Source organism: Dipodomys spectabilis, unplaced genomic scaffold (assembly GCF_019054845.1).
Source record: "Dipodomys spectabilis isolate Male_0828 unplaced genomic scaffold, ASM1905484v1 ptg000234l, whole genome shotgun sequence".
Taxonomy (NCBI): Eukaryota; Metazoa; Chordata; class Mammalia; order Rodentia; family Heteromyidae; genus Dipodomys; species Dipodomys spectabilis.
In genome coordinates this window covers 18,630,114-18,702,202 of record NW_024870911.1, presented here as the reverse complement: position 1 = coordinate 18,702,202, position 72,089 = coordinate 18,630,114, and the positions used below count along the sequence as shown (strand labels likewise).

Below are 72,089 nucleotides of genomic sequence, written 5' to 3'. Positions count from 1 at the left end.
ACAATATTTAACATTTGACAACTGCACAGACCTTTTCTCCGGCTACAGCAGTGTAGCTTGTTTAGCACTCTGGTTTGCAAAAGCATCTTCCTAGATGGCTTAGGAATGTGATCTCAACAATGCCTAAGATGCCTAAGTTACCTTTGCAGGCCTTTAGACAGATATCAATAGAAACACACTCAGGTTTGCAAACTTTTTCCTGAGCAAATGAACTTCATGTAACTAGTGTCAGCCAATCAATTAAAGCTTTTTGGCACATAAAGGGGTTGAGATTTAAACTATCTCCCACATTTTATAACATTAGCTTTTTACTATCATAGAGGATTGGCAAGTTCCTGTCTCTTACAAGGTAGTCATGAACATTAGGCATGCTTCCAAACTATCTTCCTATGACCTCCCAGCTCTGACCAGTTTTGAAAGGCCACGCACAAATGACACTAGGATCTGACATTTCTGCCATCCAAGCAGTGGCTTACTGCCTCTGGATGCTCCTCCATTGCTTTTGTCCCAGGAGTGTCTTCTCCACATTGGGATAAATGCCTCATTGGCATTTCCCTTTAGCTGGTTGCTGGACTCGAACTCAGGGCCTGAGCACTGTCCCTCAGCTCTACAGCTCAAGGCTAGCACTCTGCCACTTTTGAGTCCCAGACTCAGGGCTTGAATGCTGTCCCCTAACTCTTCAGTCCAGGGCTAGTACTCTGCCACTATGAGTCTTGAGCTTGGCGCTTGAGTACTGTCCCCTGACTCTTTAGTCCAGGGCTAGTACTCTGCTGGCTGAAGAGAGGTGACAGTCTCACAGGGACCTTTGTCTGCCCGGGCTGGCTTCGAACCAGTTTGCAGATCAATGCGTCTTATGAAAGGCCACTTTACTCCAATTAAAAGCAACAAGGTGGTCAACATAGAAGTAGCTTTTAAGCATGCTCTTACCTGAAACTTATTAAGAGTCAAAGTTACATCTGACAGACTTGTAAGAATCCTCTGTGCTTTGCTCTGGGCTTGCTGGAAACTTAAAAAAACCTATAAGAGCAAACTAGAATAGCAATTCTTGTGATAATCTTAATTTTTCCTTTGTGCACATTGAGGCCAATGTCAAGAACAATTTTACATTTAAACTTTATATCCAAAAATCCTTTTTTAATTAATTTTTTTAAAGCCTCTTATTAATCACCTTTAATATTTTATACTTTAGTTTTCATTTGCGTTTTGAAAAGATCCCTTGAAATCTTGAGGCCAAGTGTCACTCATTGCCTCTTGGTTGCTTGTTTTAAAGCAGACACACATTAAGATTTTTAAACTTAAATGACAATTTTTCCTTAATGCCAAAAATTACAGTTACCATCATTATACCACGAGGCTAGACTTAACACCTCTATAACTTTTAAAAACATCCTAATTGTAGAACATAATTGAAAGTAAGCTACATTATACAAATAACCTTTTGGCCCTCTTTTTAAGGCCTTTTTAATTTTAATGTTAACACATCCAAGGGGAAGTTTTAGCAATACTAATCAGATCATCACATCACTTATTTTAACCATCATGTTTTCAGTGTTTGACTGCAGAGAAAAGAGAGAACAAAGATGGGCCGTTCGGCCCCTTCTATGGAATGGGCACACCCATTCTGACTCTTTAGGGTTAGATGAACTGCGTTTGTGCCAGCTTACCCTCTTTCACCCTGCGTGGACTCTTCCCAGGGCTTGTCCCATATGCATGGCCAGCTGAACTGCACTTCTGCTTGTTCACCCCTTACCCCTAAAGATAGGTCTTCTGTTGGTTTCTTTTCTCCATCTCTTCTCTTGGTTCTCGAATGAAATACAGTTTTAGACAGACAGAACAGGTAACATCTTTGACAGTGTTAAACTAACCTTTACATTTAAAATTTTAATATTTATCTCCAAATTTTAGCCAAGGGAATTAGATCCCAAACAGCCAATGCATTTTAAAACATTAGTCTTTTAAAATACCAGATTTTCTAATTTGCAAGTTAAAGAATCTTTACAAAGCCATTTAAAACAATGTGAAGATTTTTAAAATCTTTGGTAATGTCCAAACCTCATAACCTTTTGAATTTTAAATTTAAACTCACCCAATTGTTACAGCATGCTGACAATTCTTATCTTTGAACATGTTCACAGACACACACAAAGCACTCACACAGATCTTAAAGCGCGCAAAAATCAAAATCAGTCGTACGTACACCTTTTAAAGTTCTTAAACAAAAATTTAAGACAGTATTTCTTTTTAACTAGGTACCTTTGTTGGGCTTTATTTTCCCAGAGCTTGCTTATCTAGCAAGGCAATTCACTAATTAGTCTTTTGAATCCCTTCTGTAGGAGGAGGGCTAGGGGAGGGGGTCACCTAAAACTAAACTGGCCAGATTTTTACATTGTCAGGACTAGTTGGAAAAGTCCAAACCAGACACACAGCCTTTTACACCCTCCCTGCTAGCAGCCTGCACAAGGAGAAAATGCAGCCTGAGGCTTGAAGGGAACCAAACTAGCCCGGTAACCTTCCATGCCTCACAGGGAGGGTGGGCGTAGCAGGTCTGTGACCCAGCCCAGCTGGAACTTTTATTCCCCCAGAGATGTTTAAATAAATAACAAAAACACAGATAAACACAAAAACCAAGGATCCACATTTAAAACTGGTACCAATTCTAAAACAGAACTAGACAAGAACTGAAGGCTGAGTTGGGGACTAATGAGCCCCAGTTTATCCCTACTGGAACTCTGTGCTGTTCTCACTCAGCAAGCTGAATCCAGAGGCTACTGATTGAGCCTGTCACACTCACCCAGAACTTTCCTACCCCAGAAAACATAAAACAAACACACACTAAAGTTAACAATACAACCAAGTGGCCACAAAGACGAAATCAAGTCTCAGTGAATGGGGCGACATTTCACCACCATTCACTTACCAGGGGGCTCAAACCCTCTATTTACCTCCGGAGGATTTTTTTTTTTTTTCCTGCAGACGTTGACCCAGGGGCCTTCCAAGGCGGAGGAGAATTCCCAGTCATCTGGGGCAAGGGAAAAGAAAAATCCCTAGCGGCCGTCCCCTCAGACTGGCAGGTTCTCCCCCACGCTCAGACCCCCTGAGCCAAGGCCCAAGGCTGAAATCTAACTGGGGCCACTCACAGGTGGTCAGTGGCAATTTCATAATTGACAAACAAGCAAGTTCCTAAAACCTGACAATCTAGGCTCAGGCTGTAAAGTAAGGCTAAGGGGGGTTGTGACAGTCTGTCCCATGCTTAGATTTTAACAAACACAAAAACAATACTGACAACACTTAGAACATTTAGCTTCGCTGCGCGTGTTTGCTCACAAACTGAAAGCAAAACCTGATGGAGACTTTATTGAGAGTCCGGATCTCTCGTCTCCCCTGATGAACCACGCGTCCAAAAGGACCGGGTTCCAGATGGGCCACTTTTTCAGGCCCTCCGATGAGCCACTTTTTCAGGCTCCCAGAAGCCCCCAAGACGTCTCCTGGGGACCGCGGTCGGGAGTACGAGCTCGTCAGCTCCTCCACGGGTCCGCCTGATACAGACGAGAACGGCCGAACTCACCAGATTCGCAAGCGCACAGAAATTGGCCACACAAGACTTCAGACAGCACACAGACAACACTCAGACAATACACAGACGCTGGCCAGCTTACCTCCCGAAAATGGGTCGGTGGTCCCTGGGTGGGGGTCTCTATCCCGGACGAGCCCCCACATGAAAGACCCCCGAAGGCTTGGGGTGTCCTTCAGTCTGAAGAGACCCTTCCCCAAGGAACAACGAGACCACTTGTGCGGATGCAATCAGCAAGAGGTTTATTCGGGCATGCCTCGGCTCCCAGGTGCACTTAACCACGAGATCCACAAGGTTCGAGTCAAGTGTCTGAGAACCGGTTACACGGGTACCCGGGGCGACAAAGTCTATCGGGAGACTTGCGCGCCGAGTGCTTGAAAGCACCCTCTTTTTATGGACAGCAGAAGCGAGGTTACAGAAGCGAGATGCGTGGTTACAGGGGGATGATTGGTTAATTTCAAATTACGCTCAGGGTGAGGATTGGTCAGGTTAAGCTAGCCAGATGGGGTAGGTGGGGTTGGGGGGAAAGCTGACGTGTCGGTACTTGCCCGGACAAGTCTGTGCGGGTCGTTATGCACCGAAACTGTTTGTTCCCTAATTTTGACAAGTGATTTATTACATCCTGCCCTACCCTGCCATTAGGGTTAGGTTTTACAGGAAGGGACAGGTGGGTCGGCTATTTTCTAGGAATGTCTGGCTTTAAGGCATGTACTAGGGTCAGGCTAGGGTCTGCAGGCGGTGACTCAGAGGCTCGAGGTTTCGTTTCCTGGTTAGCGGCCTGCACTTATCCTGCCCCACCACCCCCTTAGGTATGCAGGGTAAGGGGCAGCAACTTTCTTGGGGTACCTAGTGGGCAAGCACGGGCTGGGGTCTTTCAGTTCATAATGTGACATGCATGTTATAATTTTAATATGATAACTTACTTGACTTCATTAATAATTTTTCTATACAAAGCAATTTATACACAAAGGAAGTTAATTTTATTTTGCTTTTGGAAAGGTCTCCCTATGCAATCCAAGTAAACTTGAACTCCTGAGCCTCTTGCTTCAGTCAACATGCATTGCAATGCCCTCTCCAATTTCATTTTTGTAAATGGCAAGTGCTCTTACTTGTAGTATTTTCAAAATCATAAGACAGTTTTCCCAAGCATACTTTGTTCTCTTTTTGTGGCTAATAAATGGTCATCGTTCCATAGTGAAGCTATTTTCAGGAGAGAATGACTTTTTATTCAGTATTTTCTAAAGGATATCATATTACACACAAATCTATTGTTCTTTTTTTTTTTCTATTGTTCTTTTTTAAAGTTGGTTAAAAGCTTTAGATATGCTGGCTTCTCTAATAATTTCTGAAAAATTTCAAGTATCCAAACAATTTATTTAAGTCTGTAGCTTTTCCATTGTTTTTCTACATTCTTTACAAGTGTCATTGTATTAAACTGAATAATATTTTCTAAGGATTAACCAGCTGGTTTCAGAGGTGAATGGATTTGCACAAACAGTTCCTGTATAAAACTTCTAGGAGGGATAAATTCTCATCTTCTCACCGCATCTCTCCACAGTCAGATGGTAGGAAGCTTTGAGTCTTATTGCATGAATATAATTGGTGCAAACTAAAATATAAGGAGGCCATTTTTAAGGGTAGGAATGTTTTACAAAATTGATTCCACGATTTCCAGCTATTGATTATAATATAAATGATCATAACCTGTTATCTAGACAAGAACATGAAAAATCCTGATATCCTATAAATTGCAAAATGTTCATGCAATAACAGAGACAAAATGTCTATAAATCAAAAAATGTCCATGCAATAACAAAATGTCACTTGAATCTATTGGTTTGCAATAGTTGAAATTTGTCCACTTATACAATTCATTGGAATTGTGTTATTTATTTGTATGTAATTTTGGCATTGATATCAGTTCACTAAAATAGAAGTATACAGTACTAATGCAAATTTTCTATATCTTAAATAATACCTTTGAGAATAATGACTCTTCTGATATGTAGAGCTGATTTAGTAAAAAAAAAAAAAAAGGCATTAGTTTAAACATACATTATTAATTACCTTGAACATAGGTCTTTGGGATTTTTCCAATTAATTTCCTCTCTTCTGTCTTATATTTGTTAGCAAATATTATTTTTTAAAGAAGGACAATTCCAAAACATAGCCCACAAGATTTACAGCTTCAAGCTTCAAATTATTTGTATATATGCATACAAATAAATAGAAAGTGCTAAATTCCCCAGTTACCCTACCTATAACTGTTAAAGAAATATTATCTTGATACCTGAAACAAGTGACAGTTGAAATGAAGACTAATGTGACATGTTTTCTAGCTGATGGTCATGAGGATAGGCTCTTCTGTATACACAACATTAATCCTGCTAGCCATCATTTATTTGTTCTATTTTCAGTGGACTCCTGGGGATTCATTGAATTAATATACACAAGTTACCATTGAGATGTGTATTCTCAAGATACCAACTGCTAAACAGTAGCCCAAATTGGAATTTAATTTACAACAGATTACATTATAATGGTCTGAAATGAGAAGTTTAAAAAGATTTGCATTTTCATAATAATGACTTCACAAGGGGAATTTAAAAAGGGGTTTAAAATTATACATGATAAAGGAGCTAATACTAAACAAAGAGGATTGGAAAATACCTCAAATGCAAATAACTGATCACAACTTGCTCTTCATGAGGAAATATCCTGCTGCTGTTCAAGGCAATTTCCACAAATTTCAAGTGGGTCTGAATATTTGAAGAGAACTATCAACACAACATAGTGCTCAAAACACATATATCCAACAACAGGTTTTTGTGTGCTGATAGTAGGCCATAAACTCAGGTTCGAGGCAGTTTGCTCATGCTTCCTGTCTCCCGACTACCCAGGTCACCAGGTCATCCCTCCTCAACTCTCCCTTAGAATTGATGTAGTTTGTTCAGATTGTTTTTCTGGTCTTTCTTTTACCCTTATGGCTCCGTGTCCTAACAGGATTAAGTGTATTTGAGGCTGCAAGATTGGGGAAGGGGGTGATATGTATCCACCTACAGTCGCTGGCTCTCTAGTAAAGACTCCCGATTCAAGTTCTTAAAATGTGGCTTCTCCATATCTCGCAACTGACTTCCTGTATGATGCCTTATCACTGAACTGATGCTCAGGCAGTGGATCTGCTCTCACCAGGTCTGTTTGGGGCTGTTGAGCCCAGAACCTTTCAATGCTTCCTAAGCTCTGACCAGGAACTTGTAGCTTGCAGAAATCAAAATCTCTCTCTCTCTCCCAAGAACCTCTGGTGACTAACTCCCATGGGAACTGGAGACCAGAGCTGGGTGTCCCAGGTTTCCCAGAGCAAGGGTTATGCCCCAGGGTGGCTCATTCTCAAAATCTGCCTGACAATACATTCCCACAGCCTGCTGAGCACCTTGTGAAAGAGATCCTCAAGGGGTGTAACTGCTCTCACTGGGAAGCATGAGGCCACTGACCTCTGTGGCTTTTGCTTCCCAAGTGTGCATAGAGTTACCCATGGCTGTATAGATCAACATGGTGATTCAAACAGATTCAGTCATTGGACCACATGAAATGGAAGGGAGCAACTGTGTAAACTAGAAATATGCAGGCAATCTCAGAATGGCAAAATTACATGTTATTGAGACCACTGATGCCTTTTTAAAAAAGCAGTAGATGATGATATGAAAAACACCCAAGATTACTTTTGGGGCTATTTCTCCAAATTACTACAGCCTTATAAATGAAATATTCATGAAGCAATTACTCCTATGGAATAAAAACCTTGGCCAATATGAAAGGAAAATCATTTAATCCAAGAACTTTAGAATCTCCTGACTCTTCTGCTAATCTCAGATGTCATATGTAACCACATAACGACATAAATGATGTACTTTCTGTGTGTTTTATGTTCATTTTCCTTTGGTGTAAGATCCTGTCATGTTTGAACTAAGTCCTGAGTTATTTCAGCCCTGCCACTGACCTCAGGGAGAGCCATGGGACTTGTGTATGGCAGATTCACCACACTCAGAACTAAGACTTAGTGTAAGCCTTCCCCTTGCTGCACATCTCTTTCTGATGATATGTCTCCTGGGTTAAATTCCCAAGCCCAAGTCACTGTTTGCTTTTGCTCCACCCATGTGATGGGGCATATTGCTACATTTTATAAATTCATTTGGCCACAACAGCTGAGCTGGACTCACGTAGTTATGTTTATCAATGCAAGAGTATTTTTCAAACTGTGTTCGGGCAATATAATTTTTAAAGTAGCTCTACTGATGTGTTTTTAGGCAGAGAGAATATTTTGTTCATGGTTGCCTTCCAAAAGTCGTAAAGGAATATGCCTTCAATAAAATATGTGTTAAATTAATCAAAACAAATTATAGAACTGTCATAATTACTACATCCTATTTGCATTATAAATATAATTTGCATTCTATTTATCATGTCTCCCTTCATACTTATTTGGACAAGTTTAATTTTGTTTTGCTTTGTTTTCTAAAGGACTAATACAAGTATTCATTTCTTATTTCAATTACCATTATTTTTATGTCTGGCCTTTCTAGGGTGCTTAGTTTTTCAGAATGTTGGGTACAAATCACTGCCACCCTCAACAATGTAAACATCTCTTTAAAAATCCTTAATCAATGGGTGGTAGCCTTTTTTTTTTTTTGGGTCCTGTCATGGGGCCTGAACTCTGGGCCTTGGCACTGTCCCTCAGTTCTTCAGCTCATGGATAGCGCTCTACCACTTGAGCCACAGCGCCACTTCTGGCTTTTTTTCTTTTTGCTTATGTGGTGCTGAGGAATCGAACCCAGGGCCTCAGGCATGCAAGGCAAGCGCTCTACCACTGAGCCACCTTCCCAGCCCGGGTGGCAGCCTTTTATCCCACTTTTTTAGACCAACCATATAGAATTTCTAATTTAGATATATCTAAGACAAATTGGTGGATTGGTTTGTTATTTATATTTTTACTGTGTTATGCCAGTCCTGGGGCTTGAACTCAGGACCTGGACACTGTCCCTATTGGTGCTCAAGGCTGTATCTCTTGAGCTAGAGTTCTAATTAGTGTTTTTGGTGCTTCATTGGAAATTAGAGTCATATAACCTTCCTTGTCCTGGGTGCTTTGAACAGTGATCCTCAAATATTAACCTCCTGAGGGGCTAGGATTACTGGGATGATTACAGCATGTGGCTAGTTGATTACTCTTGTTGTCATTGTTGTTTTAAGGTTTCTTGTTTGTTTTTTCTTTTTTTGTTGGTCAGGGACTTGAGCTCTGGGCCTTGGCGCTGTCCTTGAGCTCTTCAGCTCAAAGCCAGCGCTCTACCACTTGAGCTATAGAGCCATTTTCAGCTTTCTGGTATACTGGAGATAAGAGTCTCAGGGACTTTCCTGCCCAGGCTGGTTTGAACCTCAATCCTCAGATCTCAGCCTCCAGAGTAGCTAGGATTACAAGTATGAGCCACCAGCCCCCTGCTGTCATTACTTTTACTCAAATATTCAGTGTGATTTCTATGGTCAGATTCCCATGAGTGCTAAACTATTGATGTTTTCTTAACTTAAAATGCCCTCATATAAACAGTAGAGAGTAATAGTGATCCTAAACAATAAAATTATTTTCGGGAAATTCTGCCTCACTTCTCAGATATCAGAGAAAAGTTAAAGAGTATTGTGGTCTCATAAATCATGGAGAATGAAGGCAACAGTGCATTAGATATTATTATTTACAAGAAGGAGTATTGATGTCAATATTGCACCATTCTGTGTTCTTTGCTACTTTTTTCTTCATTTCAGTTCAAAGGATACAGAAGGTGTAAAAACACAAATTACAATAATAATTGGTCTTTAAAATCATTATTTCCTATAAAATACAATTGTCAGAAATAAAATATTTCAGTTAAACAATGTATAGCAAACTGTTTAATGAAAGAACACATGATTTGTCTTGATATGAAAAGCAACAAGGATTAGGGTTTCTCTGAAACTTTGTTACACAGCTAAAAAAGGTCTTGCACATTTTATATAATTCAGTGTAGTTAACATATACATTTTAAGCTAATGAAAAAAAGAGGCATTGGTGCTTTACAACCATACCTAACTGAAGGAATAAAAAGACATGGTTAGAAATAATTTATGTAGTTTTTCTTCAGCTCTCTCTCTGGGGCTCTCCATTTCACAGGATCACATTCCTTTACTTGTAGAAAAGACCACCCTGTGGACCAAGCTCTTGAAGGCTTGCTTCACTTGCTGATTGCGTAGTGTGTAGATGAAAGGGTTCAGGAGAGGAGCCACAGAGGTGTTGAGCATAGCTACTCCTTTGCTCAAAGTCACCCTCTCCCTTGCTGAAGGCTTAATGTACATGAAGATGCAGCTACCATAAGAGAGGGACACAACAATCATATGGGAGGAGCAAGTGGAGAAGGCTTTCTTCCTTCTGCTTGTAGAAGGAATTCTCAGAATTGTACGGATGATCTTTGCATAAGATAGAATTATTAGTGTCAAGGTGACCATGAGTGTCACCACGGCTAAAAGGAATGCCATGAGTTCTAGAAAATGTGTGTTTGTGCAAGAAAGCTGCAGAATTGGAGAAGAGTCACAGATGAAGTGATCGATTATATTGGAAGCACAGAAATCTAACTGTAGCAAAAGGATAATTGGGGGAAAGATGATCAGGAATCCTGCCAGCCAGCAACTAAAGACCAGAAGCATACAGACCTTGCTGCTCATGATGGTTGTGTAATGGAGGGGTTTGCAGATGGCTACATAGCGATCATAGGACATGGCAGTAAGAAGGTAAAATTCTGTCACTCCCAAGAAGATGAAAAAGAAGAGCTGAGCCACACAGCCATTGTAAGAAATTCTTCTGTCTCCTGTCGTGATGGTGACCAGGAATCTGGGAATGCAGGTAGATGTGAATGCTATTTCTAGGAATGAGAAGCTGCGAAGGAAGAAGTACAGGGGGGTCTTCAGATGGGGATCTGAGAGGGTGAGGATGATGATGGTCAGGTTCCCTGCCACACTGAGCATGTAGGTGACAAGGAGCAATAGGAAAAGCACAACCTGCCACTGAGGGTTGTCTGTCAGTCCAAGAAAAATGAACTCTGTTACTGCTGAAGAATTTCTCATAATTTTCTCTCTTTATGAAGGCATTCTCCATTTATCTGCAAAATAATTGAAGAAATGAGAAATCTATTACACTAATAAAGAAATGTAGCTAAAATAATGTTTTTCTTTTTCTGGTTTATTTGACTTAGAAAAGAGAGCAAAACTGACATTTTGTATATGTGTGTGTATATATATATATTGTGTATATATACATGTATATTTATATTGGTGTGAGTGGATGTGTGTGGAAATAAATGTATACACATAGGTAACAGGTAGTATGTTGCCTTTCTAATTATAATTATTTTTATTATAAACTGTATATATCAATGTCTCCAAGAAATAAAAACTTCCAGAATGTAGCAAGTATATGTTCTAGAGATGGAATGTGAATCTCAAGGACTATAGTTAAATAATATCATATTGTATGCTAAAATATAGGTATGATAACTTACTTGATTTCATTAGTCATTTAAGTAGATATATATATATATACATATAGCAAAATATAATTGTAAAATTGTGTATATATGTATATCTACATTGTGTGAAAACACACACATTAAAAGTACATTTTGCGTTTTGGTTCTGAAGAAAATTTATTTTGATCATATCAAAACATTTTTCTATTCCATATTACCTCAAACATTACTTATTCCATTATTTCCTTCATTGTATTCTCATATATTTTGGTATAAATATCTTCTGAATGATTCCATATATTTCCTAAAATTAAGAAAAATTATATTTTAACTCTGTAACTCTGTAACTAAGAACTTTTCACACAAATCACTTAGAACTTGTTCCCTGTTGCATACAGTACTTGAGTGTAATTGTGTTGATGTCCTCTTAGTTCTTAAAAATTTGTCTGTCTTAAAACAGATCTTTTTCTACCTCAAGGCAAGCTTTTGCAACATATGAAGATAATGCACTGGTCCAATATAATGTTGTCTAGTTATCACATATGGAGATGTCTTATAGGTGGCTCCAATCGAAATTCAACGTTTCTGCTCCAGTACAATTAACCATTTGTAAAGAAGGTCTTTGTAATACTTTGAAAATACTATTCTGGAATATATTCTTGCTTACCAATCTCTCCTGAATCTTCTCTCTGATACAAAGCAGTTTATAAATAAGGAAGTTAATTTTATCTTGCTTTTGAAAAGGTCTCCCTATATAATCCAAGTGAACCCATGATCCCCTTGTTTCAGTCATCATGCCTTGCAATGCCCTCCCCAATTTTATTTTTGTAAACTGCAAGTGCTCCTACTTGTAGTATTTTCAAAATCATAAAAGAGTTCTCCCTAGCATACTTTGTTCCCTTTTTTATGGCTTATGAATGGTAACAGTTCAACAGTCAAGCTAAGTTTTTCAGGAGAGAATGATTATTTTCTCTTTTTTTTTGTATATTATAAGGATATTACTGTTCATACTACACCACAATCTATTTACTTGTTCCTTTTTAAAGTTAGTTGACAGTGATACTCACTAGACACTATGTTGAAAATGAACTTTTCAACAAGGGAAAGGAGCATTGGAAGGGGATAATGGGAGAAAATGAAGGAGGGGGTGACACCGTTCAAAAAGAAATGTACTCATGACCTTACTTATATAACTGTAATGTATATCATATTTACAATAAAATAAAACAAAGTTGATTAACAGTTTTAGATATGCTGGCCTCTCTAATACTTTCTTTAAAATATTGAGTATCCGGGTTGGGAAGGTGGCTCAGTGGTAGAATGCTTGCCTTGCATGCCTGAGGCCCTGGGTTCGATTCCTCAGCACCACATAAGCAAAAAGAAAAAAGCCAGAAGTGGCGCTGTGACTCCACTGGCAGGGTGCTCGCCTTGAGCTAAAGAGCTGAGGGACAGTGCCCAGACCCAGAGCTCAGGCCCCACGACCGGACACACACACAAAAAAATTGAGTATCCAAACAGCTGCCACTTTTCTGTTGTTTTCTGTGTTTTTTGTAGGTGTCATTGTATTAAATGGAATAACATTCTCTAAGGATTAACCACTGGTTTCATAGGTGAAGGGATTTGCACAAATACTTTATGCACAATACTTCTAAAAGGGATAAATTCTCACATTCTCACCTCATTTCTTTGCAGCCAGATGGTGTGCAAAGAATCTTTGAGTCTTTTTGCTTTAATATGATTGGTACTGATATATACTGTCTATGAAACGCACATTGTACTAAACTGAAATTTAAAGAGGTCATTTTTAAGGGTAGCCCTTTTTTACAAAAAGGATTCCATGGTTTCCAGATATTAATTATAGTACAAATTAACATTACTTGCTATCTAGAGATAGCTTTCCTCCAAATCACAAATGTTCATGCAATAGCAGACAAAATATCACAGAAGCTATTGGTTTGCAGTAGTTGAAATTTGTTCATTTATACAATTCATTGGAATTGTGTTGATGATTTTATTTGTATATAATTTTGTCATGAAATCATGTCACAAAAATACAAGTATACACTACTAATGCAAACTTTTTTATTTTTATTTTTTTTGACGCCCCTCTCCCCACTAATGCAAACTTTTTATACCTCAAACATTACCTTAAAGAATAGTGACTTCAGATACACATGACTGATTTAATCAAAGTCATTTTCTTTATTTTTCTTTTTTTTGGGGGGAGGAGGTCCAGTCATGGAGCGTGAACTCTGGGCCTGGGTGCTGTCTCTCAGCTCTTCAGCTCAAGGCTAGCGCTCTACCACTTGAGCCACAGCGCCACCTCCAGCTTTTTTCTTTTTGCTTATATGGTGCTGAGGAATCGAACCCAGGGCCTCATGTATGCAAGGTAAGTGCTCTACCACTGAGCCACCTTCCTAGCCCCCAAAGTCATTTTCTTAAACATACATTATTAATTCATTGAATATAGGTCTCTGGAATTTTTCCAGAGCTTAACAATTAATTTCCTCTCTGCTATCTTATATTTGTAAGCAATTATCCAAAATATTCATTTTCTTAAAGAAGACCAATTCCAGGATATACTCAATAATGTGTATAGGTTCAAGCATCAAACCATTTGTATACATGAATACAAAGCAATAGAAAGTTTAGGTCCCAGTTAGCCTACCTATGACTCTTAAAGAAGTATTATCTTGACACTTGAAACAAGTAGCAGTTCAAATGAAGACTATTGTGACAGGGATAGGCTATTCTGTGCAGAAACAACATTATTCCTGCTAGCCATCATTTACTTGTTCTATTTACAGTGGACTCATGGGGATTCACTGAATGAATAAACAAAAATTGCCGTGGAGATGGGTGTTCTCAAGATACCATCTGCTAAACAGTAGCCCAAATTAGTACATAATTTAGAACAGACTAGATGATGATGGCCTGAAATTAGAAGTTTGAAAAGAAATTTGTATCTTCATAATATTTTCATAATGGGAATTTTAAAACTTGCATAATAGAAATTTGAACTCTGCAAATAGCAATAGAAGACAATTATCAACAAGTGGTACTTTCTACTTTAGGGAAAAATAAGCATTCATTGTAATGTTTTAGAATATCTTTCAATTTCCATTTTTCTATAGCAAAACAATATCTCAGCTTTGCCTTTTTTAAGATTTAAATCTTTCCACTGATATACAACAAAGAAAAATTGATCAAGACTAACAGTTATTACCATTTATTTATTCACTAATTTATTTTGGATACTTGTTAGATGTTGAGTTCTAATTTAGTTATGCAGCAATGATAAAACATCCTTTGACATAAGTTTTACTTTTATATAAATATATAACAATATTACATGATTTTGCAATCTCACAGTTCTTTCTCTGAATCAAATGTAAGCAATATTTTCTGGCATCATTGCCTGGCAACTCCTGGATTCATAATGACATATATAATCACCTTTTCATTCATAGTTTTAAGATTTTCCTTTGGTTGATATTTAATCTAGGGGGTCCATAAACAATGTAAATATTTTTATCTAAATGGAAATTAGAATTGTCTTAGGATGCATGATACTTTCTAACATTTTCTAACATTTCTAACATTTCTAACGTTTCTACTTTCAGCAATTCCACTCCTGGGCACTTTATCCAAAAAATAACAAGCCAGGAAACAGTAAAGCCACCAGCACAACCATATTTATTGCAGCACTATTCACTATAGCCAAGATATGGAATCAGCCCAGATGCCCTTCAATGGATGAATGGATTGAGAAAATGTGATATATTTATATAAATATAATGGAATTTTACCATTCTAAAAGTGATATTGTACCATTGGTAAAGAAATGGAAAGATCTGGAAAAATATATTAAATGATGTAAGTCAAACTCAGAGAGACTGGGTATATATTTGATCCTAATCTTGGAGTTGTTTAAGGGTTAAAGTATATTTATGATCTCAGGTGCAATATTATCTTTAAGTATTGTAAAACCACAAATTTTACATTGAAAACTGAAGACTTATGAAAAATATATTCTATCAATATATTCAGTTGTGTTTTAAAAGCTTTTAATAATGTATTACTTCAGATATATTTTCCTTTAACATTAAAAGTTATATTTATGACCGGATGCCTGTGGCTCACACCTGTAATCCTAGCTTCTCAGGAGGCTGAGATCTGAGGATCGCAGTTCAAAGCCAGCCTAGGCAGGAAAGTCCATGAGACTCTTATCTCCAACTAACCACCAGAAAACTGGAAGTGGTGCTGTGGCTCAAGTGGTAGAGTGCTTGCCTTGCAATAAAGGCCTCCTCAGCTCTTTAGTGCACCCAGGCCCAGAGTTCAAGCCCCACAACTGACTACATATGTGTGTGTGTGTGTGTGTGTGTGTGTGTGTGTGTGAACCACTCACTCACAATTAACTTGTCCCATATCATTTTCGATAATCTAACAGCAATTTTTACTACATTATTGTTTGAGGATTTCAAAAAGACAGCTCTTTTCAGGCACCATAGCTCACACCTATGATTCTAGTACCCAGGAGGCTGAAAGCTAAAGGATAATGATTCAAGGCCAGCTTAGGTAGCAAAAGTTCATTAGGCTGCATTTCCAAAATAACCACTGAAATAGGCTCAAGTAGTAAAGCACCAGCTTAGCAAGCTTAAGATCTTGAATTCAAACCCTAGAACCAAATATATATTATATGTATGTGTATTATATAGTGCACAATTATCTTGGAAATTGGCTGGAGCATATACAATTAAATGGTTACTAATAATGAAAACATCTATTTGTTAATTGAAATCCCTATGGAATATTACTCAACTCATAATATTTAAAAATTACTCTCCAAAAAATGACACTAATTCACAAAATTTGAGTCATTTGAATATATTACATGAGATTTCGTAATGAAAATGATGATGAAGAACTTATTGATCCAATCACGTAAGATTGGAAGAGCCTTAATTTTTGTTTTATATGTATATATATAGAGAGAGAGACAGACAGATAGATAAATAGATATAAATGGTAGATAATAGAAGTAGATAATAGTTGATACATGTTGGATAGAGATTATATATTATTCAGTCTGTTAGTGAACAGATATGGAAACTCTGAGTATAAAATAAATCCATGCATAAAAAGCATATCATTAATGTGTCAATATATTTATATACACATACATATCCAAATGCCCATATGTATATACACATGTATATGTATATATACATATATACATATGTAGCAACAATAACCCAAATGATAAATAGGCAAAGGAGCTGAACAGGCACTCCTAAGAAGAACTACATATGGCCAAAAGCATATGAAGAAATGTTGAACATTCTGACCATAAAGGAAATGCAAATCAAAACTTCATTGAGTTTCCATCTCATCCCAGTGAAAATGGCCACCATCAAGAATACAAACAACAACAAACACTGATAGGGATCTAGGGAAGAAAGGAACCCTATTACAATGTCAGTGTGAATCTAAACCAGTGCAACCACCATGGAACGCTGTTTGGACATTGCTCAAAAAGCTAAACCAGTGTTACACCTTTTGAGCATTTATCCAAAAGATTATGAGTTAGGATACAAGACACTTGCACACTCTGTTCATGACTGAACTATTCACCGTAACATGCAGTTTGATACAATGAAAACCAGGAAGCTGAAACACATTTTGTCATGTTATGGAAAGTGAGGTCAAGAAGAGTATGAGTTAGGATACAAGACACTTGCACACTCTGTTCATGACTGAACTATTCACCGTAACATGCAGTTTGATACAATGAAAACCAGGAAGCTGAAACACATTTTGTCATGTTATGGAAAGTGAGGTCAAGAAGAGAGAGGACAGATGAATGGAAAAATGAAAAGTGGTCATTCACCCATATTCATTTGGTTATTCACTCATATTGATTCATAACTATTTGCTTCATAGTCAAAGACAGATTCTATAGTCTGGATGTTATCATGGGTCAGCTATATAAGAAACAGATAAATTTGCTTGTCTGAATTTATTTAATAACAACAAATTCACAAGCTATGTCAATGTCATCACAGTACTACTGAAGAAGTTCATTTCAATACCACTGAAAAGAGCAGGAGTTCTTTCATTCCAGTCTTAATTACAAATATTAACACTTGAATCACACATGACACTTCACAATAATATACAAAGTATAATGTTGGCTAGGAAATGATTCATATGGGTTATGTAAAGCAGAAGAAAAATAAAACTGATCTAAATTGTAAAAGACAGAAATATATTTGCACTTGAGATCATGTTACCTTTAAAAAAACCAAAAACGCACACAGGGCTGGGAATATGACTTACTGGTAGAGTGCTTGCCTGGCATGCAGAAGTCCTGGGTTCGATTCCTCAGTACCACATAAACAGAAAAGGCCAGAAGTGGCATTGTGGCTCAAGTGGTAGAGTGCTAGCCTTGAGCAAAGTAGCTCAGTAACAGTGCCTAGGCCCTGAGGTCAACACACACACACACACACACACACTCATATCATACATTACCCTTCACAATAAAATAAAGATTACACAATTTAACAATCCATTTCCTAGTTTGGACACAGACACCAAGGGAGCCGCTGCAGGGAGTCAGATGTGACACTAGTAACCATGTACACATTTCTGCAAAACACATTTCTGTAAGGTTAAAATCTATTGCAAGAGATGTTTTTAATCACCGCTGTTTAGAACTGGTCTAAACTCAACATCTAATACAAATCCAAATATAATTATGGAATGAATACATGCTGGTGATTATAACCTTGAACAAATTTTTCTGTAGTGTTAGTCAATGGGATGCTATAACATCTTAGAAATAACTCTAAAAGCTCAATGCTATAGTACAGTCTGAGAACTCAGACCTTTCTAAAATATTACTACTGCATTCTTAAATCCCCCTAGAGAAAAAAAACCCCTAGGAAATATCCCTTATTCATAGTTTTACTCTATTTCCACTTGAAGACTACACATTTCTATTATTTCCATGCTTCAGTCTTTTTCAGTGCTTACGACAATGTAAATCTTTCCATGCTTTGCTCTGATTTCAGGCCACTATCTCCTCATTTATTCTAAATTGAATACTAATCAGGGATATTGTTTAACACTTAATACACTGAGAACGTCCATCTCCATGATGTCTCTTGTTTATTCATTCAACCGGTCCCCCTGGGTCTACTGTAAATAGAACAGATAAATTATGGCTAACAGGAATAACACTGTATCTGTACAGAAGAGCATATCATGTATCAGCTGGGAAAGAAATTACAGTACTGTTCATGTAACTTGTGTCATTGCAAGTGTCAAGATAGTACTTCGTGAAGTGGCATAGGTAGGGTAACTTGGAACTTTTGAACTTCATCTTTACTTGGGTTCATGTATACAAATGGGTTGATGCCTGTCTTTCTTGTAACCATTTTGAAGTATTTCTTTAAATTGTCTTTTGCTATCATTATTTGGATATTTGCCTACAAATATGCTGAGATGCCTAAAAAGATAACAGAGAGGAATGGATTGTTAAACTCTGAAAAAATATCCCAAAGATCTTACATTTATACAAATTAATAAACCAAGGACAATGACTAGACCAGCCACATGTACTAGGAGTAAGTATTATTTAAGGAATAAAATTTTTATTTTGTGTTTTTACTCAAGTGATTTATGTACAAATAAAAGCAAGCAACTTCATTTTGATGAATTATACAAATGGAAAAAAATCTAATGCTGAAAGCCAGTAGCCTCATATACTTTTCTCCATTATAGCATATATATTTTGTGATTGGTAGGACAGCAGGATTTTTCATGTTCTTGTCTACATACCAGGTTACAATCATTCTACTATAATCAATAGAAGGTAAACATGGAATCATTTTCATCAAACATTCAGGAAAATTTATTGCATGTAATTAAAAGTAGATACCTTTAATAGTTTTGCACAATGTTTTACATAGAAGTGAATATTAGCACCCACTGTATTAAAGAAAATAGACAAAAAGTTGTATGCCACCTGAGATAGGACTATGAGATGTTAGTGGAATGTGAGAATTTATCCTTCCCAGAAATTTTGTACAAACAATATTTATGTAAAAACACTCACTTAAATATCCAACTGGTTAATCCTTAGAAAATATTACACAGTTTAAGACAATGATACCTATAACAAATATAAAAAACAAAGTAAAAATTACAGATTTAAATAGTTTGGATACTAAAAATTGTATAGAAATTATTATAGAGGTCAGCATATCTGAAGCTTTTAACTAACCTTAAAAAAGAATAATTAAATAGATTTTTGCCTATCATGCAGAGTGGCTTTTTATTTTTAATAAAATACAGGAGCAAAGACAATCCTTCAAAACATTCCTTCAGTGTTGAACTATGTCTATTGTCTACTATCTACTAATGAAAGAACCAGGAATGATTGTATGATTTTTTCAGTAAAAGGCAACAAAGAGCACTTGTAGTTCATAAAACCAAAAGTACAAATAGGCATTGAAGTGTAAGGTGGATGAGACAGGACTATGTGACAAAGGCCACCTCCAGGTACAGAGCAAGATCCTGAAAGATAGAATATGTTTAAGTCCTTTTATGACTATATATCAAATCTCAGGATCACGGTAGATTGGTGGTTAATGAAGATGACTCAAGAAGAGTATTCTCACAATGTTAGAGACAGTTAATTTTATTGAAATAAAAACAACGGGGGAGGGAGGAGGGAGGGTTCAATGAGGGGGTGGGAGAATGGGAAGGGATGGAAAGGGGAAACAAAGGAGGAGGCTACAATGCTTGATAAGAAATGTACTCATTATCTTGCCCATGCAATTGTAACCCCTCTGTACAGTATTTTCACAATAATAAAAAAAAAAAAACGGATTTAGTCTGGAACACCTCCCATCTATTAGATGTCTCCATATACCATGTCAGGACTTATTTATTCTGGATCACTAAGTTGTTTTAGTGGGTTGCAAAAGTTTGATTATAAGCAGAGAAATACATGTTTTTTAAGATAGAAAATTTTTAAAAAATTGAACCAGAAATCAAAATTTTAAAAATCAGTTTGTTTTCAATTGTTGTAACTGTAAGAAGTTTTCAGTCCTTCCTAAATTTTCAGGGTTTGTGTTGAAACATTCAGAAGACCTTTATTTTAAAATACAGGAGAATACAATGAAGAAAATATTTTTAAAATATTATGAAGTTACAAACAGTAGATATTTTAAACTTTTGTTTTTTTCTGTACAGCAAAATAATCTCTCCAAAAACAACAAAGTAGCAATTAGTGTATATTTTAAATAAGTTCTTATATATACTTAATATGTCAATTATATTTTAGTTTCAGTTTGGTGTTTGGTTTTATGCTGTATTAGAGCTCTTTAGCTCAAAGCTAACCCTTTTCCATTTAAACCACAACTCCATTTCTTGGTTTTTCTTGGATAATTGAAAATAAGTGTCTCACAAACATTCCAGATTGGTTTCCTTCAAACTACAATCCTCAGATCTCAGCCTTCCAAGATCATTGGCAGAAGCCACTGGCACCTGACTTACAAATATGTTTTGCTATGTATCTATAGTAAGATGATGATTACAAGCAAAGAAATTATTATGTTCTAAATTTCAGCATACAATAGGATGTTATTTACAATAAATTTCATAAATAACATTAGAACACTAGACTTATTTATCTTGCTAACTAAAATTTTTAACCATTAGAATTATGGGATTATTATGAAAATGACATAATACATTGGATGCTGGTGGCTCATGCCTGTTATCTTAGCTACTCAGGAAGCTGGGATTGAATAATCACAACACATACACTCTTATCTTCAAGTTACCACAAGAAGTAGTGCTGTGCCTCAACTGATAGAGTGCTACCCTTGAGGAAAACAAGCTCAGGGAAAGGACCCAGACCTGAGTTCAATACTCAAGAACAGCACCAAAAGAAAAGAAAAAAAACAAAGGTCACAATGAATAATTACTCATATGTGTGCATAGCACAATTGATAGCTTTGTTGTTACAACATGAATGAATCTAGAGGACATTACAATTACACTAAATAGAATAAATCAGAAGCACACTAAACTTATGTTTAAAGAACATTTTTTTCATTACTGAAATATTTTTCTTATTTCTTCAACTCTTCATAGCAAGAAAAAAGAGGTGCCCTCTTAACGAGAGAAAATCATGAGAAATTCTACAGCAGTAACTGAGTTCATTCTTCTTGGATTGACAGATGAACCACAGTGGCAGATTGTGCTTTTCCTATTTCTTCTTGTCACCTACATGCTCAGTGTGGCAGGGAACCTGACCATCATCATGCTCACCCTCTCAGATCCCCATTTGAAGACCCCCATGTATTTCCTTCTTCAGAGCTTATCATTCCTAGAAATAGCATTCACATCAGCCTCCACTCCCAGATTCCTCATCATCATCACAACAGGAGACAGAAGAATTTCTTACAACGATTGTATGGCCCAGCTATTTTTTGTCATCTTCTTGGGAGTGACAGAATTTTACCTTCTTACTGCCATGTCCTATGATCGCTATGTGGCCATCTGCAAACCCCTCCATTACACAACCATCATGAGCAACAAGGTCTGTATGCTTCTGGTCTTTAGTTGCTGGCTGGCAGGATTCCTTATTGTCTTTCCCCCAGTTATACTTCTGATACAATTAGATTTTTGTGCCTCCAATGTAATTGATCATTTTTTCTGTGATTCTTCTCCACTTCTGCAGCTTTCTTGCACAAACACACACTTTCTAGAACTCATGGTGTTCTCTTTAGCTGTGATAACACTCATGGTCACCTTGACACTAGTAATTCTATCTTACGCAAATATCATCCGTACAATTCTAAGAATTCCTTCTACAAGCCAAAGGAAGAAAGCCTTCTCCACTTGCTCCTCCCATATGATTGTTGTGTCCCTGTCTTATGGTAGCTGCATCTTCATGTACATTAAGCCTTCAGCAAGGGAGAGGGTGACTTTGAGCAAAGGAGTAGCTGTGCTCTATACCTCTGTGACTCCTTTCCTGAACCCTTTCATCTACACACTACGCAATCAGCAAGTGAAGCAAGCCTTCAAGAGCTTGGTCCACAGGGTGGTCTATTCTACAAGTAAAGGACTGTGATCCTGTGAAATGGGGAGCCTCAGAGACAGAGCTGAAGTGAAAGTACTGAAATTGTTTCTAAGCATCTCATTCCCTCCTTTAGTTAGACATGTGGGTAGCTCCAACACCTCTTCCACTTAAACTCTAGGGTTTCACTTTTCTAACTTGCACTAAAAGTGTTTGCTCTTGCAATGCTAATGAAATTTTTATAAATACATAATCTGTATTGTTTAGCTTATCAAGACAGATCATCAGTTCATCCATTAAATAGAGATTAGTATGAACTAGTCAATTTACTAAAAAATGCTATCTAAAAAAACTTACTTTATTTGGAATACATAAACATGTGTCATAATATCCCTCTAAACTCTCCTCATGACTAAGAAAACACGCACAAAGCTAAGATCATTATTAAAACAGCTCCTTGATTTATCACTAAAATCAACTGAACGTGTGTAGAAAAGTTAAAAAGAAATTTTGCTGTGAAATATATTATTGTTGTTGTTTGAATTATAACATATTGATTTTAGTATTTTTCCCTAAGAGAATAGCAGTGTAAATATATGTTATAGAAAAGAAATGAAACTGACCCTCTATTTTCGTCTCTGGGATTATTTCCTAAAATAGATTATTAGCTGAATTTTTGTTATTTCCTACATTAAAGGAAATTGTGGTCTCTAAATAAATTTGTATCCTAACAGATGTTCAAACACTTCTGCTGGTACAATTTTTTTATCTTCCTAATGAAGTGAAGGCACAAGAATGAATAGTGAATGGAGTGCTATTAACCTTTTTTCACTTAATTTTTTGTCAAGGTGATGTACAGAGGGGTTAAAGTTACACAAGTAAGGCAGTAAGTACATTTTTTGTAGAACTTCTTACTCCACTCTCTTTTTTTCTCCCATTTTCCTTTCCCCCACTCCCTTCCCAAGTTGTACAGCTCATTTCCAACATACTGTCTTGTAAGTATCATTGTTGCATTGGTTCCCTCTTAGTCCCTTGTCTCACCATTTTATTGTCCCCCTTCCTTTTTTATATACTTTTTTGGAAACAATGATGTCTGATTTACTGATACTTTCATTCCCCTCTAAGAGTAAGCCTGTAATACTTTTTCTTCTTTCCTTTGTCTTTCCTTTTGTCACAGAACATTTTAATCTCCTCACTCCTATTGAAGAAAAGACTCTTGGGCATCATTGAGAACTATAAACCTGTGTCAAACATGTTTCTTATAGTCAATGATTACATCACCACGAATGTATCCTTTTTTAAAAATCAGTTTTAAGAAGGGCTCCAATGGCTCAAGCCTGTAACCCTAGTTATTAAGATGGCTGAGATCTGAGGTTTACAAACCAGCTTAATCAGGAAAGCCTGTGAGACAACTATCTACAGTTAACTATCAAGAAAGCCAGAGGTAGAGCTGTGGCTCAAGTAGTAGAGCACCAGCCTTGAGCACAAAAGCACAGGAAGAGTGCCCAGACCCTGACTTCATTGACCAGGATTGTGGTACACACACACACACACACACACACACACACACACACACACACACACGAAAATCCATTTTCTTGAGACAGTACCATGAGTTCAACAGAGCAAGTAATTTGACTGTTTTCTTCATTATCAGCTTGATGTGATACAGAGGATGGAGGGAAGAGCTCTATATACTTTTGAAATATCAAAAAGAAGTACATCTTCTCATCGACAACTGTGTTCAGCAATCAACTACTTCTTACCACATGATTGTCTAGAATTTCTTGCAGTTTGACGAGATTCTAATCTATTGTTGCTACAAAACGAAATGCAAGGTTCACTGTATTTAGCTATAACTTCTCTACTGAGAGCAATCTGTAAAGGAATTAAATATTGTAGGTTTCATTTTATAGGATTCTACCAAGTAAGCAGAAATGTACAATCATTACTCTGCCACAGAATATTCTAATGCAAAGTAAATGTGTATGCCATATACACAGAATGAAAGAGCATAGAAAGCTGATCTTACTTTGTTTTATTACTTTGTTATTTGGGGGCTTGAAATCAAATCCTCCTCCTTGCAAGGCAGCTATTCTACTTCTTGAGCCATCAACTCACTCTTCAGGGGTTTATGTGGGAGTTTGTTTGTTTCTTTTTTTTGGTAGGGCTATTTTTCAGATGAGGTTTCCCATATTTTGACCCAGCAGTTCAAATTGTCTTGTTTGTGCTTCCCATGTAGCATTTCATTATAGTTAATCATACAATATGAACAAATCCATTGTAAAATTTTTTTAAATATTTAAAAATGAAAATTTAGCAGAAGTTAGACAGTGGAGACATTACAAGCCATAACTCTCAAAAGAGAGAAATGTGAACAAATATGAAGAAACATGAAGTGAATGGAAGTACCTACTTTATGGATATAATAATTCTGTATCTACCTCCTGTGGTTATTTCAGTGAATTCCATTGTTGGCAAGTAGCCTCTTAAAATGCCCTGGGTGTGAATTATCTCCTCCTGAGAGTTTGTCGCTTCATTAAATTGCATGCTGCAATACAGAGTGATCTCTCTCTGTTCTCATGTATTTTTCACCATACCTGGCACATAAAGAAAGGAAAATATATTAATCGAGTATGTATGTCATCGTTAAGATTTCTGGTTAGCAGCAATCTATCAATGGCCAATTCTTTGGAAGTCAAACCTTGCACACAAATTTTTGACTGAGTATGGATTTGATTATTCTAATCCTGGAGTTAGTTGTTCAAGGGTTAAAGTATTTTTATGACCTTAGGTACAATATTATTTTCAAGTATTATAAAATATATAAGCATCCTTATCTAATGTTCATGATTGTCTTCCTTCTAATTGGGTAGGACATACATTTTTCCCTTTGTTACCTGCTGTTTCTATTTAAAGTGACTCTTTGACTCAGGATAGGTTTTCCTGGGACCTTCCTGGGTCTTCCATCCATACTCTATAGTCCAGAAATGTATAATTCAGGAAATGATCAATGACTCCCACCAGGACCTTAACCACTCCAATCCAGCCCCACCTTCTGACTGGTTATTCTTAACCAGTCCAGCATACTCTCCGTTACTGAGTTGCCAGACATTAATCAGTCAATGAATGAGAGTAGTTAGGAACATGATCCACTCTAGGACCACCTATAATGCAAGAGACAGGAACTAGCTTAATCACCCAAATTTTTCCTGGCTGCGCTTCCTTCTGCCATCTGTAGGCCCTTTAATAATATTTTTTCTCTTCTTACTGTTCAACCATTGCTTGATAAGACTTCTTTCAGATTTCATCCAAAGATATATACCCACATTCACTACTAAGGAACCATTACTGCTACCTTCTCCCAGACTGGATGATATCTCTGCCTTCTAGCCTTAAGGTCTATGTCCCTAGTCAGCCAGAAGTAGCCAAAGAAAAGATTTCTTTGTCCCTTTATAGAAACAGAAGGCTGGAATGTAGGGTCTGGCTTGGATAGGAATACATAACTTAAGCAAGGGTATTCCTACCAGTGCTTGCATAAGAAACAAAACTGTGTTTTTAGAAACTACATGACCTGATGCAAATGTCAGCCTCACACATTGATGACAACTTAATTGCTATAGTCATGTCCCATTACTATAAAACCTGATTGGGCTTTGACCATGCTGCTGCACTCTTTTTGGAGTCAGCCTGGCAGATTGGCTCTCCCAAATAAACTCATTTCTGTGCAAGAGACCTGCAGGACAGGAGAGGTGTCACAGAGGAAGTGATTGATGGTTCTGGATGGACAGAAATCCACCTGGAGTCCTAAGAGCAAAGGAGGAAGAATAATTAAGAATCCAGTTAGCCAGGAGCTGAAAACCAGCTGGTGGCACACCTTGCTGTTCAGGTTGACTAGGATGTCACAGGGGTTTGCAGATGGACACGTAGCACTCATAGGACATAGGAGCCAGAAAGTAAAACTCAGTGAAGCCTAATAAGAGAAAAAGAAGAGTTGAGTTGCACAACCATTGTAGGAGATTGTTTTGTCCCCAGTGAGAATGCTAGTCAAGAAGCATGGGATGCTAACTGTGGTGAATGCAATTTCTAAGGAGAAATTTTGAAGAAATATATGGGAGCCTTGGGCAGGGGGTCCAGCAATGTGAGCAGGATGATGACAAAGTTCCCCATCAGCCCCAAGATGTAATTGACCAAGAGAAACAGGAAAACCACTATTTGTAGCTAAAGGTCATCTGTCAGTCCCAGCAAAATGAACATGATCTCCTCTGATTTGTCCCTTATTTCTCTCCTGTTTTAACAAAACTACAGAAAATAAAAAAAAATAGTATCACATTTAACAAAAGACATTTCTTCCCTTTCAAATTATCATATGCAGAAAGGTACAATATACAAGTATTTGCAAAAATCTGAGTTCAGCATCACAAACATATGTTCTGTTTCATCAATATCTTTACATAAATGCAGAGAATTTTCACATATCCAGAATAGAACCAGTCTTCCCAATGTATAGGAGGCATATTGGTCATTTGAAATGTAGGCCTTCAATTTTGTTAGTGGTTGTCTCTGACCCATCTTTTAATTCTTTTTTTTCCTCAAATTCTTTATTGTGATTAAGTATTACATAATTTCCCAAATTGCACAGTATTGTGGGGTAGTGATGCTTAGTTAAAGTCACAAACGCATTCTAACTTTCATGGGGCAAATTGTCTATTGTGGTCTATAACATTTATGAGTTCTATGAGCTTTCAATACAGTTATTTCTTCCACATTAGTGATATGTGCACTTCTTTTGTTTTGCATAGCTTCAGCTGTTCCCTCTTTCCCACTCGTTCCCTCTCTCCCATCACTGCAATTGAGTTGCTTAGTTCATTTTGATCAATGTCCAGTGCATTTGATGGGTCCCACTGTTGTATGGTTTTCCCTGATTCCCTCTAGTTCTGTATACTCCTCCTGGTTTCCCTCCAGTGTGCACAAATATACCATATATGTGATCAGCAGCATGGGGTTATTTAGCAGTGATTCGACCAGATGCGTGGAAGTCCTTTGTTTCTTAAGCCTTGTTAACTTTGCCATTTCATCTTATGTTTTGGATTTAACATCCACTTATCAGGAAGACCATGCACCATTTGTCTCTTTGCTCTTGGCTTACCTCACACTCAACATGATTTCTTCTAGCTCCATCCATTTCCCTGTAAATGCCATTATTTTGTCTTTTTAAAGGCAGCATAATATTCCATTGTGTATAGATACCACAATTTTTGGATCTATTCATCTGTGGTGGAACATCTGGGTTGTTTCCATATCCTGACTATTGTGAACAGGGTGTTGCAATGAACATGGAGGTGCTTGTGTCCTTGTATCCTGGTTCCTGTTGTTCAGGATAGATGCCTAGAAGTGGTCATCTTTCAATTCTTTAAAACCAAATAGCCTAATTTTTTTTAATTACTGAATTTAGGTAATATTTTAAGTAAGTTGTCACTGGTAACAAAAACGTTACAGAAAATGACTTTATTTTCAGCAAACATTAGAAGAAGAAATGTAAGGATACTTCTGTCAATATTGAAAACACCGGAAGCAAACTTTTAAAAAAAAATGTACATGAAGTTGTTTAAGTGAGTGTCCACATGGATGAATTCATTATAAAATTAAGGAGAAATGAGAAAATAATCCAACTTTTTTGAGGGTGATTCTGTGTCAAACTTGCTTCTAAAGCATTCCTAATTTCCCTAAAAGGAACAACACTTCCCTTGGAAATACCACTTATTTATAGTTTTACTCTATTTCCATTTGAAGACTACACATTTCTGTTATTTCCATTCTTCAGTCTTTTTCAATGATTATAACAAGGAAAATCTTTCCATGTCTTTGCTCTGATTTTAGCCCACTATCACCTCATTTATTCTAAATTGAATTCTGATCTGGGATATTGTTTAACACTTAATACACTGAGAACACCCATCTCCATGATGTCTCTTGTTTCTTCATTCAACCAGCTCCCTTGGGTCTACTCTAAATGGAACAGATAAATTATGGCTAGCAGGAATAACACTGTGTCTGCACAGAAGAGCATATCATCCATCAGCTGGGAAAGAAATTACAGTAGGGTTCACTTCATGTAATGTGTCATTGCAAGTGTCAAGATAGTACTTCGTGAAGTGGCATAGGTAGGGAAACTTGGAACTGTAGAACTTCATCTTTATTTGGATTCTTATATAGAAATGAGTTGATACCTGTCCTTCTTGTAAACAGTGCAGAGCCTTTCTTTAAATTGTCTTTTGATAACAATATTTGTATATTTGCTTACACATGTAAGATGACAGAGAGGAATGGATTGTTAAACTCTGAAAATATATCCTAAGATCTTACGTTTATATTAATTAATAAACCATGGGCAATGACATGGGCTGCCATATTTACAAAAAGAGTAAGAATTATTTAAGGAATATAGTTTTACTTTATTTCTACTTTTACTCAAGTAATTTCAATTACATATTTTATGTACAAGTAAAAGCAAGCAAAACAATCTTTACGAATTATATAAATGGAAAAAAATTCAATTACTGAAAGCCAATACCTTCATATACTTTTCTCCATTATAACATAAATATTTTGTGATTTACAGAACTGCAAATGTTTTCATGTTCTTCTTGCTGTGTATAAAACTAAAATGCAGATGGGCATTGAAGTGTAAGGTGGGTGAGACGGAAGGATGATGTCAAGTCTACCTCCAGATAAGAGAGTAAATTTAAGTTCTTTCATGTAAGTATGGCTTTATATATCAAAGCTCAGGCCATGGAAGACTGGTGGTCAATGAAAATCATTCAAGAAGAGCATGCTCACAATGTTACAAAAGGCCTTTCTTATGAAGAATCAACTTTTTTGGAGTTAAAACAATGGTCATTCTGGAATACCTCCTAGCTATTAGATATCTCAGCATAGATTGTCAGAACCTCTATACTCTGGACCACTGAGTTATTTTAGTGGGTTGTAAAAGTTTGAAGACAAGCAGAGACAAACATTTTTAAGGTAGATAACTGTTTTTAATGAAGCAGAAATAAAAATTTTAAAAGCTCAGTCTGTGCTATGTACCGTGTTATACAGTTGTTGTAACTTGAAGTTTACATTCCTTCTCAAATTTTCAGGGACTATGTTGAAATATTCAGAAGACCTTTATACCAAAATGCAAGAGAATATAATGAAGAAAATATTTTAAAATTGATATATGAGAGTGAGGCTGGGAGACAGCAAGACAAGGAAATGCACTGTATGAAAGGAAATGTTCTCATTACCTGACATATATAATTGCACCCCTTCTGTACATCACCTGCATGATAACAGCAAAGTAAGTCAGGCACTGGTAGCTCATACCACTTCCCCCGGAGGTTGAGATCTGAGGATCACAGTTCAAAGCCAGATGGGCAGCAAAGTCTGAGAGATTCTTATCTCCAGTTAACCACCAGAAATCTGAAAGTGGTGTTATGGCTTAAAGTAGTAGAGTGCTAGCTTTGAAAGTAAAAGCTCAGGGACAGGCCCCAGGCCCTGAGTTCAAGACCCAAGAGACAAAAATTGAATAAATAAACATTAAATTAAATTTTAAAAGATTAATATATGATGGTATAATAATTGATTTTTTTAAACTTTTCTTTTTGTATACTACAAAATAATCTCTCAGAACCCAAAAAGCAACAATAATTTGAAAGTTGTATGTTTTAGCTAATATTTGAAATTATATACTTACTGTCTCAATTATCTTTTAATCTCAGTTTTACATTTGTTTGATTTTGTGCCACACGGGTTCTTTCTTTGCTCAAAGATCACAAGTGAACACAGCCCCATTTCTTACTTCTTTCTAGTTTTTTAGAAATAAGTATCTCATAGACTTGTCAGCTTGGTTCCTGTCAAACTGCAATCATCACATTTCAGCCTCCTAAGCTTATAGGCCACTTATTTTTGACTTATAAATATGTTTTGATATATTTATATACTAAGATGATTAATATAAGTAATCAAATTATTATATCCTAAATGTCAACATACAATATGAAACTATGAACTAAAATCTCATAATTCACAATACATCACTAGACTTATTTATCTTGCTCACTACAAGTTTTTATCAATTAGAAATAATAAGATATATAAATTTTTCATAACATGAACATATTGTGCTGGATGCTGGTTGGTACCTTAGGCCTCTTATCCTAGCTACTCAGGAAGCTGAGAGGGGAGGCTGACTATTTAAAGACTCTTATCTCTAAGTAACCACAAAAAGCCACAAATGGAGTTGTGGCTCAAGTGTTAGAGAACTAGCCTTGAGAAAAATGACTGATAGGATGAGCAACCAGAACTGAGTTCAAGATCAAGACCAGGAACACAATATTAAAAAAAAAGATCATAATATATAATGTTACTTACCTGTGTGTATCTATTTACATGAATAAAAGTGGCATTTTGTTGTTGTTATTGATGTTATAATAGGAATTAATATAGAAGATATTACACTAAGTAAAATGAACCAAAAACACACTAAAAGTATGCTTAAGTGAAATACTTTCTTATCTCTTCAACTCTTCATAGCAAGAATAAAGAGGTGCCTTCATAATCAGAAAATTATGAGAAATTCCACAGCAGTAACTGAGTTCATTCTTCTTGGATTGACAGATGAACCACAGTGGCAGGTTCTGCTTTTCCTATTTCTCCTTGTCACCTACATGCTCAGTGTGGCAGGGAACCTGACCATCATCATGCTCACCCTCTCAGATCCCCATCTGAAGACCCCCATGTATTTCCTTCTTCAGAGCTTATCATTCCTAGAAATAGCATTCACATCAGCCTCCACTCCCAGATTCCTGGTCACCATCACAACAGGAGACAGAAGAATGTCTTACAACAATTGTATGGCCCAGCTATTTTTTGTCATCTTCTTGGGAGCGACAGAATTTTACCTTCTTACTGCCATGTCTTATGATCGCTATGTGGCCATCTGCAAACCCCTCCATTACACAACCATCATGAGCAGCAAGGTCTGTATCCTACTGGTTTTCAGTTGCTGGCTTGCTGGATTCCTTGTTGTCTTTCCCCCAGTCATCCTTCTGAGACAATTAGATTTTTGTGCCTCTAATGTAATTGATCATTTTTTCTGTGACTTTTTTCCACTTCTGCAGCTTTCTTGCACAAGTACGCACTTGTTAGAACTCATGGCATTCTGTTTAGCTGTGCTAACACTCATGGGCACCCTGACACTAGTAATTCTCTCTTATACAAACATCATCAAGACAATTCTAAGAATTCCTTCTACAAGCCAAAGGAAGAAAGCCTTCTCCACTTGCTCCTCCCATATGATTGTTGTGTCCCTCTCTTATGGTAGCTGCATCTTCATGTATATTAAGCCTTCAGCAACGGAGAGAGTGACTTTGAGCAAAGGAATAGCTGTGCTCTACACCTCTGTGGCTACTTTCCTGAACCCTTTCATCTACACACTACGCAATCAGCAAGTGAAGCAAGCCTTCAAGAGCTTGGTCCACAGGGTGGTCTTTTCTACAAGTAAAAGACTGTGATCCTGTGAAATGGGGAGCACTAGACCCACAGCTGAAGGTACTACAATTATTTTTAAGCATTTTATTTCCCTCCTTCAGTTGACATTGGGGTAGTCTCAACACCTCTTTTTGGTTAAATTCAGCATTTAACCTTTTAACGTATATTAAGTGTTTTCTCTTCTACCCCTGTAAGTAAATTTTTGATTCCATAATCTGTATGGTTTCTCTTATCAAGACAGATCATCTGTTCATCCATTAAATGGAGATTAACATGAATTAGGAAGTTTGTTTAAAAAAACTGCAATGGAAAATAATCTTTTTTATTTGGAATTCATAAAGATGAGTCATAATATCGCTATAAATTCTTCTTGTGACTAAGAAAATACGTTGAAAGCTAAATTCATTATTAAAATACATGCTTAAATTTATCAAAAAATGAAATAAAAATGTGTGGACAGGTTAAAAAGAAATTTAAATGAAATTTCATTTTGAAATATATTTTTTCTTTTTTGATTTAATTTTCTTGACAAGGTGATGTACAGAGGGGTTACATTTACATACATAAGGTAGTGAGTACATTTCTTGTCAATCATTGTTACCCTTTCCCTCATTTATCTCCTAATTTCCTTCTCCCCCAATTTCCCTCAAGTTAAGTTTCATTTCAAACATGTTGCCTTATGAGTATCACTGTTGAATTGGTTCATCCTTTGTCTTAATTCAGTTTAATATATATACAATACACAGGGTGCCAACATTAAATACAGTGACAACAAGGGATAAATCATAGGAGGAAAAAAGAAAAAACAACATTAAAAAAAGAAAGAAACTCACATAGTACATTAAAAACAACAACAACAAAGGAAAACCTCTTGTTTCCCTATCTGGGAGTTAATTTCACTTAGCATCATCTAATACGATCATATATACATACTTATTGTATTGTGATTCTCTTCTAGAATATCCTAGACGCATACTAATTATTACAAATGAGGGAAAACATGGAGCCTATGTTTCCTTGTGTATGGCTTAATTCACATAATATTATTTTTTCCAATATTTTCTATTTCCTAACAAATGGAGTGATGTCATTCTTTCTTATGGAAGCATAGAATTCCATTGTATGTATGTACACCACATTTTCTTGATCTATTCATCTGCTGAGGGGCATCTGAGTTGGCTTTGTATTTTAGCTATGGTAAATAATGTTGTTATAAATATAATTGTGCTAGTAGCTTTAGTATAGCCTTGCCTGTGATCATTTTGGTAAATGTCCAAAAGTGAGATTGCTGGGTCATAAGGGACCTCTATGTGTAGTCTTTTGAAGAACCTCCATACTGCTTTCCAAAGTGACTGAACAAGTTTACACTCCCACCAACAGTGCAGTAAGGTTCCCTTTTGGCTACATTCCCTCCAGCATCTGTTATGATAGCCATTCTAACTGGGGTGAAGTGGAATCTCAATGTTGTTTTGATTTGCATTTCTTTCATGCCAAAGATGTTGAGCATTTCTTCATGTGTCTATTGGCCATTCTTATTTCCTCTTCAGAGAAGTTTCTCTTTAAGTCTTTAGCCCACTTATTAATGGGTGGTTGTTTCATTGGGGAAATGTTTTTTTGGATTTAATTTTTGAGTTCTACATATATTTTAAATCCATTTTGAAAAACATTCTTTTTGTCCTTTGAATTTATCCTGCACTGATATTAGTATTTTTCCCTAGGGGGAAGCAATGTAAGTAGTGTTGCATAGAAGAAATGAAATTGATTTTCTATTGTCCTCTCTGGGTTTATTTCCTAAAATTGATTATTAACAGATTTTTTTTCATGTTCCTCATAATCCTATTTTCAAGAACCAGGACTGGCATACAACTAACTCTCTCTCTCTCTCTCTCTCTCTCTCTCTCTCTCTCTCTCTCTCTCTCTCTGACACACACACACAAATCAGTTTTCTTAGGTCAGTAGCAATACGCTTCAAACAATAAGTGATTTGATTTGTTTCCTTGATTATGATCTTGATATGATACACAGGATTATAGGAAGAGCACTATGTATTTTTAAAGTACAAAATGGAAGTACATTTTCTCATAGGCAATGGTGTCCACCACTCAACTATTTCTTAGCATAAGGATTACATGGAATTTCTTGCAGTTTGACCAAATAGATTCTAATATATTGTTACCACAAAACAAAAATTAAATGTTTATTTGCTTTAATTATCAATCATCTAAAGAGGACAATCTGTAAAGAAATTAAACATTGAAAATTTTATTTTATAAGATTCTACCAGGTAAATGCAAAGGTGAAAATAAATTACTATGCCATAAAAATTCTAATATAAAGTAAATATGCGCACGGTATAAATAGATAACACCAAAAGAAAGAGAATAGAGAGTTGATCCTCTTATTTTGTTTTATTCTTTGGCACTTAAGGGGTGTGAAATCAGGTCATTTCCCTTGCTAGTTAGATATTCTACTGCTTAAGCCACCAACTCACTCTTCTGGGGTTTTGTTGGTGGTGGTTGGTTGGTTGGTTTTGGTAGGGCTATTTTTCAGATGAGGTTTCCATATTTTGAGCCAGCAGGTCAAACTTTTGTGTTGTTGCCTCCCATGTAGCTGATGTGACAAGAGCTCTATACTATAGACAGGATTTTTGTTATTGAGTTCTATACGTTTTTAATCACACAATGTGAACAAATCCATGGTACAAAAAATTGTTAAAAAATAAAATGTACTGGAATGACATGGCACCACTCTCAGTAGAGAGAAATATAAACAAATATGAAGTACTTGGAAGTAAATGAAGTAAATGGAAGCATCTACTGCATCAATACAGCAATTCTATTGCCATCTCCTGCTACTATTTCAGTAAACTCAAGTGCTGATGAGTAGTTTGTCTCTTCATTAATTTGCATGCTGCCATAGAGTGAATTCTCTCTGTTTTCAACTATTATTCACCAAATGTGGTACATATAGTAAGGAATATATGTGTTATTGATTATTTCTGTCATCATTAAGACTTCTGATTAGCAGGAGTCTACCAATGGTTAATACTTTGAAAGTCAAGCCTTACACATAGATTTTTTGACTGGGTATGGGTTTGATGATTTTAACCCCAGACTTAGTTGTTCATGGGTTAATCTATTTTTATTATCTTAAATGCAATGTTATTTTTAAGTATTACAAAATGATAAAGTTTTAAATGTAAATCAAGGTTGCATAAACAATACATCTAATCCTGGTTGGATGTTATCTTTTCATTTTTTTATTTTTTTTATTGTGAAAATACTGTACAGAGGGGTTACAATTACATGGGCAAGTTAATGAGTACATTTCTTATCAAGCATTGTAGCCTCCTCCTTTGTTTCCCCTCTCCATCTCTTCCCATCCTCCCTCCCCTCCCCCACCCAATCCCCTCTCGCCCCCCCCACCAAAGTTGTAAAGTTCCTTTTCGACAAGATGTTATCTTTTTAAAGGCTCATGAAAAATTACATATATTCATGTTCACATTGTATGGTTTCAAAAAATTCTTTTCTCTTCAGAATAAGGACAGCTGAAGATTAGTTTGTAATATAATCCCAAGAAATGGTGGACAACATACTAGTCATTACTATTTTAAGTAACAAGTTCTAATTTCACGAATGAAAGTCCTAACTCTCAATACTAATGGACATATTGCTCCAGTTAATTGCCATAGACTGTCTAGTTGGATCTAAAAGCAAGATCCTTCTATCTGCTGCCTATAAGAGACACACTTTGCCAAAAAAAACAAACATATTCTGAAAGTAAAAGGCTGAAATAAAATCTTCCAAGCAAATGGCCCCAATAAACAGGCAGGAGTTGCAATCTTAATATCAGATAAAATAGACTTCAACTTAAAATTAGCCAGAAGAGATAAAGAAGATCATTACATACTACTTAAGGGATCTCTCCTTCAGGATGATATTACAATTCTAAATATCTACTCACCAAACATTGGAGCATCCAAATTTATCCAAGAAACACTACTTTCCTTCAAGTCTCACATAGATCCAAAGACATTAATTGTTAGGGACTTTAACACACCACTATCTCCACTGGATAGATCAACCTGGCAAAAACTCTATAGAGAAACTGCAGATCTAAACAACTGCAAAGAACTAGACTTAACAGGCATCTGTCAAATATTTCACCAAATAGCATCAAAATACACATTCTTCTCAGCAGCACATGGAACATTTTCCAAAATAGATCACGTTCTAGGTCACAAAGCAAATTTGTACAATTTCAGAAACATTGATTATGCCCTGCATTCTCTCAGACCACAAGGGAATAAAATTAGAACTCAACACCAGAAGCCACCAAAGAAAGTCCTGTAACAGAAGGAGGTTGAAAAACACACCATTGAACCACCAGTGGATCATGGAAGAGATTAGAAAGGAAATTCAAATGTTCATGAGATGTAACAAAAATGAACACACAAAGTACCAGTTCCTCTGGGACACAGCAAAGGCAGTACTCAGAGGCAAGTTTATAGCTCTGAGTTCCTACATCAACATATTTGAGAGATCTGAAAACAACAATTTAATGAGACACCTGAAGCTCCTTGAAAAAGTGCAACAAGCTAAACCCCAATCCAATAGATGCAAACAAATACTTAAAATTAAATGAATTAGGATCCATAAAACCATAGAAAGAATCAACAAAGCAAAGAGTTGGTTCTTTGAAAAAAAATTAACAAAATTGACAGACCCTTAACAAATCTTACTAGAAAATGAAGAGAACACACCCACATAAACTCAGAGATGACAATGGAAACATCACCACAGTAGCAACCAAGATTCAGAACATTATAAGGAAATACTTCTCAAACCATTATGCTAATAAGTTTCAGAATCTGGAAGAAATCGACAACTTTCTAGCAAATATCAACATGCAGAAGCTAATCCAAGATGATATAAACCAGATTAACAGGCCCATACCAAGCATTGAAAAAGAAACAGCAATAAGAGAATTCCCACCCAAGAAAAGCCCAGGACTGGATGAATTTACAGCAGAATTCTACAAGGCCTTCAAAGCAGAACTCACAGCAATACTCCTCCAAATCTACAATGAATTTGAAAATGAAAATTCACTACCAAACTCTTTCCGTGAAGCCATCATAACTCTTATCCCCAAACCAGGCAGGGACTCATCAAAGAAAGAGAGCTTTAAACCCATTACTTTGATGAACATTAAAGCAGAATTTAGGGAGTGGAAAAACTTCCCATACTCCTGGATTGGGAGGACTAACATCATGAAAATGGCAATACTGCCAAAGGCTATCTAGAAATTCCATGCGATACTATCAATATTCCAACCTCATTCTTCAATGAAGTAGAAGAAGCAACCCAAAAATTCATATGGAACAATAAAAAACTCCGAATAGCAAAAACGCTCCTCAACGGAAAAAACACTGCTGGAGGAATATCAATACCAAATTTCAAACTCTACTACAAAGCCATAGTAATCAGAACAGTTTGGTACTAGTACAAGACCAGACCTGCGGACCAACGGATTAGAACTGAAAACCCAGAAATGAACCCCACAGACCGATAGCCACCTAATCATCGATAAGGAAGGTAAAAAAATTGAATGAAAGAAAGACAGCCTCTTCAGTAAATGGTGCTGGCAAAATTGGTTAAACACATATAGAAAACTAAAGCTAGATCCTTATACATCACCTTGCACCAGAATCAACTCCAGATGGATCAAAGACCTTGAAGTCTAAGTAGACACTCTGAAAACATCCCAGGAAGGAATAAGAGAAAATCTAGGGCTCCTTGGCACAAGCCAGAATTATCTTTATAAAGACATAGAAACACAATAAATCAAAGAGAGGCTGGGCAAATGGGATTTCATGAAACTGCAGGGCTTCTTCATGAAAAAGGACACAGCCAGCAAGATCAACAGAAAGCCTACACATTGGTAGATCTTCACTAGCCATACAATGGACAAGGGTCTCATATCTAAAATATACTTAGAACTCAAAAAACTAAATCCCCCAACAACAAACCCTCAAAGAAACAACTGCCTGATAAATAATTGGGCTAAAGACTTAAAGAGAAACTTCTCTGAAGAGGAAATAAGAATGGCCAAGAAACACATGAAGAAATGCTCAACTATTCTGGCCATAAAAAAATGCAAATCAAAAAAAAAATGCAAATCAACACAACATTGAGATTCCACTTCAACCCAGTTAGAATGGCTATAATCAAGAGCTCTAATAAAAACAGATGCTGGAGGGGATGTGGCCAAAAGGGAACCCTACTACATTGTTGGTGAGAGTGTAAATTTGTTCAACCACTTTGGAAAGCAGTATGGAGGTTCCTCAGAAGACTACATACAGAGCTTCCCTATGACCCACCAATCCTACTTTTGGGCATTTACCCAAATGATCACAAGCAAGGCTATACTAAAGCTATCAGCACAGCTATGTTTATTGCAGCATTATTTACCATAGCTAAGATATGGAACCAATCCAGATGCCCCTCAGTAGATGAATGGATCAAGAAAATGTGGCATATATATATATATATATATATATATATATACACACAATGGAATTCTATGCCTCTATCAGAAAGAATGACATTGTCCTATTTGTTAGGAAATGGAAAGACTTGGAAAAAATTATATTACGTGAAGTAAGCCAGGCCCAAAGAAACATAGGTTCCACCGTTTCCCTTATTTGCAATAATTAGTATAAGTCTAGGACAAGCAGAAGAGGTCAAAAGCTATGTACATATGACCATATAAGTTTATGTTAAGCGAAATAGAGTCCAAGATAGGGGCACAAGTGGTTTTTTCTTTCTTGCTATTTTTTAATGTATTTGAAATGTACTATGTGATTTTTTTTTATTCTCTTGTATGTGCTTCCCCCATGGTATAAACCCTGTTTTCACTGTATTTGATTCTGGTTCTCTGCAACTTGTATATACATTTTTCCTAATTTGGGGAGGGGAAGGGAAATAACAAAATGCTGAAAGAAGGATATAGGTTGACCCATTGTAACAATGAGTAGATAAGGCACTGTGGTGAAATGAACTTTACAACTCGGGTGGGGTGGGGGGGAGTTGGGAAGGTGGGAGGGAAGGAATGGTAGGGGAAAAACAAAGGAGGAGATAATAATAATTGAAAGGAAATGTACTCATTACCCTATTCATGTAACTGTAACCCCTCTGTACAGTATTTTTACAATAAAAAAACATATAAAACTGACAAGTACAATATAATGTACTTGTTTCTTTTTTATGCTTTTTGTTTCTTTCTTTTTTAACTTTCTTTATTTGTTTATTGTAAAAATACTGTACAGAGGGGTTACAACTACATGGGCAAGGTAATGAGTACATTTCTTATCAAGCATTTGTTTTGTTGCCTCCTCCTTTGTTTCCCCTTCCCATCCCTTCCCATCTCTACCCCCACCCTCTCCCTTTCTTTTGTATGTTCTTCCCGATGGTATAACCCCTGTTTTCACTGTATCTGATTCTGGTGCCCTGCATCTTGTTTATACACTTTTCTAAATTGGGGAGGAGAAGGGAAACAACAAAATGCTTAAATAAGGATACAGGTTTACCCTTTGTAACAATGAGATGTAGGAGACACTATGTTGAAAATGAACTTCACAACTTCAGCATGGGGGAGTCAAAGGAGTTCAGGAGGTGGGGAGGGAAGGGTTGGTAGAGGAAAAACAAAGGAGGGGGTAACAAGGCTCAAGAAGAAATGTACTCATTACCTTACTCATGTAACTGTAACCACTCTGTATAGTATCTTTACAATAAAAAAATACATATTAAAAAAAAACCTTACAAGTACATTGCAAGCTCCAGCAACATGTTGTTTCTGTCCAAATTTGTCTTGTTTTGAAAAGAACAAAGTCTTTGAAGTACATGCTTGAAAGCATCTTTCACCTGCTGGTTCCACAGAGTGTGGATGAAAGCGTTCAGTATCAGGGCCATAGAAGTGTAGAGAACCACCACACCCTTTCCTTTTCTGAGGGCTTCCTATACATAATGACACAACTCCCATAAGTAATGGAGACAACAGCCATGTATGAGGAACAGGTGGAAAAGGATTTTGCTTGTTGTTGGACAGAAGAGAATTTTGTAACAGTTTGGATGATGAATATGTAGGAGAGAACCACTAAAAGCAGTGTGATAACAAGCGTCAACAAAGCTAAGACAAAAGCCAACATTTCTATGAAAAGTGTATCTGTGCAAGAGATCTGCAGGAAAGGGGGTGGGTGTCACAGAGGAAGTGATCGAATGTTCAAGATGCACAGAAAGGTCAGACAAGGTGATGTTAGGGAAATGAACCCTAAGATATCTATTCAATGTTTTTTTTTCTTTCATGAGATTGTTTCTAACACATTTATAAGATGATTTCTTTGTTGTTTTGTATGTCCTTCCCTCACAGTATAACCCCTGCTTTCACTGTATTTGATGTCCGTATAATTTGTGGAGGGGAAGGGGAAAAACAAATCATTTAAATAGGGATAAAGGTGGACCCATTGCAACAATGAGATGCACAAGTCATTATGTCGAAAACGAACTTTACAACTTTGGTGCGAGGAAGGGCGGGGGGGGGGGGGCCCACGGGGGGGGGGAGGAAGGATTGGGGGGGCAGGGGAGTAAGGATGGGAAGGGATGGGAAGGAGAAACAAAGGAGGAGGCTACAATGCTTGATAAGAAATGTACTCATGTAATTGTAACCCCTCTGTACAGTATTTTCACAATAAAAAAAAAAGATGCACAGAAACCCATATGCAGTCCTAAGAGCAAAGGAGGAAGGATAATTAAGAATCCAGTTAGCCAGGAGCTGAAAACCAGCTGGTGGCACACCTTGCTGTTCATGCAGGGGTTTGCAGATGGCCACTTAGCACGCATAGGACATGGCAGCCAGGAGGTAAAACTCAGTGAGGCCTAATAGGAAAAAAAGAAGAGTTGAGTTGCACAACCATTGTAGGAGATTGTTCTGACCCCAGTGAGAATGCTGGTCAAGAAGCATGGGATGCCAACTGTGGTGAATGCAATTTCTAAGAAGGAGAAATTTTGAAGGAAGATGTACATGGGAGCCTTGAGGTGGGTGTCCAGCAGTGTGAGCAGTGTGAGCAGGATGATGACAAAGTTCCCCATCCGCACCAAGATGTAACTGACCAAGAGAAACAGGAAAACCACAATTTGTAGCTGAGAGTTATCTGTCAGTCCCAGCAAAATGAACATGATCTCCTCTGATTCGTCCCTTATTTCTCTCTTGTTTTAACAAAACTACAGAAAATAAAAATAGTATCACATTTAACAAAAGACATTTCTTCCCTTTCAGTCATGCAAACTATCATATGCAGAAAGGTACCAATATACAAATATTTGCACAAATCAGAATTCAGCATCTCAAACACATGTTCTGTTTCATTAGTATCTTCACATAAATGCAGAGATTTTTCACATATTCAGAATAGAACCAGTCTTCCCAATGTATAGGAGGCATATTGGCCATTTGAAATGTAGGCTTTCAATTTTGTTAGTGGTAAGCTCTGACCCATATTTCAATTCTTTAAAATCAAATAGCCTATTTTTTAAATTCCTGAGTTTAGTTAATATCTTAAGTATATTGTCACTGGTGACATAAAATTTTTAATATATTTTTATTGTAAAGATATTGTACAGAGGGGTTACAGTTATACGAGTAAGGTAATGAGTACATTTCCTATTGAGCACTGTTACCCCCTCCTTTTTTCCCCCTACCATCCCTTTTCTCCCCAGCTCCTCACTCTCCCTCACCCCACCCCCCGAGTTCCTTTTCAACATACTGTCTTGTACATCTTATTGTTACAATGGGTCAACCTGTATTCTTCCTTCTTTCAGCATTTTGTTATTTTTCTTCCTCTCACCAAATTAGAAAAATGTATAACAAGATGCAGGGCACTGGAATCAAATACAGTGAAAAAAGAGGTTATACCATGGGAGAAGAACATACAAAAGAAACAAAAAAAATCAGATAGTACATTTTGAGTTCATTAAAAACAACAGCAACAAAGATAAAACCTCTTGTGTCCCTATGGTGACATAAATGTTACAGAAAATGATTTTATTCTCAGCAAACACAAAAAGCAGAAAACTAGAGATACTTGTGTCAATATTGGAAACCTCACAGAAAGCAAACTTTTAAAGAAAATGTACATGAAGTGGTTTAAGTGGGTGTCCACATGGATGAATTCATGATAAAATTAAGGAGAAATGAGAAAATAATCCAACATTTTGAGGGTGACTTTGTCAAACTTCCTTCTAAAGTATTCCAAATTTTCCCTAAAACAATACTTCCCTAGGAAATATGACTTATTCATAGTTTTACTCTATTTCCACTTGAAGACTACCCATTTCTATTTTTTCCATTCTTCAGTTTATCAATGTTTACAATGTAAATCTTTCCATGTCTGTGCTCTGATTTCAGCCCACTATCACCTCATTTATTCTAAATTGAATACTAATTGGGAATATTGTTTAACAATTAATACACTGAGAACATCCATCTCCATGATGTCTCTTGTTTATTCATTCAACCAGTCCCCCTGGGTCTACTGTAAATAGAACAGATAAATTATGGCTAGCAGGAATATCACTGTGTCTGCACAGAAGAGCATATCATCCATCAGCTGGGAAAGAAATTACAGTAGGTTTCACTTCATGTAACTTGTGTCATTGCAAGTGTCAAGATAGTACTTCGTGGAATGGCATAGGTAGGGAAACTTGGAACCTTAGAACTTCATCTTTATCTGGATTCATGTATAGAAATGAGTTGATACCTGTCCTTCTTGTAAAGAGCGCAAAGCCTTTCTTTAAATTGTCTTTTGCTATCAATATTTGGATATTTACTTACAAATATAAAATGACAGAAAGGAATAGATTGTTAAGCTCTGAAAAAATATCCTAAGAGCTTACATTTATATCAATTAATATACCATGGGCAATGACATGGACTGTCATATTTACCAAAAGAGTAAGAATTATTTAAGGAAGATAAGTTTTCCTGTATTTGTGTTTTTACTTAAGTGATTTCAATTACATATGTTATGTACAAGTAAAAGCAAGCAGCACAATTCTGATGAATAATACAAATAGGAAAAAATTCAAATACCAAAAGCCAATGTCTTCATACATTTTTCTCCATTATACAATAAATATTTTGTGATTTATTGGACAACGGGATTTTTTTATGTTATTGTCTAGATACTATAATCAATAGAAGGAAACCAAAGAATCTTTTTTTGTTAAGCATCCAAGAAAATTTATTGCATGTATTTAGTTTTGTTTAATGTGAGTTTTACATACAAGTTAATACCCATCATAGGAAAGAAAAAGGACAAAAGTTGCATGCCACCTGAGAGAGGATTGTGAGATGATAGTGGAATGTGAGAATTTATCCCTCCTGGAAATTTTGTACAAAAAAATGTTTGTGTAAAAACATTCACCTACAAAACCAGCTGGTTAATCCTTAAACAATGTTATTCCCTCTAATAGAAAGGAAAAGTTAGACTTAGTTTGGACATTAAATATGTATTGAAACTATTATATAGGTTAGGATATTCAAAGATTTTAACCAACTTTAAAAGGAATAGCTAAAACATTTTTTTGTATAATGTGAAGAGTGGTTAGTATTTTTTAATAAAATATTGGGCCAATGAAAAAATCTTCCTTCAGAACTTACCTTCAATGTTGAATGTTTGTTATCATCTTCCAACAAAAGAATCAAAAATGTTTGGAAGACTTATTTTAGGATTTTGAGGAAAAAGGTAAGAAGGAGCATTTGCAATGTGAAAAACTAAAATTACAGATGGGCATTGAAGTCTAAGATGTCTGAGACAGGAGGACCATTTGACGAAGGCCAGAAAAAGAGTTGTTCACATCATTTCAAGTAAGTATGGCTTAATATATCAAAGCTCAAGATCATGATAGATTGGTGGTTTATGAAAATGATTCAAGAAGAGTATTCTTATCATGTTACAAGAGGCCTTTCTCGTGAAGGTTAATTTTTTTGGAGTTAAAACAATGGGTTTATTCTGGAACACCTCCCATTTGTTAGTCATGTCAACAGAGATTGCCAGTATCTCTTTACTCTGGACTACTGAGTTGTTTAGTGGGTTATAAATGTTTGAATAGATGAAGAGAAATACATGTTTTTAAAACAAAGAATTTTTTAAATTAACCAGAAATCAAAATAAAATTCAGTCTATGCTATGTAGTGGGAACAAGTTTTCAGTTGTTGTATTTTAACATAGTTGGTGACTATGTTGAAAGAGTCAGAAGAATACCAAAATTCAGGAGAATATAATGAAGAAAATATTTTAAAAATTAATATATGAGGGTAAAGCTGGGAATGGGCAGAGAAAGAAAGCCACTGTATGGAGAGACGGTTTTCATTACCAGACAGGTGTAATTTGAATCTCTCTGTATATCACTTTTATTATAAAAATAAAGTAAGTCAGGCACTGGTAGCTCACATCACCTCTCAGGAGGCTAAGATCTGAGGAGCACAGTCAAAGCCAGCTGGCAGGAAAATCTGTGAGACCCTTACCTCCAATTAACCACCAGAAACCTGGAAGTGACACTGTGCCTCAAAGTGGAAGAATGCTAGTTTTGAAAGAAAATGCTCAGGCACAGGGCCCAGACCCTTAGTTCAACACTCAAGACTGACATAAAAATACATCAATTAATAATAAAATAAATTTAAAAAATTAATATATGATATTATAAACAATAGATTTTTTAAACTTTGGTTTTGTATACAACAAAATAATCTCTGTCGAAAATCAAAAGATAACAATAATTTTTAAAGTATATATGTTTTAGCTAACTTTTGAATTTACATATACTTACTGTCTCAATTATCTTAGTTTTAGTTTTTATATGTTTGATTTTGTGCCCTACTAAAGCTTTCTTTGCTCAAAGATGACAATTTACCTCTTAATCCACAGTTACATTTCTTGCTGTTTGCTGGTTGATCAGAAATAATATCTAAATTATATGAAGTGATATAAGCCAGACCCAAAGAAAACTAGATCACATAATCTCCCTCATTTGTAAGAACTGGAATATGTATATGATATTCTTAACAGGGGCTCTCAATAACCAACGTGTTTAATCCATAGTACTTTATATAATGAAGCATATTAACATGAACCCCAACTTATGGAAACAAGAGGCTCTCATTAGACCCTATAAATAGTTCATCCTTTTTTCTCTATTGTTGTTTTTCTTATCTTTTTGTAACTCGTGTTTTGCATAATAGATAATGCAATTTGTGGAAGGGAAAGCAATCACAGAAACAGCAGAACAATGGATGAACCATAGCAACATTGATACTCATTTGACACTATGTTGGATATGAGCATTACAACTTAGGTGGGGGAAAGGGAAGGGTAAGTAGGAGATAAAGAGGGATGGGGTAACAAGGATTAAAAACAATGTACTTCATTCCTTACCTATATAACTGTAACCATCCAGCTCATCACCTTTCCAATTAAAAAAAAAGAAAAAATGTCTAACAAATGTTTCAGCTTGGTTCCCTTCAAACTGCAATCTTCACACTTGAGCCTCCAAAGATTATAGACCACTGACTCTTGACTTATAAATATGTTTTATATGTAAATAAAATAATATAATTACTATAAGCAAACAAATTTTTATAAACTACAGATCAACAAACAATATGAAACTATTAACTATGAACTTCATAATTCACATTGGATCATTAAACCTAATTATCTTACTAATTACAAGTTTTAAACCATTGAAAATATTGGGAATATATAAAATTATTATAAAAAGGACATAAGGTGCTGGATGCTAGTTGGTACCTCAGGCCTCTTATCCTAGCTACTTATAAGGCTGAGATCTGAAGGTCACAAAGATTCTTATCTCCAAGTAACCACACACATAGCCAGAAGTGAAGCTGTTGCTCAGGTGGTAGAGTGCTAGCTTTGAGTAAAACAATCTCAGGGAAAGCACCAGGACCTGAGTTCAATACCCAAGACCAGCACCAAAAAATTAAAAATGTGTAATATTACTTATATGTGTGTCTATATTTACACAAACAAAACTGACACCTTTGTTGTTGTTATAACATGAATAAATATAGAAGATATTGCACTAAGTAAAATGAACCAAAAACACTCAACATATGCTTAACTGAAATATTTTTCTCCTTTCTTCAGCTCTTCACAGCAAGAATAAAGAGATGCCTTCATAAAGAGAAAATTATGTGGGCTGGAAAGGTGGCTCAGTGGTAGAGCGCTTGCCCTGCATGCAAGAGGCCCTGGGTTCGATTCCTCAGCACCACATAAACAAAAAGAAAAAAGCCAGAAGTGGCGCTGTGGCTCAAGTGGTAGAGCACTAGCCTTGAGCTGAAGAGCTAAGGGGCAGCGCCCAGGCCCAGAGTTCAAGTCCCACGACCGGATCCAAAATAAAACAGAGAGAAAATTATGAGAAATTCTACAGCAGTAACTGAGTTCATTCTTCTTGGATTGACAGATGAACCACAGTGGCAGGTTCTGCTTTTCCTATTTCTCCTTGTCACCTACATGCTCAGTGTAGCAGGGAACCTGACCATCATCATGCTCACCCTCTCAGATCCCCATCTGAAGACCCCCATGTATTTCCTTCTTCAGAGCTTATCATTCCTAGAAATAGCATTCACATCAGCCTCCACTCCCAGATTCCTCATCACCATCACAACAGGAGACAGAAGAATTTCTTACAATGATTGTATGGCCCAGTTATTTTTTGTAGTCTTCTTGGGAGTGACAGAATTTTACCTTCTTACTGCCATGTCTTATGATCGCTATGTGGCCATCTGCAAACCCCTCCATTACACAACCATCATGAGCAGCAAGGTCTGTACCCTACTGGTTTTCAGTTGCTGGCTTGCTGGATTCCTCATTGTCTTTCCCCCAGTCATCCTTCTGCTACAATTAGATTTTTGTGCCTCCAATAAAATTGATCATTTTCTCTGTGACTTTTCTCCACTTCTGCAACTTTCTTGCACAAACACACACTTTCTAGAACTCATGGTGTTCTCTTTAGCTGTGATAACACTCATGGTCACCTTGACACTAGTAATTCTCTCCTATACAAATATCATCCAGACAATTCTAAGAATTCCTTCTACAAGCCAAAGGAAGAAAGCCTTCTCCACTTGCTCCTCCCATATGATTGTTGTGTCCCTCTCTTATGGTAGCTGCATCTTCATGTACATTAAGCCTTCAGCAAGGGAGAGGGTGACTTTGAGCAAAGGAATAGCTGTGCTCTACACCTCTGTGACTCCTTTCCTGAACCCTTTCATCTACACACTACGCAATCAGCAAGTGAAGCAAGCCTTCAAGAGCTTGGTCCACAGGGTGGTCTATTCTACAAGTAAAGGAATGTGACCCTGTGAGATGGGGCGCCCCACAGACAGAGCTGAAGTGAAAGTACTGAAATTGTTTCTAAGCATCTCATTCCCTCCTTCAATTTTACATGTGGGTAGCACCAACACCTCTTTGAGTTAAACTTTAGGTTTTCACCTTTCTCACTTATATTAAAAGTGGTTGCTCTTGTACGTCTGTAACTAAATTTTTTTTTATAAATTTATAATAGGCATTGTTTCTCTTATCAAGACAGATCATCTATGTTCAGCCATTAAATGGAGATCGTCATGAATTAGTAAATTTGCTAAAAACTGCACTGGAAATTAATCTTATTTAATTTGGAATAGATAGCGATTGGTCATAATATCTCTATAAATACTTCTTGTGGCTAAGAAAACATGTATAAAGCTAAAATCATTATTAAAACATCTGGAATTTATCAATAAATTAACTAAAATGTATAGAAATTTTTTTGGAAAAGTTAAAAAGAAATTTAAATATAATTTCATTATGATATATTATTATTGTTCTTTGAATTTATGCTCTTCTGATCTTAGTACTTTTATCCCTAGGAGAAAGCAATATAAGTAGTGTTACATGGAAGAAATGGAACTGACTTTCTATTGTCCTCTCTGGGGTTTTTTGCTTATAATAGATTATTAACTTAATTTTTTCATATTCCTCAGAAACCTATTTTCAAGGACCATGAGTGGCACACACACACACACACATACACACACACACACACACACACCACACACACACACACATATCAGTTTTCTTCGGTCAATAGCCATAAGTTTGACACAAAAAATGACTTGATTTTGATTCCTTGATTATGACCTTGATTTGAAACTCAAGAAAGAGCTCTATGTATTTTCAAGCCCCAAACAGAAATACAATTTTCCATTGTGTATATATACCACATTTTCTTGATCCATTCATCTACTGAGGGGCATCTGGGTTGGTTCCATATCTTAGCTATGGTAAATAAGGCTGCAATAAACATAGTTGTGCTGGTAGCTTTAGTATGGTCTTGTTTGTGGTCATTTGGGTAAATGCCCAAAAATGGGATTGCTGGGTTATAGGGGAGCTTTATGTATAGTCTTTTGAGGAACCCCCATTCTACTTTCCCAAGTGGTTGAACAAGTTTGCACTTCCACCAACAGTGCAGTAGGGTTCCCTTCTGTCCACACTCCTTCCATCATCTGTTGTTATTAGTGTTCTCTATTATAGCCATTCTAACTGGGATGAGGTGTTATCTCAGTGTTGTTTTGATTTGCATTTTTTTTATGGCTAGTGAAGTTGAGCATTTCTTCATGTGTCTATAGGTCATTCTTATTTCCTCTTCAGAAAATCTTTCTTTATATCTTTAGGCCACTTATTAATTGAGCAGTTGTTTGAGGATTTATTGTTGGAGGATTAAATTTTTTGAGTTCTAAGAATTTTTAGACATGAGACCCTTGTCTATTGTAATGTATCATTAGTGAAGTTCTTCTACCAATCCGTTGGCTTTCTATTGATCTTGCTAGCTAATATCCTTTGCCATGTGGAAGTTCTGCAATTTCATGCATTTGCATTTGTCCAACCTTTCTTTGAATGTTGTGTTTCTGGGTCTCTATTAAGAAAATTTTGGCCTGTGCAAAGGAGACCTAGGGTTTCTCCTATTCCATCCTGTAATATTTTCAGGGTGCCTACTTTGACTCCGAGGTCTTTGATCCATTTAGAGTTGATTCTGGTACAGGGTGATACATAAGGATCTAGCTTTAGTTTTCTACAAGTGATTAACCAGTTTTGCCAGCATCATTTACTGAAGAGGCTGTCTTTCTTCCATTCTATTTTTTTTTTGGCTCCCTTATTGAAGATTAGATGGCTATAGGTCTGTGGGTTCATTTCTGGGTTTTCAATTCTATTCCATTGGTCCTGAGGTCTGTTCTTGTGCCAGTACCAAGCTGTTTTGATTACTATGGCTTTATACTAGAGTTTGAAATTTGGTATTGATATTCCTCCAGCACTGTTCTTTCTGCAAATGATTGTTATTGCTATTCGGGGTCTTTTATTATTCCATATGAATTTTTGGATTGCCTCTTCTATTTCCTTGAAGAATGAGGTTGGAATATTGATAGGTATCACAATGAATTTGTAGATAGCCTTGGGAAGCTATTTTCACGATGTTGATCTTTCCAATCCAGGAGCATGGGAGATTTTCCCACTTTCTAATTTCTGTTTTGATTTCCTTTTTCAGGTTTTTAAAGTTTTCATCATAGAGGTCCTTCACTTCTTTGGTTAAGTTAATTCCTAGGTATTTTATTTTTTGTGGGGCTATTACAAATGAAGTTGCTTAGAAAGAATGACATTGCCCCCTTTGTTAGGAAATGTAAAGACTTGGAAAAAATTATATTAAGTGAAGTAAGCCAGGCCCAAAGAAACATAGGTCCCATGGTTTCCCTTATTTGCAATAACTAGTATATATCTGAGACAAGCAGAAAAGGTCAGATAAGATGATGCTAAGTGAAATGAACCCCAAGATAAGGACACAAATGTTTTTTTTCTTGCTTGCTATTGTTTCTAATGTATTTATAAGGTATCACGTGATTTTTTTGTTGCTTTGTATATCCCTCCCCCACGGTACAACCCATTTTCACTGTATTTGATGTTGGTATAATTTGGGGAGCAGAAGGGAAAAAACAAATTGTTTAACTAGGGATACAGGTTCACCCATTGCAACAATGAGATGTACAAGACGCTATGTGGAAAAATGAAGTTTACTATTTAGGTGGGGGAAGGGGGGGGGGGGAATGTAGTTGTGGAGATGAGAAAGAAGGGATGGTAGGGGAAAAACAAAGGAGGAGGCAACAATCCTTGATAAGAAATGTACTCATTACCTTGCTCATGTGATTGTAACCCCTCTGTACAGTATTTTCACAATAAAAAACTTATTTAAAAAAAAAGAAATACATTTTTTCATAGGCAATGGTGTTCAGCACTCAACTAGTTCTTACCACATGATTATGTGGAATTTCTTCCAGTTCGACCCAACAGACTCTAATATATTGTTACCACAAAACAAAAATTTAATGTTCATTGTATCTAGTTATAAATGGTCTCCTGGGAGCAGTCTGTAATAAAAAAATTAAGTGTTACAAGTTTTATTTTATAAATTTCTACCAAGTTCCTTGGTGTCAGTGCTTCACACCTATAATCCTAGCTACAAAAGAGGCTGAGATCTGAGGATCACAGTTCAAAGCCAGCCCAGGCAAGAAAGTCTATGAAACTCTTATCTCCAATAAACCACCAGGAAACCAGAAGTGGCACTGTGGATCAAGTGGTACAGCACTAGCCTTGAGCTGAAGAACTCAGGAACAGTACCCAGGCCCAGAGTTCAAGCCCCATGACCACAAAAAAAAAAAAAGATTCTACCCAGTAACCAGAAATAGAAAAATAAAAACTACTACACCACAGAACATCCTAATATAAAGTAACTGTGTGTACAGTATAAATAGATGACACAGAAAGAAAGAGCATCAGAAGTTGATCCTTTTATTTTGTTTTATTATTTTGGTAGTTTGGGGTTTTAAATCAAGTCCTCCTCTTTGCTAGTCAGATATTATACTGCTTGAGCCATCAACTCACCTTTCTGGTTTTTTGTGTGTTTCTTGTTTTGGCAGTGTTATTATTCAGAATGGGTTTTCCATATTTTGTCTCACCACATCAAATTGTCTTGTTTTTGCCTCCCATGTAGCTGTGACAGGAGTTCAACCCTATAGCCAGCATTTTTGTTGTTGAGTTCCATTAACATTTAATCATACAACATGCACAAATCCATGGTAACAATTTAAAAAATTTAACTAAAATGTTCTAGAATTTACACAGTTATAGACCCTACATGGCACTATTCTCAATGGAGAGAAATATAAACAAATATGAAGTGAATGGAAATTCATGAAGTGAATGGAAGTATCTACTTCATAAATACAATAATTCTTGATAAGAAATGTACTCATTATCTTGCCATTGTAATTGTAACCCCTCTGTACAGTATTTTCACAATAAAAAAATAAATAAAAATTTAAGAAAAATAAAATAAATAAATACAATAATTCTGTTTGAGTGAACTCAAGTATTTTCAAATAGCTTCTTACAATACCTTGGATGTGAACTATCTTCTCCTAAGAGTTTGTCTCTTCATTAAATTGCATGCTTTAATAAAGAGTGATCTCTCTCTGTTCTCAAATATTGTTCACCAAATGTGGTACATATAGTAAGGAAACTATGTGTTAAGAGACTATTTCTGTCATCATTAAGACTTCTGATTATCTGTAGTCTATCAATGATTGATACTTTGGAAGTTAAACCTTACACATGGATTTTCAACTGGGTATGTGTTTGATGATACTAACCCTAGAGTTAGTTGTTCAAGGGTTAAAGTATTTTCATGAACTTGGGTGCAATATTATTTTCAAGTATTATTTTTAAAAATACATTTTAATGCAAATCTAGGTTTTATAAATAATGTATCAGATCTAGGTTGTTTTAAAAGCTCTTAATAAATGTATTTATGTTCACATTGTATTTCAAAAAAATACTTTTCAGAATAAGAACAGCTGCAGACCATTTTGTAGTATAACCCCAAGAAATTCCAGACAACATACCAGTCACTAGTGTTTTAAATAACATGTTCTAATTTTATCAATAAAAGATTTTGTCAAGAAACTTATAGTATTGATCTAATCTGCTTCCCCTCCCATTTTACTAATAATTTGTGAAATGGCCTTTATATTTTCTCTTCTTCAGGTAGATAGTCTATTAAATGTAAGAGGATTTTTTTAAGGTAAATGAGTAAAAAGCTAAAATCACAAATTAAATTCTGTCTGATTTTTATTTGCTCATGTAAAGGAAATCACATTCAATTGAATGCAACTAGATTCCTTGATTACTTTTTTATTTTAAAAAAATGCTTAGTCTATTACTGTGCTTTAATCCTCAGTTTTGATGATCTGCTGTGTGTCTTGCATTGTGATTTTAGCCAGAGATATGAGCTAGAAGGTATTAGAAACTAAACTACACCAAAAGGCAGTGTATACTTTCTTTGGCTTAAGATTCTTACTCTTGTATTATTTTTTACAATTGTTTCTGAAATTACTAAATCAAAATGAATACCAGCCAAAGCTATGTATGTGTTGCATTATTCTGGCCATAACTAAGACTGCATTTAGAATAATATTGATATTAAAGTAACATGGATTTGACTAACAGAAATTTCATAGCTACTCTATAGAAATGCAGACAACTTATTTCACAAGTTATTAGTTGGGGAAGTGGCACTGTGGCTCAAGTGGTAGAGTGCTAGCCTTGAGCAGAAGAGCTTAGGGGAAGTACCCAGGCCCAGAGTTCAAGGCCCACACCTGACAAAAGAAGTTATTAATTGGTTAGGCATCAGGTCTCTATATTTTTGTATTTCAACCTACAGCAGGTGGGGCGAGGATAGAATTTGCTGAGAAATTATTTAATAGGAAGTAGCAGGTTACATATACTTCATTTAAAAAATACATTATCATTGGGGAGGATTTCAGGGATTAGCATATCAATGACTCACTTCCCACACTGATCAAAGGAAATGATTCAACAGAGCACTGGAATAAAAGTGGAAAAGATGGCTTTGACAACTAAATCAAGACAACACCACAAGAAACTATGAATGCAAGAAATATCTTCACATTGTTATGGGGAGCAAAGAAACCACACAAAGTTCACACTGTGGTTCCTTTCCTATGAAATTCCAGAAAGCCCAAGACTAATCTAGAATGACTAAAAGATCACCTGTGGATACTTTGAATCAAAGAGAGATGGGGGTGAGGATCCAGAAAAAGTCTGGAAAGAAGCACATGGATTTGTTCTCTGGACATGCATTGATTGAAAATGAATGCATGCTCTTGTAAGATATGTGTGATTATTTTGGCAAATATTGACAAAAGCAGACTTCATCAGGGAATTATTGCAAATTGTGTCAAATTATTAAATTAAATTAATTACGGGTTGTATTAAATATTTGAAATTTCCTCAAATTAAGGTAACAATAAATTCTATATTTAATTTTATTTCATCCACTGCCTATCACTACTAGAATTCACTAACAAATATAAGTCATTAGATACAAGATCTGGAGTTCAACCATTTTCATCTAAAAGTACAATTAATCATGCTTACAAAAAACTTATCAATCATTATAATTCAGGAGAGGAAGGAAATGTTCCAACATAATCTCAATTTCTTTATATATGTGACACCTCTTGTCACAACACCCTTGAATTTCATTTTCTTTTTTTTCATTTTTACAATTTTATTGTTAAGATGTTGCACAGAGGGGTTATAGTTACATGAGTAAGGCAATGAGTACATTACTTGTCGATCACTGTTACCTTTTCCCTTCTTTGTTGCTGTCCCATTATCTCTTTCCTCCCCCACCTCCCACACTCCTATCCCCCTCCCTCCCCCTCACCACCCAAAATTATAAAGTTCAGTTCCAATATACTGTCCTGTGGGTATCTTTGTAGTAATGAGCTGTGCTGTGTCTTTGTTTCGGTGTTGGTTATTTCCCTTCCTCTCCCCAGATTAGACATATGTATATACAAGATGCAGGGTATCAAAATTAAGTACAGTGAAAAGAGGGGATATGCCATAGGGAAAAGAACATACAAAAGAAACAACAAAATAAATAAAATCACATTTAAAACAATAACAATAAAGACAGACTTCCTGTGTCCATATCTTGGGGTTCATTTCACTTAGCATCATTTTATATGGTCATTTGTGCATGGTTTTTGAGCTTTTCAGTTCATCTGATAAGACTATCTGATACGTAAACTAATTATTGCAAATAAGGGAAACTATGGGACCTAAATTTCTTTGGAACTGGGTAACTTCACTTAATATGATTTTTTCCAAGTCTTTCCATTTCCTAACAAATGGGGCGATGTTGTTCTTTCTGATGGAAGCATAGAATTCCATTGTATATATGTAACACATTTTCTTGATCCACTCATCTACTTTCATCTTTTGAAGTCATCATAAGTGATTCTTCCTCTTCCAAGAGTATGCTGAATTTTAAAATTACTCGGATATTTGCTTGATGTCAAACACAAACATACTTATCTCAGATAAAAATGGCCGGGCCTGGTGGCTCATGCCTGTGATCCTAGCTACTAAGAAGGCTGAGAACTGAGTATCACCATTCAAAACCAGCCCAGGCAAAAGAGTCCATGAGACTCTTATCTCCAATAAACTACCAGAAAACTGGAAGTAGTGCTGTGACTCAAGTGGTAGAGCGCTAGCCTTGAGCTGAAGAGCTGAGTGACAGCACCCAGGCCCAGAGTGTAAGCCCCACAACTGACAAGAAAAAGAAAGAAAGAAAAGAAAACTTTAAAAACCTGAAAGAGGAAATTAAAGCAGAACTAAGGAAGTAGAAAAACCTCCCATGCTATATGCCAATAATGACATGAGCACAGACGAAATCAAGAAAGCAACTCCTTTTGTAATAGCTCCACAAAAAATAAAATACCTAGGAGTTAACTAAAGAAATGAAATGATGAAAACTTAAAAATCTGAAAAAGGAAATTAAAGCAAGATTAAGGAAGTGGAAAAACCTCCCATGCTCCTGGATTGGAAGGATTAACATCATAAAAATGGCAATATTGCCTAAGGCTATATACAAATTCAATGAGTTTCCAATATCCCAACCTCATTCTTCAATGAAAGAGAAGAAGCAACCCAAAAATTCATATGGAACAATAAAAGACCCTGAATAGCAAAAACAATTTTTAGCAGAAAGAACAGAGCTGGAGAAATATCAGTACCAAACTTCAAACTCTACTACAAAGCCATAGTAATCAAAACAGCTTGGTCCTGGCACAAGAACAGACCTCAGGACCAATGGATTAGAACTGAGGACCCAGAAGTGAACCCACAGACGTATAGCCACCTAATCTTTGATAAGGGAGCCAAAAAAATAGGATGGAAGAAAAACAGCTTCTTCAGTAAATTGTACTGGCAAAACTGGTTAAACTCCCGTAGAAAGCTAACGTTACATCATTATATATCACCCTGCACCAGAATCAACTCCAAATTGATCAAAGACAGAGTAAAAACAGACACCTGAAAATATTAAAGGAAGGAATAGGAGAAACTCTAGGACTCATAGGCACAGGCCAAAGTTTTCTTAATAAAGACCCAGAAAAACAACAAATCAAAGAAAAGTTAGACAAATGGGATTGCATAAAACAGCAGAGCTTCTGCATGGCAAAGCTATAGCTAGAAAGATCAACAGAAAAGCCACAGATTGGGAGAAGATCTTCACTAGCCATACAACAACAGACAAGGATCTCCTATCTAAAATACACTTAGAAGTCAAGAAATTAAAAGCTTCCAAAACAACTGCCCCACTAATAAGTGGGTTAAAAACTTAAAAAGAGACTTCTCTGAAGAGGAAATAAGAATGGCCAATAGGCACATGAAGAAATGCTCAACTTCTCTGGCTATAAAAGAAATGCAAATCAAAATAACTAGTATATGTCTAGGACAAGCAGAAAAGGTCAAAAGTTATGTACATACGATCATATAAGATGATTTTAAGTGAAATGAACCCCAAGATAGGGACACAAGTGGTTTATTTCTTTCCTGCTATTGTTTTTAATGTACTGTGCAATTTTTTGTTTCTTTTGTATGTTCTTCCCTCAGGGTATAACCCATTTCCACTGCATTTGATGTCAGTGTCCTGCATCTTGTATATACATTTTTGTAATTTGAGGAGGGGAAGGGAAATAACAAAATTCTGAAATAAGGATACAAGTTGACCCATTATAACAATGAGATGTACAAAACACTATGTTGAAAACAAACTTTACAATTTCAGGGGGTGGGGTGGAGGGAGGAGTTGGAGAGGTGGGGAGAAAAGGGATGGTAGGGGAAAAACAAAGGAGGAGGTAACAAGGTTCAATAGGAAATGTACCATTACCTTACTCACGTAACTGTAACCCCTCTGTACAGTATTTTTACAATAAAATAAAAATGCAAATCAATACAACATTGAGATTCCACCTCACCCCACTTAGAATGACAATAATCAAGAAATCTAATAATAACAGATGCTGGAAGGGATGTGGCCAAAAGGGAACCCCACTGCATTGTTGGTGGGAATGTAAACACTGGAAAGCAGTATGGAGGTTCCTAAAAAGACTCCACATAGAGCTCCCCTATGACCCAGCAATCCCACTTCTGGGCATTTACCCAAAAAATTACAAATAAGGTCATAGTAAAGCTACCAACACAACTATGTTTATCGCAGCATTATTCACAATAACTAAGATATTGAATCAACCCAGATGCCCCTCAGTAGATGAATGGGTCAAGAAAATGTGAGACATATATATATATACATACACACACACACACACACACACACACACACACACACACACAATGGAATTCTTTACTTCTCTCAGAAAGAATGACATTGCCCCATTTGGAAGGAAATGGAAAAACTTGGAAAAAACCATATTAAATGAAATAAGCCAGACCCTAAGAAATATAGGTCCTATGGTTTTCCTTATTTGCAATAATTAGTATACCTCTAGAATAATCTTAGCAGATGAGCAGAATAGCTCAAAAGCTATGTACATATGACCATATCAGGTGATGCTAAGTGAAGTGAACTCCAAGGCATGACACAAGAGTTTTTGCATTGTTGTTGTTTTTAATGTACTATGTGATTTTTCATTTCTTTTGTATGTTCTTCCCCCTATGGTATATCCCCTGTTGTCACTGTATTTGAGTTTGGTGGAATATTATTCCTGGTGGAATAATACTAGGTGGAAAACCTGGTATTGTGTATACATTTAACTGAATTAGGGAAGGGAAGGAGAAGAACAGAATGTTGAGACAAAGAACCAATGCAACAGCGAGATATACAAGACAATATGTTGGAAATGATCTGCACAACTCCTTACTTATGTAAGTAACTGTAACCCCTCTGTACATCACTTTGACAATTAAAAAATAAAATAAAATAAAAAATTACCATATCCCATGTTTATCTCTGACAATATCAGCAATGCAGAATACTAAGGGCAAATACAAAATTCCTAGCAACATGAACAGGTATTAACATAATTTAAAAAGTATGTCTAAAATGGCTCACTTTGAGAGAATTTTCTACATAAATCTAACACTTGTGCTAAGAGAGATTCCTCAATAAACACAGACTTTAATATTTTCATTTGCAGAAGGCAATTTTACCACAGAGAATAGAAAGATCTACTCAAGAAGAAGAATGTAAAGTGTGTCAGTAAACTTTACATGACTTAAATACTGAGGAAAAAATAACATAGACATGAACTAATAAGACTGACAAGTACATTCCATTGTCACTTTCAAGCTCCAGCAGCATGTTGTTTCTGTCCAAATTTAGCCATGTTTTGAAAAGAACAAAACCTCTGAAGCACATGCTGGAAAGTGTCTTTCACCTGCTGGTTCCTCAGAGTATAGATGAAAGTGTTCAGTAAAGGAGCCACAGATGTGCAGAGAACCGCCACAGCCTTACTGAAAATCACCCTTTCCTTTGCTGAGGGCTTTATATACATAAAGATACAACTCTCCAGCTAGGTGTTGGTAGCTCACTCCTGTAATCCTAGCTACTCAGGAGGCTGAGATCTGAGGATTGTGGTTCAAAGCCAGCCCAGGCAGGAAAGTCCATGAGAATCTTATCTCCAATAGACCACTCAGAAAACCAGAAGTGGTGCAGTGGCTCAAATGGTAGAGCACTAGCTTTGAGCTGAAGAGCTGAGGGACAGCATTCAGGCCCAGAGTTCAAGCCCCATGACAGACAAAAACAAAACATAAAAAGATACAACTCCCTTAAGTAATGGAGATAACAGCCATGTGTGAGGAACAGGTGGAAAGGTTCATTGTTGGACAGAAGGGAATTTTGCAGCAGTTTTGATGATGACTATGTAGGTGAGAACCACTAAAAATAGTGTGATGACAAGTATCAATAAAGCTAAGACAAAAGCCAACATTTCTGTGTATCTGTGCAAGAGATCTGCAGGACAGAAGAGGTGTCACAGAGGAAGAAGTCAATGGTTCTGGCTGCACAGAAATCCAGCTGGAGTCCTAAGAGCAAAGGAGGAAGGTTAATTAAGAATCCAGTTAGCCAGAAACTGAAAACCAGCTGGTGGCACTCATTGCTATTCATAATGACTGGGTAATGCAGAGGTTTGCAGATGGCCACTTAGCACTCATAGGACATGGCGGCCAGGAGGTAAAACTCAGTGAGGCCTAATAGGAAAAGAAGAAGAGTTGAGTTGCACAACCATTGTAGGAGATTGTTTTTGTATCCAGTGAGAATGCTGGTCAAGAAGCATGGGATGCTAACTGTGGTGAACGCAATTTCTAAGAAGGAGAAACTTCGAAGGAAGAAGTACGTGGGAGTCTTGAGGTGGGGGTCCAGCAGTGTGAGCAAGATGATGACAAAGTTCCCCATCAGGCTCAGGATGAAATTGACCAAGAGAAACAGGAAAACCACAATCTGTAGCTGGGGGTCATTTGTCAGTCTCAGCAAGATGAACACAGTCTCCTCTGATTTGTTTTTCATTTTTGTCTTGTTTTAACAAAACTACAGAAAATTAAAAACAGTATCACGAGTAAGAAAAGACTTTCCTTCCCTTTAGGTCATGCAAGCTATCCTATCTAGAAGTGTACCGATGTCCAATATTTGCACAAATCAGAGTTCAGCATAGCAAACATATATCCTATTTCATCAGTATGTACAATAATGCAGAGGTTTTTCACTTGTTCAGAATTGAACCAATCTTGCCCCATTATAGGAGGCATATTGTTTATATGAAATGTAGGCCTTCAATTTGTTTAGTGGTAATCTCTGAGGCATCTTTCAATTCTTTTAAACAGCTCAAATTTTTCTTACTTCCTGAATTGAGCTGATATTTCAATTGTCACAGGCACATAATGGTTATAGGAAATGATAATGGTCCTTACAAATGCAAAATTTCGAAAATTAGGGATACTTGTGATAATACTGAAAACTTCACAGAAAGAAGAATTTTAAAGAAAAAGTACGTGAGGTGACTAAGTGAGTGGCCCCTTACATGACTTCCTTAGAAAACCGTGGAGAACAAGAAGATAATCCAAATTTTTGTGGGAGTCTCTTTTTTTTTAATTTTATTTTATTTTATTTGAGAACATACTGTACAGAGGGGTTACAATTACATGGGCAGGATAATGCATATATTTCTTACCAAGCATTGCAACCTCCTCCTTTGTTTACCCTTCACCTCCCTTCCCAGTCTCCCTCTCCCCCACACCCAATCATACCCCCCGTCCCCCCCCACACCGACATTGTAAAGCTGGTTTTGACATGACATTTTGTACTTCTCATTGTTGCAACAGGTCCACCTGAATCCTTAAACGACTTGTTTGTCCCATCTCCTCCACATGTTATACTGACATCAAATATAGTGAAAGCGGGAGTTACACTGTGGGGGAGGGACATACAAAGCAACAAAGAAATAATCTTATAAATGCGTTAGAAACACATGCATGAAAGAAACGAAACATTAAAATACATATTTGAGGGTTCGTTTTCCTAACATCACATTATCTGACTTTTTCCGCTTGACTCATACCTATACTAGATATTGCAAATAGGGGAAACCATGGGACCTATGTTTCTTTGGGCCTGGCTTACTTCACTTAATATAATTTTTTTCACGCCTTTCCATTTCCTAACAAATGGGGCAATGTCATTCTTTCTGATGGAGGCATAGAATTCCATTGTGTATATATACCACATTTTCTTGATCCATTCATCTACTGAGGGGCATTTGGATTGGTTCCATATCTTAGCTATGGTAAATAATGCTGCAATAAACATAGTTGTGCTGGTAGCTTTAGTATGGTCTTGTTTGTAAACATTAGGGTAAATGCCCAAAAGTGGGATTGCTAGGTCATAGGGGAGTTCTATGTGAAGTCTTTTGAGGAAACTCCATACTGCTTTCCAAAGTGGTTGAACAAGTATACATTCCCACCAACAATGAAGTAAGGTTCCTTTCTGTCCACATCCCCTCCAGCATCTGTTGTTGTTAGAGTTCTTGATTTTTGCCGTTCTAACTGGGGTGAGGTGATATCTCAATGTTTTTTGATTTGCATTTCTTTTATGGCTGGGGATGTTGAACATTTCTTCATGTGTCTATTGGCCATCCTTCTTTCTTCTTCAGAGAAGCTTCTCTTTAAGTCTTTCGCCCACTTACTTATTGGGCAGTTGTTTCTTTGAGGATTTGTTGTTGGGGGGTTTAATTTTTTGAGTTCCTAGTATATTTTAGATAAGAGACCCTTGTCCGTTGTATGGCTAGTAAAGATCTTCTCCCAATCCGTGGGCTTTCTATTGATCTTGCTAGCTATGTCATTTGCCCTGCAGAAGCTCTGCAACCTTATGCAATCCCATTTGTCCAAACTTTCTTTGATTTGTTGTGTTTCTGGGTCTCTATTCAGAAAATTTCGGCCTGAGCCAAGGAGACCCAGGGTTTCTCCTATTCCATCCTGTAATGTTTTCAGAGTGTCTGCTTTTTTTTTTTTTTTAAATTTAATTTAATTTTATTTGTGAACATACTGTACAGAGGAGTTACAGTTACATGGGCAGGATAATGCGTACATTTCTTAACAAGCACTGCAGCCTCCTCCTTTCTTTATCCTTCACATCCCTTCCCAGCCTCCCCCCTCCCCCCCTAATCCCAATCCTTCTCCTCCCCCCCCCCCCCCCCCCCCCCCCGCACCAACGTTGTAAAGCTCGTTTTGGACATGACAACTTGTACTTCTCATTGTTGCAGCAGGTCCACCTGTATCCTTAAACAACTGGTTTTTCCCCATCTCCTCCACAAGTTATACTGACATCAAATATAGTGAAAGCAGGGGTTATACTGTGGAGGAGGGACATACAAAGCAACAAAGAGATAATCTTATAAATGTGTTAGAAACACATGCATGAAAGAAAAAAACATTAAAATACACATCTAAGGGTTCATTTTCCTGACATCACATTATCTGACCTTTTCCGCTTGACTCATACATATACTAGATATTACAAATAAGGGAAGCCATGGGACCTACGTTTCTTTGGGCCTGGCTTACTTCACTTAATATAATTTTTTCCAAGTTTTTCCATTTCCTAACAAATGGGGCAATGTCATTCTTTCTGATGGAGGCATAGAATTCCATTGTGTATATCTACCACATTTTCTTGATCCATTCATCTACTGAGGGGCATCTGGGTTGGTTCCATATCTTAGCTATGGTAAATAATGCTGCAATAAACATAGTTGTGCTGGTAGCTTTAGTGTGGTCTTGTTTGTAAACATAAGGGTAAATGCCCAAAAGTGGGATTGCTGGGTCATAGGGGAGCTCTATGTGAAGTCTTTTGAGGAACCTCCATACTGCTTTCCAAAGTGGTTTAACAAGTTTACATTCCCACCAACAATGAAGTAAGGTTCCTTTCTGTCCACATCCCCTCCAGCATCTGTTGTTGTTAGAGTTCTTGATTTTTGCCATTCTAACTGGAGTGAGGTGATATCTCAATGTTGTTTTGATTTGCATTTCTTTTATGGCTAGGGATGTTGAACATTTCTTTTTTTTTTTTTTTATTTTATTTTAATTGAGAACATACTGTACAGAGGGGTTACAATTACATGGGCAGGAAAATGCATACATTTCTTACCAAGCATTGCAGCCTCCTCCTTTGTTTACCCTTCACCTCCCTTCCCAGCCTCCCCCCTCCCCCCCACCCAATCATACCCCCCCCCTCCCCCCCACCAACATTGTAAAGCTGGTTTTGACATGACATTTTGTACTTCTCATTGTTGCAACAGGTCCACCTGAATCCTTAAACGACTTGTTTGTCCCCGTCTCCTCCACATGTTATACTGACAGCAAATATAGTGAAAGCGGGGGTTACACTGTGTGGGAGGGACATACAAAGCAACAAAGAAATAATATTATAAATGCGTTAGAAACACATGCATGAATGAAACAAAAACATTAAAATACATATTTGAGGGTTCGTTTTCCTAACATCACATTCTCTGACTTTTTCCGCTTGACTCATACCTATACTAGATATTGCAAATAAGGGAAACCATGGGACCTATGTTTCTTTGGGCCTGGCTTACTTCACTTAATATAATTTTTTCCAAGCCTTTCCATTTCCTAACAAATGGGGCAATGTCATTCTTTCTGATGGAGGCATAGAATTCCATTGTGTATATATACCACATCTTCTTGATCCATTCATCTACTGAGGGGCATCTGGGTTGGTTCCATATCTTAGCTATGGTAAATAATGCTGCAATAAACATAGTTGTGCTGGTAGCTTTAGTGTGGCCTTGTTTGTGGTCATTTGGGTAAATGCCCAAAAGTGGGATTGCTGGGTCATTGGGGAGCTCTATATGGAGTCTTTTGAGGAACCTCCATACTGCTTTCCAAAGTGGTTGAACAAGTTTACATTCCCACCAACAATGAAGTAAGGTTCCTTTCTGTCCACATCCCCTCCAGCATCTGTTGTTGTTAGAGTTCTTGATTTTTGCTGTTCTAACTGGAGTGAGGTGATATCTCAATGTTGTTGATTTGCATTTCTTTTATGGCTAGGGATGTTGAACATTTCTTCATGTGTCTATTGGCCATCCTTCTTTCTTCTTCAGAGAAGCTTCTCTTTAGGTCTTTCGCCCACTTACTTATTGGGCAGTTGTTTCTTTGAGGATTTGTTGTTGGGGGGTTTAATTTTTTGAGTTCCAAGTATATTTTAGATATGAGACCCTTGTCCGTTGTATGGCTAGTAAAGATCTTCTCCCAGTCCGTGGGCTTTCTATTGATCTTGCTAGCTACGTCATTTGCCCTGCAGAAGCTCTGCAACCTTATACAATCCCATTTGTCCAACCTTTCTTTGATTTGTTGTGTTTCTGGGTCTCTATTCAGAAAATTTCGGCCTGTGCCAAGGAGACCCAGGGTTTCTCCTATTCCATCCTGTAATGTTTTCAGAGTGTCTGCTTTGAGTTCAAGGTCTTTGATTCTGGTGCAGGGTGATAGATAAGGATCTAGCTTTAGTTTTCTACATGTAGTTAACCAGTTTTGCCAGCACCATTTACTGAAGAGGCTGTCTGTCTTCCATTCTATTGTTTTAGCTCCCTTATCGAAGATTAGATGGCTATAGGTATGTAGGTTCATTTCTGGGTTTTCAATTCTATTCCATTGGTCCTGAGGTCTGTTCTTATGCCAATACCAAGCTGTTTTGATTACTATGGCTTTATAGTAGAGTTTGAAATTTGGTATTGATATTCCTCCAGCAGTGTTCTTTCCGTTGAGGAGCGTTTTTGCTATTCGGGGTCTTTTATTGTTCCATATGAATTTTTGGATTGCCTCTTCTATTTCCTTGAAGAATGAGGGTGGAATTTTGATAGGTATTGTGTTGAATTTGTAGATAGCCTTGGGAAGTATTGCCATTTTCACGATGTTAATCTTTCCAATCCAGGAGCATGGGAGGTTTTGCCATTTTTTAAGTTCTGTGTTGATTTCCTTTTTCAAGATTTTAAAGTTTTCATCATAGAGGTCCTTCACTTCTTTAGTTAAGTTAATTCCGAGGTATTTTATTTTTTGTGGGGCTATTACAAATGGAGTTGCTTTCCTAATTTCAGCCACACTTTTCTCATTGTTGGCATACAGAAAAGCCATTGATTTTGGGGGGTTAATTTTATAACCTGCTACTTTGCCAAAGTTTTGAATCAGCTTGAGTAATTTGGGAGTGGAGTCTATGGGATTCTTTAAATACAAGATCATGTCATCTGCAAAGAGGGAGAGTTTTATTTCTTCTTTCCCTATTTGGATCCCCTTTATGTCTGCATCTTGTCTTATTGCTGTAGCTAGGCATTCTAATACTAGATTGAAGAGAAGTGGAGAGAGTGGGCATCCTTGTCTTGTTCCTGAGTTAAGAGGAAATGGCTTTAGTTTTTCACCATTGAGTATAATGCTGGCTGTAGGTTTGTCATATACAGCCTTTATTGTATTGAGGAATGTTCCATGGATTCCTAATTTTTTCCAAAACCTTCATCAGGAAGGGGTGTTGGATCTTGTCGAATGCTTTTTCTGCGTCTATTGAGATAACCATGTGGTTCTTATTCTTGCTCCTGTTGATGTGATGAATAATATTAATTGATTTGCGTATATTGAACCAGCTTTGCATCCCTGAAATGAATCCTGTTTGATCGTGGTGTATGATTTTTTGGATGAATTGTTGAAGTCGGTTGGCCAAAATTTTGTTGAGAAGATTTGCATCAATGTTCATCAAAGAAATGGGTCTATAGTTCTCTTTCTTTGATGAGTCCCTGCCTGGTATTGGGATGAGGGTTATGATGGCTTCATAGAATGTGTTCGGTAGTGAGCTTTCTCTTTCAATTTCATTGAAGAGTTGGAGGAGAATTGGTGTGAGTTCTGCTTTGAAGGCCTTGTAAAATTCCGTTGTAAAACCATCTGGTCCTGGACTTTTCTTAGCTGGGAGGTCTCTTATTGCTATTTCTATTTCAATGCTTGATATGGGCCTGTTCAGATAGTTTAACTCATCTTGGTTTAGTTTTGGCATGTCAATATTTGCTAGGAAGATGTCCATTTCTGTCAAGTTCTCAAACTTTATTAGCATAAAGTTTTGAGAAGTATTCCCTTATAATGTTCTGAATCTTGGTTGTTTCCATGGTGATGTTTCCATTCTCTTCTCTGAGTTTATTAATTTGGGTGTGTTCTCTTCTTTTTCTGATAAGATTTGCTAAGGGTCTGTCAATTTTGTTAAGTTTTTCGAAGAACCAACTCTTTGTTTTGTTGATTCTTTCTATAGTTTTTTTGGATTCTAATTCATTTAATTCTGATTTAATTTTGATTATTTCTTTCCGTCTACTGGATTGGGGTTTATCTTGCTGCTCTTTTTCAAAGAGGTTTAGATGTGTCATTAAATTGTTAGTTTCAGATCTCTCCAATTTGTTGATGTAGGAGCTCAGAGCTATAAACTTGCCTCTGAGTACTGCCTTTGCTGTGTCCCAGAGGAGCTGGTAATTTGTGTGTTCATTTTTGTTGAATAGCATGAACATTTGAATTTCCTTTCTAATCTCTTCCATGACCCACTCATGATTCAGCAGTGTGTTGTTCAGCCTCCATGTGATGCCGGACTTTCTTTGGTGGCTTTTGGTGTTGAGTTCTAATTTTATTCCCTTGTGGTCAGAGAGGATGCAAGGTATAACTTCAATGTTTCTGAATTTAGACAAGTTTGCTTTGTGGCCTAAAATGTGGTCTATTTTAGAAAACGTTCCATGTGCTGCTGAGAAAAACGTGTATTCTGATGCTGCTGGGTGAAATGTTCGGTAGATGTCTGTTAAGTCTAGTTGATCTATGCAGCTGTTTAGATCTGCGGTTTCTCTGTTGAGTTTTTGCCGAGTTGATCTATCTAGTGGGGAGAGTGGTGTGTTAAAATCCCCAACAATTAATGTCTTTGGATCTATATGGGATTTGAGGGAAAGTAGTGTTTCTTTGATAAATTTGGGTGCTCCATTGTTTGGCGAATAGATATTTAGAATTGCAATATCCTCCTGAAGGAGAGATCCTTTAATTAGTATGTAGCGACCTTCTTTATCTCTTCTCACGAATTTTAATTTGAAGTCTATTTTATCTGATATTAGGATTGCAACTCCCGCCTGTTTATGGGGTCCGTTTGCTTGGTAGATTTTGTTCCAGCCTTTAACATTGAAAATGTGTTTGTTTTTACGGGCAAGATGTGACTCCTGCAGGCAGCAGATAGAAGGGTCTTGTTTTTTAATCCAACTAGACAGTCTATGTCGCTTAATTGGAGAGTTCAGTCCATTAACATTAAGAGATAGGACTGAGAGGTATTTGGGAGTTCCTGCCATGTTATCTACCTTCTTGGGGGCTGCGAAAACTGGGTTCTTCCTATGGTTCTTGGATTCTCAGTTTGGGTGCAGTTTCTTGGCCTTTATTGCGGTCTTGTTGGTTTTCTACGTGTAGGACATCTTTAAGAATCTTTTGTAGGGCTGGTTTGGTGGAGATGTATTGTTTCAATTTTTCTTTGCTATGGAAGGTTTTTATTTGGCCTTCAGTTATGGAAGAGAGTTTAGCTGGGTACAGTATTCTTGGTTGATAGTTGTTTGTTTTTAGGGCATGGCATACATCATTCCAGGCTCTTCTTGCTTTGATTGTCTCTGCTGAGAAATCTGAGGTGATTCTAATTGGTTTCCCTTTATAGGTGATTACCCTTTTCTCCTTGACAGCTTTAAGGATCTTTTCCTTGGTCTGAGTTGATCCTGTGTGGATTATAATGTGACGGTGGGATGTCCTATTCTGGTCTGGTCTATTTGGGGTTCTAAAGGCTTCTTGTATCTGAATAGGCCTATCTTTTTGCATGTTTGAGAAGTTCTCTGCTAGGATCCTGTTAAAAAAATTTCCTAGACCATTAACTTCTGTTTCTAGGTGCTCCTCTACACCCATTATCCTTAGATTAGGCCTTCTGATGGTGTCTTCCAGGTGTTGGATAGATCTATCATATTTCTTGGACTTGTCTTGGATGGTTGTATGTTCTTTCTCTATAATATCTAGGCTGTCTTCAATCCCTGAGATTCAATCTTCTACATGGTCTAACCTGCTGTCAAGACTCTCTACTTTGTTTTTTTATCTCTTTTCCTTCTAATTGGTCAGCTTTGATGGCTTCAAGTTCTTTGTTGAAGCTCTGTTTTAGGTCTTGTATGAATTTCTGTACTTCCTTAATTTGGTGTTCAGTGTTTGTTCTCAAATCACTTAGTTGATTGGTTATGGTTTCTTTGGTCTCCCATTCCTTCTGTTGGGTTCCATTCAGCATTCCCTTTGTGGTCTCCCTGACTTCCTTCAGCTCTTTGTTAATGGATTCCATGAATGCCTTTAGTGATCTTTGTGTGTTCTCTACCTGGTCTCTCAATTCCTGTATTACTCTTTGATTAGCTTCCTCCCGTTCGTGGGATTCCTGCAGTTCTTTTTCCTCCCGTTCGTGGGATTCCCGCAGTTCTCTTTGAGTGTTCTCAGCCTGCTCACGCCAATCCTCCCTTTTTCTTTGAGTATTCTCAAGTTGTTCATGCAAATCCTGTATCAGTTTTTGAGTAGCTTCCTCACGCTTATGATATTCCTGTATAAACTTTTGGGATGCCTCCTCTCTCTCCCTATCACGCTCATACAGAGTCCTTTGTAAGTTGTCAAACTTTTCATTTATCATGTTTGCCACCAGTGTTTGTAGAGCTATTTGGGAACTCTCCTCTGGATTATTCATTATCTGTTCTGATCCCTGATTATCAAGATTGGGAATTGAGATACCCGAATTTTCCAATTTTCTTGTGTTTTTCCGGCTTACTCTGCCCATTTGAGATGAAGATAGCACCAGTTTTGTGCTAGAACACTATCTTAAGGCAACCATCAACCAAAGTTTGCATTTGTACAGTCAATAGTCTACAGATACAATCTAGTTCAACAGATACATCTATTCAACATCAAACAACTATATGTTAATGGGCTTTGAACCGCAGAGAAGAATTTGGAAAAACAGAAATTATTAGGGTTAGGGAGAGATGTGGGTAAAAAATAGGAATAGATTGGTGTGGGGAGGCACAAGGAGAGTTAACTATGTCCTAATCTCAATGCAGAAAATAGGTTGGGTAGGATGCAAGTAGAGAGAGAGAGAGAAAAAGAAGAAAGGGAAAGGGGAATGAAAAGAGACCAGAAAAAAAAATAGAAACGTAAAAATTAATGTTATTATAGAGATTAAAAGACCATCTATTTAGAGAGGAATGTGAATATATTGAGAGAAGGGGAGGGACATAGAGGAGATGTGAAAAACTTTTAAAAATGCTTAAAATATCATATAGGTATAAAGAGGTAGTACTGCTATTAAGGAATTTAAGTCTCAGAGGTTGTGAATTGAGTAATAAATTTGTGGATTAAGCGTGTACACAATGGGGGATAGGGTCTACTAGTTAACTTCGGGTTTATCAGAGGATGTGCAGGACAAGAGTTAAGTCACATAAAGAAGAACAAAAGAGAGGAAAAGGTGAAAAGGATAAGAAAGGGAGAAAAAAAGATCAGCAGTTCAGTAGAGCTAGACAAAAAACAAAAAGATAATTAAGAAAGAAAGAAAAAGAGAAAGAAGACAAGAAAAGAAAGGAAAACGCACATTCACGTATTCCTAAAATAAAAATTATAAGAGGAAAAAAAAGTTACTGGAAAACAATTATTTTTTCAAAAGAGGCAAAAATTAAAGATTAATAAAAGTTTTAGAAAAGGAAAAAAAATTTTTTATATATATAAGGTACCAAAAAAAAGAAAAAAGAAAAAAAAGAAAAGAAGAAGAAGAAAAAACAAAAAAGTTCTTTGATTTTTTTTTTTTGGGAGGGGTGGAAAGAATACTGTATCTCCCTTTTGTCTGTAACCAGCCTCTTGTTGGAGTCTCTGGTCAGCTTGAGGTCCTGTGGCTTGATTGGTTTCTTTTTTTTTTTTTAATTTAATTTAATTTTATTTGTGAACATACTGTACAGAGGGGTTACAATTACATGGGCAGGATAATGCGTACATTTCTTACCAAGCATTGCAGCCTCCTCCTTTGGTTTACCCTTCACATCCCTTCCCAGCTTCCCCCCTCCCCCCCAATCCCAATCCTTCTCCTTCACCCCCTCTTCCCCCCCCCCACCCCGCACTGACGTTGTAAAGCTCATTTTGGACATGACAACTTGTACTTCTCATTGTTGCAACAGGTCCACCTGTATCCTTAAACAACTGGTTTTTCCCCATCTCCTCCACAAGTTATACTGACATCAAATATAGTGAAAGCAGGGGTTATACTGTGGGGGAGGGACATACAAAGAGATAATCTTATAAATGAGTTAGAAACACATGCATGAAAGAAAAAAACATTAAAATACATATCTAAGGGTTCATTTTCCTGACATCACATTATCTGACCTTTTCCGCTTGACTCATACATATACTAGATATTGCAAATAAGGGAAACCATGGGACCTATGTTTCTTTGGGCCTGGCTTACTTCACTTAATATAATTTTTTCCAAGTTTTCCCATTTCCTAACAAATGGGGCAATGTCATTCTTTCTGATGGAGGCATAGAATTCCATTGTGTATATATACCACATTTTCTTGATCCATTCATCTACTGAGGGGCATCTGGATTGGTTCCATATCTTAGCTATGTTAAATAATGCTACAATAAACATTGTTGTGCTGGTAGCTTTAGTGTGGTCTTGTTTGTAAACATTTGGATAAATGCCCAAAAGTGGGATTGCTGGGTCATAGGGGAGTTCTATGTGAAGTCTTTTGAGGAACCTCCATACTGCTTTCCAAAGTGGTTGAACAAGTTTACATTCCCACAAACAATGAAGTAAGGTTCCTTTCTGTCCACATCCCCTCCAGCATCTGTTGTTGTTAGAGTTCTTGATTTTTGCCGTTCTAACTGGGGTGAGGTGATATCTCAATGTTGTTTTGATTTGCATTTCTTTTATGGCTAGGGATGTTGAACATTTCTTCATGTGTCTATTGGCCATCCTTCTTTCTTCTTCAGAGAAGTTTCTCTTTAAGTCTTTCGCCCACTCATTTATTGGGCAGTTTTTTCTTTGAGGATTTGTTGTTGGGGGGTTTAATTTTTTGAGTTCCAAGTATATTTTAGATATGAGACCCTTGTCCATTGTATGGCTAGTAAAGATCTTCTCCCAATCCGTGGGTTTTCTATTGATCTTGCTAGCTATGTCATTTGCCCTGTAGAAGCTCTGCAACTTTATGCAACCCTATTTGTCCAACCTTTCTTTGATTTGTTGTGTTTCCGGGTCTCTCTTCAAAAAATTTTGCCCTGAGCCAAGGAGACCTAGGGTTTCTCCTATTCCATCCTGTAATGTTTTCAGAGTGTCTGCTTTGACTTCAAGGTCTTTGATCCATTTGGAGTTGATTCTGGTACAGGGTGATATATAAGGATCTAGCTTTAGTTTTCTACATGTAGTTAACCAATTTTGCCAGCACTATTTACTGAAGAGGCTGTCTTTCTTCCATTCTATTGTTTTAGCTCCCTTATCAAAGATTAGATGGCTATAGGTCTGTAGGTTCGTTTCTGGGTTTTCAATTCTATTCTGTTGGTTCATTGGTTTCTTAAGTCAGTTTGTTCGAACAGGCAGAAAAATGCTCTGCTTTACCCAAGATTTTGAGATCCCCCTCCCAGGTTAGTTTAATGGGAGGGTGATCTGCTTTGAGAATCACAAAAGAGGGGGATGCAATGATGAGGCTAGGTTCTGGGTAGAGTTGAGACCTTTCAACAAACAGTAGCTTTTCCCTGATGCTATTTTGTGAAAAACTCACAGAGCCCAGCCTGGAGCCATTCTCAGGGTTTCTGTTTTTCAATTGATTGTGGAGGCTGCTGGAGGGAGGGGCAGCCTCTGGCTCTGGTTACCCAGTGAGGAGAGCCACTCCAATGGCTGGCGCCTGAGCTGGGTGACTTTTCCCTGGATGGAACTGAGTCTGGGAGGGTCACTTCACCGTTAAGTTCTTGTGACCTGCTAAATGACTCGTTTTATTCCAAGGCCTGAGTTGGAGCTGGCAGCTCCTCCAAGCTTTTTCGGTATCGAAGATGGAGATCACCGGTGCTGGGGGGGAAGGGGTGGCCTTCCCTCCTCTGCTCCCTGAGAAGGAGTGAGGACGTCGGGCTTCTACTCACGCCGAGTCTTGGATCCTGGGTCGTCTCTGGTCTGCAAACTGCAGGATGAAGATGTCCACTCCTTGTCGCTTCTTGCTGGTGTTGAGTAGAATCCCCTCGTCCGCTGCATCTGGCTCCTTCGTCCCGGACTCTCTGTGTCTCAGGTATTGCCGCCGCGACCCTGCCGCTGCCGCCGCGGCTGCTGACAAGCGCTCAGATGTGTCTCCTTGCCTGGATTTTCCCTCTCTTGCCTAACTCTCTGTCCTGTGATGGCACACTTGGTGTGATTCTCTGGCTTAGGACTGTTCACTGGAACTCTAAAACTGCTTTCTATGCAAGAGCTTGTTCAGATTCCAGCTTCTCCTCTGCCATCTTCCCGGAACCCCCTCAGAACTCATAAATGTTATAGACCGTGATAAAAAAATAAATAAATGTACTAAAGACTTAAAGAGAGACTTCTCTGAAGAAGAAATAAGAATGGCCAATAGACACATGAAGAAATGCTCAACATCTCTGGCCATAAAAGGAATGCAAATCAAAACAACATTGAGATTCCACTTCACCCCAATTAGAATGGCTATCATCAAGAAATCTAGTAACAACAGATGCTGGAATGGATGTGGCCAAAAGGAAATCCTACTGTATTGTTCAACCACTTTGGAAAATAGTATGGAGATTCCTCAAATGACTCCACATAGAAGTCCCCTATGACCCAGCAATCCCATTTTTGGGCATTTACCCAAATGATCACAAACAAGACTATACTAAAGCTACCAGCACAACTACGCTTATTGCAGCATTATTTACCATAGCTAAGATATGGAACCAACCCAGATGCCCCTCAGTAGATGAGTGGATCAAGAATGGATCAAGAAAATTAGGTATATTTTCCATATACAATGGAATTCTATGTCTCCATCAGAAAGAATGGCACCACCCTATTTGTTAGGAAATGGAAAGACTTGGAAATTTTATATTAAGTGAAGTAAGCCAGGCCCAAAGAAACATAGGTCCCATCATTTCCCTTATTTTCAATAACTATTATATGTCTAGGACAAGCAGAAAAGGTCAAAAGCTATGTACATAGGACCATATATGATGATAATAATTGAAATGAACCCC

General features: G+C 36.9%; 3 protein-coding genes and 4 pseudogenes across 3 annotated transcripts; 3 read left to right on the top strand and 4 right to left on the bottom strand.

Annotated features, from left to right (window-relative positions):
• Nucleotides 1-9,766: 9,766 nt before the first annotated feature.
• LOC122124311 lies at nt 9,767-10,735 on the bottom strand (annotated as a pseudogene).
• A 4,327-nt stretch (nt 10,736-15,062) lies between these two features.
• On the top strand, nt 15,063-22,261 carry LOC122124184 (olfactory receptor 6C75-like). Its single transcript, XM_042698887.1, has 2 exons — nt 15,063-15,072; nt 21,309-22,261. Exons 1-2 carry the CDS (start codon nt 15,063-15,065, stop codon nt 22,259-22,261), a joined length of 963 nt encoding a protein of 320 aa, XP_042554821.1.
• A 3,631-nt stretch (nt 22,262-25,892) lies between these two features.
• On the bottom strand, nt 25,893-26,464 carry LOC122124310 (annotated as a pseudogene).
• Nucleotides 26,465-30,819: 4,355 nt separating this feature from the next.
• Nucleotides 30,820-32,222, top strand: LOC122124309 (olfactory receptor 6C75-like). Its single transcript, XM_042699040.1, has 2 exons — nt 30,820-31,725; nt 32,202-32,222. Exons 1-2 carry the CDS (start codon nt 30,820-30,822, stop codon nt 32,220-32,222), a joined length of 927 nt encoding a protein of 308 aa, XP_042554974.1.
• A 7,336-nt stretch (nt 32,223-39,558) lies between these two features.
• LOC122124307 lies at nt 39,559-40,974 on the bottom strand (annotated as a pseudogene).
• A 5,255-nt stretch (nt 40,975-46,229) lies between these two features.
• LOC122124169 (olfactory receptor 6C75-like) lies at nt 46,230-47,174 on the top strand. The gene has a single exon (XM_042698870.1). The coding sequence runs from the start codon at nt 46,230-46,232 to the stop codon at nt 47,172-47,174; it is 945 nt and encodes a 314-aa protein (XP_042554804.1).
• Nucleotides 47,175-57,577: 10,403 nt separating this feature from the next.
• On the bottom strand, nt 57,578-58,797 carry LOC122124306 (annotated as a pseudogene).
• Nucleotides 58,798-72,089: the final 13,292 nt, after the last annotated feature.

Bases quoted from the DNA above. Each gene is read 5' to 3' on its own strand.
- LOC122124169 (XM_042698870.1), top strand. From the start codon at position 46,230: ATGAGAAATTCTACAGCAGTAACTGAGTTCATTCTTCTTGGATTGACA.
- LOC122124309 (XM_042699040.1), top strand. From the start codon at position 30,820: ATGAGAAATTCCACAGCAGTAACTGAGTTCATTCTTCTTGGATTGACA. The intron at 31,726-32,201 runs GTCCACAGGGTG...ATGTGTGGACAG, and splicing joins AGCAAGCCTTCAAGAGCTTG to GTTAAAAAGAAATTTAAATG.